Source organism: Dipteris shenzhenensis, chromosome 23 (genome assembly GCF_047967505.1).
Source record: "Dipteris shenzhenensis isolate YYH24624 ecotype China chromosome 23, Dip_SZ_1.0, whole genome shotgun sequence".
Classification (NCBI taxonomy): Eukaryota; Viridiplantae; Streptophyta; class Polypodiopsida; order Gleicheniales; family Dipteridaceae; genus Dipteris; species Dipteris shenzhenensis.
The window spans coordinates 31,504,736-31,576,824 of record NC_141618.1 but is presented as its reverse complement, the minus strand read 5'-3'; the positions used below and the strand labels follow the sequence as shown (position 1 = coordinate 31,576,824).

At 42.2% G+C, this 72,089-nt stretch overlaps 1 protein-coding gene and 1 pseudogene across 1 annotated transcript; one reads left to right on the top strand and one right to left on the bottom strand.

Moving 5' to 3' along the window:
- Nucleotides 1-39,083: 39,083 nt before the first annotated feature.
- On the top strand, nucleotides 39,084-41,888 carry LOC147887256 (pentatricopeptide repeat-containing protein At2g13600-like). The gene has a single exon (XM_087394676.1). The coding sequence runs from the start codon at nucleotides 39,098-39,100 to the stop codon at nucleotides 41,228-41,230; it is 2,133 nt and encodes a 710-aa protein (XP_087250802.1). The 5' UTR covers nucleotides 39,084-39,097; the 3' UTR covers nucleotides 41,231-41,888.
- Nucleotides 41,889-54,032: 12,144 nt separating this feature from the next.
- On the bottom strand, nucleotides 54,033-56,486 carry LOC147887255 (pentatricopeptide repeat-containing protein At3g12770 pseudogene; annotated as a pseudogene).
- Between the last annotated feature and the right edge of the window lie 15,603 nt (nucleotides 56,487-72,089).

The window sequence follows — 72,089 nt, the reverse complement described above, 5'->3', positions numbered from 1 at the left end:
TGGTTGATGTCTTGCAAGACCTCATGAATAATGTTGGGAAAGCTCGGATGAGGAGATCAGTAGCCTTTTGATACGTGTGGATCTCTCGAAGTGCTACAGTTCCTGGTTTGAACCTATACCTTCTCACTAGAGGAGGACCTCTTTGGCCTAGACATAGAGGTGGCTGTTGTGCTCTCCCTTGGGGTGCGCATGGACCATGTGCCTATGGAGAATGGCATGGATGCTGCTCAAGATGACACGACTACTTACTGCTGAGGATGATGTTGCTGCTCTTGGTTGTTCTTCGACCTTTGCTCCTGACATTGTTGGAACGCCCCTTTGCTTTCTTCTTCTGTTTCCATGTCCAATTCTTATTCTCCTTCTCACCTCTCTGACTTCCGCATTGGAAGCTTCTAGCATTGGGATGGTTGTCCTAAGGGGGTTAGTCACTGAAGGAGCTTTCCTCATCTAGCAATACTGGTGTTCCTAGCTTCCTCGCCTTCTACTTTCTCCTAGCCATGGGGGATGGAGAGAGAGGTAGAGAGGGTGCGAGAGGGAGAGAGGGGGATGGGGGAATTAGGGGCAACTGGGAGGGTGTGTGGGACATGGGAGTGTGGGACTGTGAGAGTGTGGGAGCTCTTAAACAATGAAATGAAAATGAGCACCAATTCCTTTATATAGGGCCCAAAACCCTAATTTTTAAAATTACTTATTTTCGACAGAAACTCCCATAACATAAATTTGGTGCAACCTTGAGCTAAAAACTTATAATTAACATCCAACAACTCAAAATTTTCTTTCTTTATTGCAATTCCTTTGCTTTATATAGCACCAAAAACCCAAATTTTTAAACATACTTGTTTTCAACATAAACTCCAAAAGCATAAAATTGGTGCAACCTAGAGCTAGAAACCTATAATTAACATCAAACAACTCAGAATTTTCCTTTTCATAGCCTGATACACTAACTTTATTGCATATCACAAATCTAAAATTACAAATAAAATTTGAAATCTATAGTCTACAACATCAATTTCATCTGACTCCACCCATATGCGCCCTTCTTTGTGATGGGGATGCGTCAATTTTACGAGCAAAAACCTATGAGCAGGTTTATCCGAGCGTGTTTTTCAAGAGATTTTTAAAAATGTTTTTCTTTAGGAAACATGGTTTTTACACTTTTATTTTCACTAGAACTAGATCCCTTTATCATAAAAATATACAGACTAGTCACTCATTCATTTTTACACAACATAATTTTCTTATTTAGAGACATCCCTTTGTACCCCTGTTATTACCTTAAAAAAGTGTTGATTCCTTTAAGAAACATTCCTCATAATCACTCTCAATGTAATAATACTATGCATATATAATTACTTATTAACACATTTATATCATATGGCAATATCTTTTTAGTGTTTTTATAGCATATTTATGGACATGTTTCTAAAGAAGTTTAAATTACTATAAATAAGTATTAACTTGGGCTTATATATCACTCTCATAAAATACATGTAATATTTAATACTATATATGAAAGATTTTCCAAAATATAACTCCATAGATGTGCTCAAATGGGATGTTCCGATCAATTTGAGTGGTTGAATGACTATATTTGGACATTGGATATGAAAGTTATGTCACTTTTAAAAGTGCTGTCCAAGGTAGTTTCGCCAGCAAAACTACCTTGGGAGACTTGCTTCAAAGGGGTTTCGCTGGCGAAACTACCTGGATGGCTTGCTTCAATGAGTTTTCTTTGAAGAAACTCTTTCATGAAGATAGGTTGAGAGAGGGTTTTCAATGTCACCCCCTATTAAGTAAAAGTTGTAAGAAGGATCATAAGGGAATTTTCATAGAGAAGTCTACTCTACATGTGGGTTTCTTCAAAAGCCATCTCATTATGCTCTCACCATTCCTACAGATTCACCTAAAGATTTTTGTATAAAATAGGCATAGCTATAATACTTTGCATATTTCTAAGTGAAACTATGTTTTCTTCTGATCGATTTTTGCCATATTTATGCATAGTTGGAAGCTTTTTTTTTCCTTCGCTCGGACGCTCAGAAGATTTTGCTCAGAAAATGCTCGTCCCCTCTGTGATGGGTTGTGCACCACTTGCATGGTTTTGTCTTGCATTAGATGAATTGTATATTCTTCTTCTACGTTTAGTGTTGATGTCTCACACTGCATGGGATACTAAGGACTCTTTGAATGCTAGTGTTGTAGCCGCTCTTATTTCAATACGCATGTTCCACCATTGAACCAATTGAACCATCAGGCTCGAGCTAGTTCTACCACCCCATGTGTGGTTGCTATATTATATGCATAACATGCTTGCCAATGTGATCTTTCCATGCCATGAGTGTACCACACTCCAATGTTTCCATAATGCCATGCCATGCATGGTGCATGGGCATATAAAATGTATTGCCAAACAAAAAAACAAATTAATAAGTATGGGACCAGTCAATATGTACATCTAATATGTAAGTTAGGGATTACCTTCTTGTATTGTGTGAAAGGATTTCCCCCCCAAGCGATCTCCATATTCTAGCTAAAGTCATTCACAACATTGATAAAATAGTGCGCATCTCCATCTTTGAATCTTTTATTTTGTAGCAAAGGTATCAAGCTATCAAGAGCTAACCATTACCTTGTACTATGTGAAATGATTTTTTCCCCAACCAATCCCCATATTTTGGCTAAAGTCATTCACAACATTGATAAAACAGTGCGCATCTTCATCTTTTATTTTGTAGCAAAGGTACCAAGATATGAAGAGCTAACCAAACTCACACTTTTTCCAATCTTTTTTTCCCCTTTCCCCCTTGTTCATAACAGGCACAGTGTAACTTTTGCCATACATCAAACTCATGAGCACATTTGAGCCCTGGAACATCACAATTCGGTGCCTTAATCTAATCGAGGGTTTCCATTTTCCGAGCAAAAACCCTCGAGCGACGAGCGGACAAAAGGTGGGAGGGTCCAAATATATAGGCTCAAGTCATTTTTGGGGAGCAAAAAAATCCAAATTATTTCAAGGAATATGTATGTAAATATGAAATATTGATAAATAGATATAGATATAAATATGCCTTTATTTAATATACATATATAATGTCTAAGTGGTGACTTATTTACGACTTTCAAAAATCCTTTCTGTTCCTTTCACCATTGGTTGGATCATGAAATTTTGAGCAAATATCCTCTTTATAGTTCCTCAGGATGACCTAAGAAAAATGTATAATACCTTTTTAATAGACCCTCTAAGTGTATTTTGCCAGAGGAATATGGTTTGAAGAGCTTGCCCCAACCCTATTCCATCGGCAGAATACCCTTGAAGAGACTACACAGAAGGGGTCATAACTTTTGCTCCTTAGCTCAGATTGAGGAGCTGTAAAAGGGAAAAATGTTCAAAATATCATGATCTATGAAATGGTAGGCTTAAAATTACACTTTATATAGTTATAAAAGAGAAAAATTAAAATTTTCAAGATGTATATGAGAGTTACAACTTCTCCCTAATTCATATTATGGTAAGAAGGAGTTCAATAGAGACCACATTTCCTTAAAAGTACTTAGGTTTAAAGAATTGGGAATATTTTGAAAATCCCTTCCTTGCCTTCCCATATTTGATAATGTATTAGAGATTAATTTATGATCAATTATAATGGCTTCAAGTATGAGGTTTCCAATATCTTTTTCCTACTCATCCAAGGAATATGGTATACATTGTTATATGAGAGCTTCAAATATGGGATTGCTAAAGATTAGGGAAACTCTTTTAAATTGATTGAATTACCATAATCCTCAAAAGAGAGTATGGTAGGGAGGTATTTATAAGAGTTTCTAAAGTGTTCACTATTTGTTCATATATAGATGATATTCTCTAAAATGAGGGTTATAATGAAAAATAAGTAAGTATATGGTTCCATAAATGAGAAATTAAGAAAGAATTGTATATTCCTTTGAGAAATATACAAGCATGGTTGGTGTCAAAAATTATCGCTCGGACTTTTCTACTCGTAGGTTTTTACTCAGAAACTATGCACATCCTATCTAATCGATCTCTGCAAGCTCACAAGCCCATTGCTTTTGGCTCTTTTTACCTAATTGCAATGGTACTCTCTTTTCCATGCACAACGGACAAGGATGGCTTGTATTTTATCTAGGTGCCACATTAAACATACATTTAATATTCTTGAGATTAGCAACTAGATGTTATTCTACATTGTAGGATCCATAGCCCTCAACTTCAAGCCGCTCCCATTGTTATGACCTTCGGATATCAGTTTGGTCATAGAACCAATAAAAAATTGAATGTGACTCCTTTGGCACCTGAACACCAACTCACATTCTATTTCAAAATGTTCTGAGGATTTTTCATTACCAAATCAAAATTCAAGTTTCCATGGTACCTCAAATACAACTAGCCAACCACCAAATCTTATATTCTCATTGCACACTGAATTGCCTTGCATCATCAAGCTCAACTTGAAGGTCCAGTATTCTATTCATTAATGTCAAATTGACTCTTTCTAATTTTTGACCTTTGCCAACCTCACTTTCATCAAGCTTCAGCACAATCTTTAGTTGACCATTGCTTCTTCTGCAGAAATATCAATAAACTTCACCATCACCTGCAAAACTCTTCGAACATCCATGTTGTTGACTGTGAGTTCTAGTTATTTGGACTCTCCAGCCTTCCCTTTCATAGTTAGCATACTACATTCATGCCAAGGCATGCCAAAACTAAATCTAGTACACCCAAATTGAGAGCATGCCTTGCCTTATCGACATCAATTGGTTTAGGAAGTGGGTCTTTAACTTTTATTCTTACTAAAAGGCATGCTTTCTTGCATTACATTGCTCCACAACTTTGCTCAGTGACTCAGATGTTATCTTTGATTTTAGACTTTTGGATTTCAGATGACGTACAGTAGACTCCAACATTTTTTTTGTAAGCACTTCACCCATTGCACTGATGGTTAGAGTTTTGAAACAATCATGCAAGCTCTCACTCAAAACCACTTTTTTTGGATATTTCATCCATTGGATGCAATTTCCTCTTACAAAGTCTTGGACCCATAGGAGTATCCTTTATGAATGCCAATGTTTTTTCCAATTTTGCATCTGTAAGTGAATTACATTCAAAGTGTGCTCTCCCAACTAGGCATCTAATGTTTGAATCTTTTCTTGTAATTCCTAGTTTTTATTCTCTATGCCATCATACCATTTTTCTTTCATAGCCATTAGAATAGCTGTAGCTTGCACAGATGATAACAAATGTTGAATCCAAGACTCTAACATTGAAATCCTTTTGTCTATTTCATTAAGAAAAGATTCATAGAGGTGTGAATGCTTCTTGCTCTATGAGCAATCAACCTTTTACAATATCCTAACAAACCATTCTCACCCTTACATAGAAAATTTATTAAACTGATCAACCCATGGAATTGAGGGGCTTGACAAGTTTGTGGATCTACTGGATATATCTTCCCATCTAACCACAAATCCATATGCGTTTTTCTTGATTTCAAAGAGCTATCAAATCACTTTTACTCGCCAAAGAGGATTTATTCCTCTTTAGAAATGGTGCATTTTCTGCATCAATTTGAAAATGGATGTCCACTTTTTTCTTTTTCTTGAGGGCCTCCATGGTTTCATACACTTTACAGCTAATGTAAGATAATATTGACATTAGCAAACAACATATATATTCAACACACAAAACTAATACCACATACACAGATCGAGTAAATAATAAATGCCTTAGAAAAACATAGTAAGATAGTTGACTTAGTAAATTATGCAGAAATAATACAATTAAATACACAAACATAATATAATTAAAACACTTATTACAATTTAAGATGACAAACATTGTTAAACTATTGCATGTAAAATAAATCAAAATTTAAAACTAACTATATTAAACATGCTTTAAAGAATAATATCAATAACATCAACCCATATACATTGTAAAGTGATATTAAAAAAAACTAATATCACATATAAAGATATCACACAAACAATAAATAAATTGACTTGCATTTAGAAAATGCAAAGGCACACTTGACCGTAAATCATAAACAACTACAAACACAAATCGCATCTGAATACCGCATCTGAATACTACAAATGTCGTTAAACTATCAAATATCAAATAAATAAAAACTAATGAATGAATAGTACCTGATTGTAAGTGGTTTCTCTTGTATTCCAAGAGGATGACGTTGATGGATCTTGCTCCAAAACATTTTATATTCTCCCAAACATCTCGAAATCTATTGCAAACAATCTTTTGTAGAAAACTAGTACATTGTAAAGTGAGAAAAAATAAAACTACTATCACATACAAAGATATCACACAAACAATAAATAAATTGACTTCCGTTTAAAAAATTCAGAGGCACACTTGACTTCAAAAATCATAAATAAACAACACAAATCAATTTGAATACTACATTGTTAAAAACTGTCAAATGTAAAATAAAACAAAAACTTTTGAATGAATAGTAAGAGGGTAGTGACTACTCTTTCTTGTAAGAAATCCTCTATATTCTTTCAAAACAAACAAATCTTTCAACATTGTAGTAAAAGAGAACAATACAACTACACAAAACGAAGTATAAACTAACTGTTTCTTCAAAGTTACATCATTTCCATTGTCTTGCATTGTTCCAAAGGATATCTCACCTCAACTAACCTCAACTCCATGAAAGTTGCTTGGATAGATCCCAACACTTCACAAGCTCTTATCAAAATCAAGTCCCCTTACAAACCAATGTTGAGATATGGAAAAAAAAGAGTGATTTTCATGCATAGCCACATGTAATGCCTAAAAATAAATCTTCTTTCAACCTTTCTCAAAGAATCTCATCTAGTAGTATCAGAGAAGAAGTAATGGGATCTGAATGAAAAGCACCCGAGATAGAGCTAGAAGAAGGTAGAGTTAATATCCTTCAAAAATCTTGAAAGTTTTGAAAGAATGAGAGTGAAATGGGAGGAAATGCAAGTGAAGAAGGGAAATGACAAGATTTTGGTGTGAGATTCTATCCCATGATAGGTAGAACAGAGAGAGAAGCTTCCTGCTCAAAAGAAAGGAGCAGATTTGAAAACAGGGTTGGAGCAAGATAAATTTGAAATGGAGCTCAGAAATGAGAGAGAGGGAAGAGGAATAAGAGAGAATGAGAGAAGTGTGGTAGGATGGGAGGATTTGGTTTTCGAACAAATGGTGCAAGTTTGGTTGAGAAACTAGGTTTTTCAATTTGGTTACTATTCAAAAACGTGATTAGAGAGTGGAGGCAGCAAGTGGGAGGCCTACATCAAACTTTGGGCCTTTGAATAAAGAAATAGAAAAGTTAGACCATTTCCAACATCCTATTTCCCTCCACTATCCAATATTTTAATAAGTTTTATTCACCTTATCCTTCCATGTCACTAGCCTAAGGGCTCTCTTACAGGGCCCCTTCTGAGTCCAAATTTTTTGTAATGTCCTGTAGAGGAATATTTTCTATCAGTGTAGGTAAATTCCAATGGTGGAAAACACTTGTCCCTGCTCAAGCAAAAGGACTACAATTTTTAGCTTTCTTCATGTCGCATTGTGGTTGAACGAGCATTTGGGCATCTTAAAATGAAGTGGTGGTTCCTATTGTCGAGGATATCGGATCCAATGCCAAAGTACATAGCATGCATTGTAGTTGCATGTTGCATCATGCACAACATGATACTTGGTGAGGATACGGATCTTGCTGTTGGCATCTAGGTATGGTGTGAGGCGTGGTCATAGATGCCAGATTTTTTACCCATGTACATTGACAGGGAAGTTTATGCAAGGCCTCCTTGTTGACTACTTGATGGTGGACTTAGATGCTTTGAATGGTAATGAAGGTGGGGGGGGTGGTCTCCCACATTAAGCCACTGCCCCACAAGACATGGATATGGAGGGTGATTTGCATGACCCAGAGGAAAGAGAAGACATGGAGTTGAAATTTTGGATTTATGCACTGCCAAGGAGGTCAATAATGCAGCTATAATGTTCAAAACTCAGTAAGATTCCATGATCCTCTTTCATAGAAGCTCTCTCTCTCTCTCTCTCTCTCTCACGTGCACACCTTAAGAGAGGTTGATGATTGGAAAAGTTGATAAAGATTTGAGCCCATATATATATTCATATTCATCCTATCTATAGAATTAATATTCAATAATAGAAACATGAGATCACACTATTCAATATATTGATGATTGGAAAAGTCGATAAAGATTTGAGCCCATATATTCATATTCATCCTATCTAGAGAATTAATATTCAATAATAGAAACATGATATCACACTATTCATCATTGATTACGAGTATATTGAGAATATATTATTTGATAAATTAAGGTTTCAATGTGTAAATGAAAATTAACAAAAACACGCAACATAAACTCTTCTATGCAACAACTAAGGCAAGCCATGCAAAATCTTAAAAGATCCACACAACAGCAAAAGGACAAACAATATTAAGTAATTTATACATGTGAAGAGGTTATGGTCCATGGCCAACCCACCTTGGAAAATATTAACTGCAAAGGCCAATGATCCACACAACAACAAAAGAGAGACAATATATACCTATGGAGGGGTTAACATGGTCCATGGTGAAGCTGATTGAATACAAATGGAATTGTCTCACTGAAATTGAAAATCTCACAACCCATCAAATGAAGAGAAAGCTTTGGTTCCTTGCTTTAACAATAGCTTGTTAATATAAGCAACGTATCCCTTGCTTTCAAGGAGTGTGAGTTAAGAAGGAAAGCTTCCATGCATGTATGGATAGCAAATGGAATGGAAATGATAGCAACTTTAGCATGGGAATACAAGGCATCAAAGACTGCTTAAGCAATTGAAATGAACATGGCTCGATTGCCATAAGAAGCAAAAGGATGTTATCGATTGAAGCCAATACAGCTAAGTCTAGTTTTTATTGTTGATGATGAGGAGCACAAAGATTCTCGAACGTGACGATGTCCACCTTAGCTAGACAGAGCTTGTCTTTCCTCATTTCGATGCATGACAAAAAGCCCCAATCATGGATTCTAGGCAGCGCAAACGGCCTTCCACAAGGCATGATTGTGACATGTGAGGAAAGTCGCAAACACCAAGACAACTTCTCTTATTAGATGACACTCCGGCTCTTGAATTCCCTTCCAAAAAGTTCTTGTGCTAGGAGGGGATTTTGACATGGCTACCCTTCAATCATCTTGAAACCAAGACAATGAAGAGCAGGCCTTAACTCAAGAAGTGAAGCAGGACTCTCGGGAGCTAAATCAAGCAATGATTCAAATTGCAAGATCTGTGCACCATAGGGAATTGACTACCCATATATATGGTGGAAAGCTCTGTGCACCATAGGGAACTGACTACCCGTATATATGGTGGAAATCTTTATGCACCATAGGGAACTGGACTACCCATATATATGGTGGAAAGCTGGGACAACATAGACAATATTAAGGCTGAAATTGAGTATGAGAAAATCTACCCGACACTTTATCTTTGCCAGGCAGCAACAACTGACCCTTGCAAATTGCAATGAGAAGAGCTCTGATAGCATAGATAGGATGAAGAAAGGCATCCTTCTGAGCCTTATTGTTGTTAGCAAGCTATAGCTTGAGGATGACTGTAGCCTCCCTGACCACAACATCCTAAAGGAGCCCCTCACGACTGGACCACCCTCCTCATCTTGCACTGTTGTGGTGTTATGCAGATCATCGTCAAATCCCTTATTGGTACAACCATCACCCTTGAGGTCCTAGAAATCTGATACAATCAATAACGTGAATGATTATTATTGCAAATCCCTTATTGGTATGACCATCACCCTCAAGGTCCTGGAGCTTTGATACAATTAATTATGTGAAATATAACAATCCCTTGTGACTAGTCACGCTTTGTCTTTGCAAGCAAGCAACTCGAGGATGTCCGACTAGACAATTACGACTAGTTACATAGCTTGAACTGGTTTGTGAGGTTCCCAGCAATCACAAATTGGCATCGACTGTGCCGCTCCAAGGATTTTTCACCCAAGTCCTTACTCTTGTTGGATTGCCATCTCATGGTTGAGGCGTAAGGATCAATGATCAATTTCAGTGCAGCAGAATTGGCAGTTCATTTATGCAGATTTGAACGACATATCAGAAGGTAATCACAAGAAATCCCCTATTGTTGAAAGGTGTTGTTGTGATTGACTTAGGGTGTGGAACATACCTATTATGGTGTGAAATATTTGGCCCTTTCATCATGTTTCTTTGGTACTCTGGACAAGTGAAGATTGGGAGAGTTAGCCCCAAGCTACTTTCTCACTTTCATGGTTCGAGTTTGTTTGCAGCAAAAGCTGGAGCAAAGAAAGTTTACCAATTGCTTGTGGTGATTTTACTAGATCTTTATGCTCATTGAGTGGTAGATTAGGCTAGTACAATCCTCACTTTAATACACTTTGCAAGGGCTCCATGCCATTTCCATTTTTTAAATATGTAGTGATTATTGACATATGCAGTGATTTTGGACATATGTAGTGATTATTGCATTCAATGATGTCACATCTAGCAAATACTATCTTCATATCATTTAACATCCTAGGATTGCTATACATATTTATAGGTGTTGTTGCTACAATTACATCCAATTCCCATCCATTGCCAACAATAGTAGCATGGATCTTTGGACCATATTGTATGGTTGCCTCACTAGTAGTAGATGCATCCACATAGATGCATCCACAACACAAAGATGATGACCTTATCTAGCTCTAATTCTTCATCTTGCATGTTATAAAATAGAGATAGGCCATTCCCATTCTGGGCATTGTGCCACTGGACTTTAAACACTACCCTCATTGCATCTAGGCTCTTGACCTTGCTACACAGATTGACAAGAGCTATCCTCACAACAAGATTAACTTCCATCCGTTTCCAACCATAGTAGCTGTAATAAAACAATACAATGTCTGTGCTCAATAGATAACAGGATCTCATATGCAAGAGAGAAAACTAGATAGTATGGAGAATAAAAAATTTGATTACTGTAGAACTGATACAAAAGATGGCACTGCCTCCCAACCGTGCGCTCCTATGAAAGAAGCTTTGATGGCAAGCTGGAAACAGTAGAGGACGGAGGCTAGATGCTAAGGAATAAAGGTTGCTGTAGCCAGTGATGAAATGAGCTTCACGGGCTTGCTCTTATATAGCCACCAATCGTAGTCGGTTAGGCTCAAATGGGTGACCGATGTAGTCTGCCCAAAACGGTCGACTGGGGGTCGGTCCCAAAATAGGCCACCCACCACACGATAGAACCGGTGCGCAAAATAGAGCAACTAACCTACAGTCTCCATTTGGTCCACAGCCATTCGAGATCATCTGGGACTCCAAATGGGCCCCGCAACCCGAGAGTGGGCTGCCCTGGGAAATGCTCCATCTACCCTCAATGCGGTCAGTCATGAAATGCCTTCCCGCACTTGCATGTAGCCTAGTTGGCAGTGTGCCAACTCCATCCAGCCATCAGCTCACACATGACCCCCATCTGGTGTAAACTAGGACCTATCAGATAACCGGGCTACTCAAATGTCTTCTCCTCATATGGGGGGCTTACAAGTAGAGTTAGCTAGTTCCCGCGTAGTTACATGAGAGTGGAGCATTGATATCTAACACCCCCCCCAATGTCCACCCGCAAGTGAACTTACTTTTTCGGCCCAATAAATCAATGAAAATGCCTCTCTAGCAAGTCTCTTCTAAGAGCCTTCGTGAAGATGTCCGCAACATACTCTGTAGTCAGATAGTACACCAAGTCAACCTCTCCATCCATGATGAGCTCGCGTACAAAGTGATATTGAATCTCAATGTGTTTTGTGCAAGCGTGGAACACAAGGTTTTTTGCAATCGCCATGCAACTCTGATTGTCACATGATAACTACGTAGCCTTGTTCTACACTACACCCATGTCCCCCAAAATCCTCCTCAACCACGCTACCTCACAAGAAGCAAAGCATGCTGATTTGTACTCAGCCTCGGTAGAAGAAAGAGCAATTGTGGGTTGCTTCTTGCTGACCCATGACACAGCTCTAGATCCAAGTGAGAAACAATAACCTGTCACTGGCCTCCTACTGTCCATGTCTCTTGCCCAATCCGAGTCACAGAATCCGGTCAAGATGTTGCCCTTGGTATAGGTGATGCCATAATCAAGTGTGCCTTTGATGTATTTTAGCACTTGCACCCCTGCCCTCCAATGGTTCTCCCGGGGCTTATTGGAAAACCTGCTTAGTACACCAGTCACAAAGCTGATGTCCAGCCGCATGTTGCACAAGTAAATCAAGTTGCCCACAAGTCTTCTCTACTTCGCTTCATCCACCAGTGGTGATGAATCCTCATCTGAGATCTTCACGTCAACCTCCATAGGGGTACCAACTGTCTTGCACTCAGCCATGCCAAATGCCTTTAGTATCTCTCCAGCATACTTTAGCTCTGAAATGAAGATATGTTTCGGCTCTTGCCAAACTTCAATCCCCAAATAGAAATGCATTAGTCTGAGGTCTGTCATTTCAAACTCTCTTCCTAGCAAATGCTTCGTTTGCGAGATTTTCTCTTCATGGTTCCCTGTTATGACAAGGTCGTCCACATAAAGGACCACGATCATACATCTGCCTCCTTCTCTGAAGATATACAAATTTGCATTTGATGGGCTCCTCCTGAACCCGTTTTGCAGAAAGTAGGCATCAATTTGCTCTTACCACGCTCGTGGGGCCTGTTTCAACCCATAAAGTGCCTTCTTCAGTTTACAGACTTTTCCTTCTGAACTAGGGATCACAAAACCTGGTGGTTGTTCCACATATAGCTCCTCCTTGAGATCTCCATCTAGAAAGGCAAATTTACATCCATCTAAAACACGAGCCAACTTCCTTGGGCAGCTAAAGCCAAAACACTGCGAATTGTGGTTAGTCGAGCTGTGGGAGCAAAAGTATCATGATAATCAAAACCATGTACCTGTGCGAATCCTTTTGTCATGAGCCGAGCCTTGTACTTATCCAACGTGCCATCGGACTTGTACTTAGTCTTGTACACCCACTTGGTTCTGATGACGTTGCGTTTTGGTGGACGATCCACAAGGTCCCAAGTGTTGTTCTTCATTATGGAGCCATACTCCGATTGCATAGTCTCCATCCACCTATCATCGCCTTATGCCTCTTCAAGACACTTGGGTTCATCAGCATAGATCACTTCTGTCATCAAAGTGTAGTTGACCAAGTGTTCTTGTGCCCTTCTTTGCTCCTCTAATCTCTTGGACCGGCATTGTTCGGATGGTTCCTACTCAATGGTTGGAGGTTCTCTACCATCCAAAAGCTACTTTACCCACTTTGAGAATGGCTGTTGCCATTGTGGTTCTGTAGGCTCTTCTTCATCTTCTTTATCTTGAATCCTCCCAAGCACCGTTGGGGGAGTTTGGTCTGCTATTGGTGGCGGTACTGGATGGATATCCTAGTCCTGGTTGTCTGGGAAGGAAGCATCCTCCTCCAATTGATGCGGCTGTTCTGAGAAGACCACATCGCGACTTACTATTACCTTCTTGGTAATAGGATTATAGAGATGGTAACCCTTTGCCTCTTCACTGTAGCCCAAGAAAATACACTTCCGGCTCTTCGGTTCCCATTTGGTCCTGATAGCATCAGGGACATGCACAAAACAGTCACATCCAAAAACTCTAAAATGTGAAGCTGAAGGTTTCTTACTAGAAAAGGCTTGTAGTGGAGTCATCCTGTTCACAGCCTTCATGTAGCTACGATTTAGAATGTAAACTGCAGTGTTACATGCTTCAACCCAGAAAGTCTTTCGCAAATCTTTCCCTTTCATCATACTCTAGCCCATTTCACAGATGACGCGCATCTTGCATTCTGCTACTCCATTTTGCTGTGATGTATGTGGCGAGGTTTCTGCCTCTTGATCCCGTGACTTTTGCAGTAACTTTCGAATTCATTTGATGTGAACTCTCCACCTCTGTCTGATCTCAACTTCTTCACCTTCCTCCCCAATTCTTTCTCGACCACTACATGCCATTCCTTGAACCTACTAAAAGCCTCGTCTTTAGTCTTCAGGAAGTATATCCATATCCTTCTACTGTAGTCATCGATTAGTGTCATGAAGTAGTAGGAACCACCCAAAGCTTCCATCTCCATCTTTCTGCAGAGGTCGTGTGAACGAGCTCTAGAGGAGCCTTTGCCCTACTGGCCTCTTTAGGAAAGGGATGCCGATGCTGCTTGCCCATCATGCAAGCTTCACATACATCGAGCAGATCTAAAATTTCTGGTAGGTCTGTAATCATTCCACTTTTATGCATCTCCTTCAAAGAACTAAGGTTTAGATGACCAAACCTCTCATGCCACAGCTTAGTGTTCTTCACATCAGCTTGAGCACTGAAAGCTGAGAGTTCGTAGATGTTGCGCCGTGTACCTTTACCAACGACCTTCCCTTGAAGATCCAGAATCTATGTACCATTCTTATCGAATTGAACTTTGAGGTCCCGATCCGTGATCGCAGAAACAAACAACAAGTTCCTCTTGATATTTGGCACATAAAGAACATCAGACAACTGTTTTACAACTCCATCTGACTTAAGAGCAATCGTACCTTTTCCTTTTGCTGGACATTTTGCATCATTGCCGATTGCTACCAGGATTTCATTCCCTACCGGCTATAGAGAGGTATACCAATCCTTCCGAGTGGGCATGTGGTGCGATGCACCACTGTCAATGATCCAAGGTTCTTCCGTAGGTACATGAACTGCCTCTGTGCAAATCTCCTCAATTGTTACGAACAGCTCTATTGGTACTTCCTGCGTGTTGTTGCTAAACTCTTTCTTTACTCTGTTCTTCTCATCTGCAATCTTCTTTCGGCACTCATTCTGCTTGTGCCGTGCCTTGTTGCAATAGAAGCACTTGATCTTCTTCTTTCTCTTTTTATCATCAGAAGAAGATGGGTTACCAGAGTCCTTACCCTTACCTGTCTTTGATCCAGTCTAGAAAGCTGAATCTTCTTCAGTCCTCGTCTTTTGATGCATCTCCTCCTCCAGAAGCATCGCACTGAAATCCTCAAAGTTGAGGGGTAGATTTTTGTTCTACGTATTCAATGCCATAACAAGACCGTCGTACTTTGGTGGGAGAATACATATGCATCTTCGTGCTAGATTCTCGCTGGTGATGGTGATGCCAATCGTAGTCATCTGATCGCGCAAATTCTTCATGCTAGTGATGAACTTCTCTGCCGCTTCAGACTCAGACAATTTCTCATTCACGAGTTATCTCTAGATTCTGAATCCATGTTTGATTCGTGGTCTCATACTAGTTTTTCAAGACCGTCCATGCCTCCTTCGCTGTGGTGACATGTTGAATTAACGCCATGATGGAATCACTTATACTGCATTTCTTCTTGTCCACGCGAGAATCTCACCCGTAGTTGGTACTATCTATTGTCCTGCATTGGCTGGATCTGATCTCGTAGCCGGCCTCACGTACACCCTAGTAGCAATGTCCCAAAGCTCGTATGCGCTTAAGATGGTTTTCATCTTAAACTCCTAGAGTGGATAGTTAGAGCCGTCCAACTTTTCACTTTCACCGAACGGTGGGATTCACAGTCTTGCGGGCTGGGCCATCTCTCACAATCTGCTCGCAAACAGAAACACACTTCCAAATCTTTTTGCTAGAGTCCACGCTCTGATACCATGTAAGAAAACAATAAAATGTCTGTGCTCCATAGATAACAGGATCTAATACACAAGAGAGAAAGCCAGATAGTATGGAGAATCAAAAACTTGATTACTGTAGAACTGATACAATAGATGGCGCTACCTCCCAACTGTGCGTTCCTGTGAAAGAAGCTTCGATGGCAAGCTGGAAACCGTAGAGGACGGAGGCTGGATGCTAAGGAATCAGGGTTGCTATAGCCAGTGATGAAATGGGCTCCACGGGCTTGCTCTTATATAGCCACCAGTCATAGTCGGTTAGGCTCAAATGGGTGACCGACCCAGTCTGCCCAAAACGGTTGACTGGGGGTCGGTCCCGAAATAGGCCACCGACCACACAATAGAACCGATGCGCAAAATAGAGAAACTAACCTACAGTCTCTGTTCGGCCCACAACCATCCGGGATCATCTGGGACTCCAAAAGGGCCCGGCAACCTGAGAGTGGGCTGCCCCAAGAAATGCTCCATCTACCCTCAATGTGGTTAGTCATGAGATGCCTTCCTGCACTTGCATGTAGCCTAGTTGGCACTGTGCCAACTCCGTCCAGCCATCAGCCCACACATGGCCCCCATCTGTTGTAAACCAGGACCTATGAGATAACCGAGCTACTCAAATGCCTTGTCCTCATATGGGGGGCTTACAAGTAGAGTTAGTTGGTTCCTACGTAGTTACATGAGAGTGGAGCATTGATATCTAACAATAGCATGGATCACTCGACCCTCTTTAAAGGCTTTGACAATAGTACATGGATCCACAATAGAGAAAGAAACATGCATCCAAGCTCCCATTTTGGGAAGCAACTACAATCATAATGCTCCAAGTGTGTAGATTCCAATAAATGTCTACAGTATTGTCATATTCTTTCAAAACACTCAAAAAATATAACTTTGCTAGGTTTTATTCCCTCCCATTTCTTCTTCTTAAAAATGTTTAGGACATCAAGTGGCCATGCTGGGCATATCCTGCACCAATGACTATTTTGATCAAATTGGAATAAATAATGACATTTTTGATCAAATTGCAATAAAGAGCTTTGCTACTTTCCTTAAACATTGCACATTTTGTATACATGCTAGTAAGGGTGTTGGCAACACCACATACAAATTAAGGCCTCACTTCTGATAATTTTGTAATGCATCAACCTTCCATATTCAATAGCCCTCAGATTGCCACACAACATGAGGATGATTGTGTGAGGACACAATGGAAATTGAGAGGGTGAGAGGAAGCTTGAGAGACACAAGGAAGCTAAGAGGGTGAGAGGACGCTTGAGAGACACGAGTTTTGGTGGGTGCAGAACACCCTAATCATCCATATATATATGCGTTTGAGTATCGTACATAACCGGGGTTAAGGTACATTGGCCTTTAACCCCCACAACCTCCCACTTAAAGGCCACTGTGCCTTTAAGGGAGAACAACCAATGAGCATACTATCCAATGCCCATCAATACATGACAATACTCAAACCGATGACTAGGTAGACTCTTTGTCAGCATATATGTAGGGTTATCATCTGTATGAACCTTGACAAGCTCTATGTGCTTGTTCTCAAGTACCACCTTGATAAAATGTGGGGGTTAAAGTTCACTGTGCCTTTACCTCGATTATGTACAATACTCAAACACATATATAAATGAATGAAAAAGAAGATTAGGGTGGTTCTGCACCCACCAAAATTTGTGTGGCTCTCTGTTTCTCTCTCTCCCTCTTCCGTTCTTGCTTCCGTTGAGAGCACTCTCAACTGGTATCAGAGCCCGGGTGATCTAGCTAAGCGTGTGTGAATGCTTGAAGCTCAGTAGCTCTGTGGGAGGAAGGATAAGCTCTATGGGAAGCTTTGTGGGTGACTTTACTTGCATCCAAGTGTGTAGAGACCTTGGAGGAACCTTCAGAAAAGTCACTTTGGCTTTGCAAAGTGGTTTTGAGAGCTTGTTAAGTGTTTTCAAAGAAAAAGTCATTTTTTGAGCTTTTCCCTGTTTCGTTCGATGACAGAGACTTCGTATTGACTTGTAGAGGCAACTATTGATTTCTTTTGGTGTCCACTTCACTTCAGGAGCTTGGAAACACCTTCATTCTTGAATCTGGGATCATTTCATTGGATTTCCGACTCACTGTGTCAGTTTCTGCGTTTTTCTACCTGGGTGTTGGAACTCAAGTTTGGATTAACCATTTGTAGATCTGTCAGTTCCGGTGGACTTAGGAGGTCATAAAATTTCTATGTTGCTCATCATTCACACTCCGGTGGAGTTTACAAATAGCTCTGTTTCCAAAAACGTTTTTCAATCCGTGTGTTGAACCCAGTGATTGAGACCACGGTTTCCAAACCGTCTGTCCCATTGCGTTTCGGACGCCCAAAAACCGCTACCTATCAGTTCTTACATAATTCGGTGGAGGATTTTCAGAGTTATAGATCTCTGTGTATTCGATTTCGTCTCTCTGTTATGCATTTTTCATTCTAAGGTTTTGAAACCTTAGATTTATGCCACATGGTAGTGGATAAGTGTTGACTCCCATTTCTCACTCATCGCTTGGGATTTTGGAGTTTTAGTAGAAGAGAGATATTTGCAGATTTTCTTGCTGAGTCTGATTATGCAATGGCGCCCATGTTTTGAGGCATCTCAGGTTCTATTTTCAGTAGCGGTCATTACCGTGGGACTATGATTTCTTGAGCATACCGTATACAGATCACTTTGGTTGCAGTTTGAGCAGTGTGTGCGCTCATTTGTGGTGTGCATTGGGTTGCAGTGGATGATTTATAGGCCATTTGGATGCATTGCGGCCCTTATTGGATGCGCTGATTGGCCCAAATTGCCTTGTGGGATGCTATTTTTTATGGACGCTTTGCACATGGATGCTATTTTATGATGAGGTGTCACTTTGACACATTACAGGTGATGCACTGATAGTGCTATGCTCTCTTGGATGAGATATTATTAATGCATATGCTAGTGGATGGTGTTTATGCTTGAGTCATTTGGCACTTATTGGCATTTTGGATTGCCATTACAGTTGGCATTTTCTTTTGGGCCAGATTTGCTCATATGGATGCATAGTATATGCACATGAGTCAGATGCTTTGAGACATGAGTTTTGGTGATATTTCACTCTATTGTGGCATAAACATTTGGGTGCACCTAATATTTGGTGTGATTCTCTCTTTAGGCACTAGCATTTGGGATTTCTGCTTCATTTGCATCATGGCATCCTCTTCCATGTCTGAAAAGGAGTTTTTTAGCATTAAAAAGTTTGATGGAACAAACTTTTCTTTGTGGAAAGAACAAATAAGGGATGTGCTTATTCAAAAGAAGCAGATCAAACCCTTGGCAGGGATTGAAGCTAAGCCTCTGCAAATATGTCTGAGGATGATTAGAATGAGTTGGATGCATTAGCAAAATCTACTATTAGACATCATCTTGCAGAGTCAGTTTATTTCACAGTAGTAAATGAGCAGACTGCAGAAGATTTGTGGAAGAGACTGTGTGCCACTTATGAAAAGGAAACTGCCTCTAGTAAAGTTTACCTCATGAAGAGGTTGTTTGAGCTGCAGATGAAGGAAGGGGTCTCCATTGCTTCTCACTTGAATGAATTCAATATTATTTTCAGCCAGCTTCAGGCTCAGAAGATGAATTTTGATGCGGAGACTAAGGCAATATTTCTCTTATGTCCATTGCCATCCTCATGGGATACCTTCCGTACAGCTGTCAGTAACTCTGCACCTGGTGGAGTACTGAAATTTGATGATGTTGTGGGTACCTTGTTGGCCGAGGAGATTAGACGGAAGTCTATGGATGGCAACAAGCAGGATGCAGCCTTAAATGTGCAAAGGGGCAGATCACAGTTTAAGGGGAAGTCTCAAGAAAGAGGGAAGTCTCGTAGCAAATCTAGGGCACGGAACATTGAGTGTTACCACTGTGGCAAGAAGGGCCATATGAAAAAGGATTGCTACAAGCTGAAAAGAGAGCAAAAGGATAAGAAAAAGAATGCGAATTGGGGTGCAAATCAAAAGGAAGAGAGTCCAAGGGAGGACAAAGGAAAAGTGAAGATTGAGGAGATCAATGCAATCACACATGATAGTGACAATGACGTTCTCTTCATGTCTAATTTATCTGTAGAGTTGCTTACCACTTCACATGATGCAAATTCCCAAGATTGGATTTTGGATTCTGGGTCTTCATTCCATGTTACTCCCCATAGGGAATGGTTCTCCACTTATGACAGTGGAAAGACAGGTTGTGTGCATCTTCGAGATGACTATGCATGTGACATAGTGGGAGTAGATGACATAAAGTTTTCTTTTGCAAATGGGTCTGCATTTATTTTGAAACATGTGAGACATGTGCCTAAGTTGACCAAGAGTCTTATTTTAGTGGGTCAGCTAGATGATGCTGGTTTTCACACCACTTTTGGCTTTTAGAGTAGCACAATTCAGAAGGGCTATATGCTTTTGGCCAAGGGTGCCAAGTGTGGGACTTTATATCCCTTACATGTATCAGGGGTATTTGATCATGTTGTTGCAATAACCGAGTAGCCAAGCACTTCTTTATGGCATTGCCGGTTGGGCCATATGCTTGCCAAAATGGGATGAAACTCTTATGCCGTTTGGGTTATGTACCGCATTTGAGTTTCTCTGATTTTGAATTTTGTGAGCATTGTCTCTATGGGAAGTAGACTAAATCAGCCCATAAAAGAAGGGGAAAGAAAGAGTTTGAAAAGCTTGACTTAGTGCATTCAGACGTATGTGGTCCCATGCCTACACGGTCATTAGGCGGGGCTGAATACTATGTGACATTCATTGATTATGCAACTAGGAAAGTGTGGGCTTATGCTATAGCTCGGAAGAGTGATGTGTTCCAGGTATTTCAAAAATGGCTAGCCTTGGTTGAGAATCAATCAGGTAGAACGCTTAAATGCCTACAGACTGACAATGGTGGAGAGTATCTCTCTCATGACTTTTAGCATTTCTGTGATACACGTGGGATTAAGAGGGAGCTCACATCCCCTCGTACTCCAGAGCAAAATCGAGTTGCAGAAAAGATGAACCATACCATTCAAGAAAGGTTGCAATGCATGCTTTCCAATGCAAGTCTTTCTGGTGGTTTTTGGGCTGAGGCAATGAAGACTGAAGTGCATGTGATCAATAGATCACCTAGTAAGAGTTTGGATGGCGGTATTCCTGAAGAGCCATGGAGTGGCAAGAAGGCCTCTTACTCTCATTTGCATATATTTGGGTGTGAGGCATATGCACATGTGCCGAAAGAGCTTCGAAAGAAGCTAGATCCTAAGTCTAGGAAATGCATCTTTCTGGGTCATGGTGAAAGTGGAGAGATGGGCTATCATCTCTGGGATCCAGAAGCAAAGAAGATCATACGTAGCCATGATGTAGTCTTCAATGAAAAGAAGATGCATAAGACACCCATGAGGGATGTGGAAATGAGGAGAATCACTTTCCAGGATGTGAATCCACCTGCATATGTTGATGGACAGCAAGTTGAAATGCTCTTGAGAAAATCATCTGGAGTGTCTAGACCGCCTGATAGGTTTGTTCTCTACGAGTAGACTATTCAACATTTATGTGTGCCTTGTACTTCACGGAGAGGAAAGGATTAAATGGCACAATCCAACGATTATCAATCACACCCCCATTCACTTGTATCTTTCTACCATCATCACGACGCATGTAAACTGGATAGCCATCGTTGCCAACAGTAGTCGTCTATGAGAATCCATGTGGATAATGACGAATGCATTTTCCATCAATGATTCTTACTGATTGTGGGGAGCCTTCTTGCTATAGAGAGGCTATGATGCGTGAGGATCAACGCAAGTGGGAGTATGCTATGCCAATCAGAGATGAGTTCACTTATGAAGAATAAGACTTGGGACTTGGTTTCTTTGCCACATGGAAAGAAAGCATTGCCATGTAAATGGGTCTACAAGATGAAGGTCACAGGTGATGATGTGCCTAGGTACAAGGCCCATTTGGTCGCTAAAGGGTTCAAGCAAGAGAAGGGTGTGGACTTTGATGAGATATTCTCTCCAGTTGTGAAGATGACCACACTTAGATGCATGCTTGGACTAGTGGCATCAGAGGATATGGAGCTTGTGTAGATAGATGTCAAGACAGCTTTCTGGCATGGGGATTTGCATGAGGAAATTTACATGGTGCAGCCGGAAGGCTTTGAAGAAAAGGGCAAAGAGCATTTAGTTTGCAAGCTGAAGAAGAGTCTCTATGGTCTTATGCAAGCACCTAGAGAATGGTATCAGAAGTTTGATGCTTTCATTCGGTCCCAGGGTTTTAGAAGGAGTGAAATTGATCACTACCTCTACACTAAAAGGGCTAAAAATAATAGCTTGATAATCCTGGCACTATATGTGGATGATATGCTATTGGTTAGCAAAAATACTTATGAGCTAGATGCATTAAAGGCCAAGTTGCATGAGGCCTTTGATATGAAGGATTTGGGACTTGCAGGTCATATTCTTGGTATGCGCATCACGCGTGATCGGAGTAGGAAACTCCTTTGGCTTTCACAGAAGGAGTATTTTACAAAAGTATTGCTGCATTTTAATATGGAGGGGGGGAAGGCAGTGAGTACTCCATTGCCTCCATATATGAAACTGAGTCATACAGATAGTCCCAAATCAGATGAGGAGAGGGCCATGATGGCCAAGGTTCCTTATCCATTAGCGGTTGGGAGTCTTATGTATGCTATGATAGCTACTAGACTAGACATTGCATTTGCAGTGGGAGTTGTTAGCCGGTATATGGCTAATCCAGGAAAGAGGCATTGGGAGGCAGTTAAGTGCATCATGAGGTACATGAAGGGTACCAAGGAGATGTGCATCTACTTTGGTACCAAATGGGCCTTGTACTTAGGCACATCATCACCTGTGACCTTCATCTTGTAGAGCCATTTACATTGCAATGCTTTCTTTCCATGTGGCAAAGAAACCAAGTCCCAAGTCTTATTCTTTACGAGTAAACTCATCTCTGATTGCATATCATACTCCCACTTGTGCTAATCCTCGTGCATCATAGCCTCTTTGTAGTAGCAAGAAGGCTCCCTGCAATTAGTTTGCATCACATAGTCTACCCCTAGAACAAATCTCTTAGGTGGTCTAGACACTCTAGATGATCTTCTCAAGGGCATTATAGCTTGCTATCCCGCTTGCATATTAGCCACATTTGGCTCATCATTTCCGCCATAGACGATCCGTCATCTACCCTTGATTGTGTACATGTGGGAGTACTACCTAGGGCACCATTTCCTGCACATTCGGTGCATGGACAGCTTGCTGTCTATCAACATATGCGGGTGGATTCACATCTTGAGAAGTGATTCTCCTCATGTCCACATCCCTCATGGGTGTCTTATGCATCTTTGAAGACCACATCATGGCTTCGTATGATATAGCCCATCTCTCCACTTTCACCATAACCCAGAAAGATGCATTTCCTAGACTTAGGATCTAGCTTCTTCTGAAGCTCTTTTGGCACATGTGCATATGCCTCACACGCAAATATATGCAAATGAGAGTAAGAGGGCTTCTTGCCACTCCATGCCTCTTCACGAATACCACCATCCAAACTCCTACTAGGTGATCTATTGATCACATGCACTGCAGTCTTCATTGCCTCAGCTGAAAAACCACCAGAAAGATTTGCATTGGAAAGCATACATTGCAGACTTTCCTGAATGGTGCATTTCATTTGTTCTACAACTGGATTATGCTCTGGAGTACAAGGGGACATGAGCTCCCTCTTAATCCCACATGTATCATAGAAATGTTGAAAGTCATGAGAGATATACTCTCCACCATTATCAGTCCGTAGGAATTTAAGCATTCTACCTGACTGATTTTCAGCCAAAGCCAACCATTTTTGAAATACCTAGAACACATCACTCTTCTAAGCTATAGCATAAGCCCACACTTTCCTAGTTGCATCATCAATGAATGTCACATAGTATTCAGCCCCGCCTAATGACCGTGTTGGCATGGAACCACATACGTCTGAATGCACCAAATCAAGCCTTTCAAGCTCTTTCTTTCCTCTTCTTTTATGGGCTGATTTAGTCTGCTTCCCATAGAGACAGTGCCCACAAAATTCAAAATCAGAAAAACTCAAATGCGGTATATAACCCAAACAGCATAAGAGTTTCATTCCATTCTGGCTCATGTGCCCCAACCTGCAATGCCACAAAGAAGTACTTGGCTGCTTGTTATTGCAACAACATGATCAGACACCCCTAATACATGTAAGGGATACAAAGTTCCACACTTGGCACCCCTGGCTAGAACCATAGAGCCCTTCTGAATTTTCCAATTCTGAAAGCCAAAAGTGGTCTGAAAACCCGCATCATCTAGCTGACCCCCTGAAATAAGACTCTTGATCAACTTAGGAACATGTCTCACATTTTTCAAAACAAATGCAGACCCATTTGCAAAAGAAAACTTTATGTCACTTGCTCCCACTATGTCACATGCATAGTTATTTCCAAGATGCACACAACTTGTCTTTCCATTGTCATAAGTGGAGAACCATTCTCTATGGGGAGCAACATGGAATGAAGCACAAGAATCCAAAATCCAATCCTAGGAACATGCATCATTCGAAGTCATAAGCAAGTCTGCAGGTAGACTAGACATGAAGAGAATGTCATTGTCACTATCATTAGTGACTGCATTAATCTCCTCGATTTTCATTTTTCCTTTTTCCTCCCTTGGACTCTCTTCCTTCTTATTTGCACCCCAATTTGCATTCTTTTTCTTATCCTTTTGCTCTCTTTTCAGCTTGTAGCAATCCTTCTTCATATGGCCCTTCTTGCCACAGTGGTAACACTCAATGTTCTGTGCCTTGGATTCGCTACTAGACAAACATGGACATTGAGATACATGCTCTCAATTGTTAGGACAAATCACATACATTGGTGGTTAAATACCTAATTTAACTTGATCAGCCTATTGCTACCAAAGAGATATTGTAGTTATAATACTTCTTCCCTAAATTTGGTGTCTTCTCCACCTATTACCCACTTATTTAGAGTAGTTGTCCCAAAAAATCATGCTACTAGGTATCCCGCCTTTGCTACCAGAGGGCCAGAGGGCCAGAGAAGCTGCTACTACTCCAAATATTGAGTTCATTAGACTACCTATTGATATCATTACAAAAGGGACAATTAGACTTGCTACGCATAAAGGACCACTAAAGCTACTCCCAAAGGATCTACATCTTCCTCTAAAGAAAGATCAGCTTCTAAGGAAGCTAAAGATTCTAAGAGACACAATGTCCCTATCTCCTCTAAGGTTAAAGAGGAGAAGGAGTAACTACCCTTGGTTGATATGTTTCCTATAAATTTGCCTAGATGTTGTGCTGGCTCTTTCTATATGAAAGTTTTTGTGCAAAATCTTATTAGATTCCAAGGATGTATAAAGGATGATATGTAAATAATATAATACAACTTTTTTCTACCCCCAAAACAAAATCTACCCAAATCCATTGTGCATCATCCAACCCTAAACCCTAAACCATTCCACAATCATGTCTCCCTGGAGCACCAACTCAATATGTAATATGTTACTACCTTGGTCCAAAATCTAGGATATGGGGGGACAAGGTCCATATATAATATGCATGGATTTCCTTAAAAAATTTCAAATATGTAAGGGGGAAATATGAACATTTGATCTCCCCACACCCTCAAAATATAAGGTATATACATTGAAAAATATGCACGATTTTAAGATTTGTACGTGTTTTTCATAATATGTGAGGCCTAGGGGGGGGGGGTTCTTTTGGATGAGGGGGGTAAAACAAAAAATACACTAAAATATGAAAACCTATCTCCTTTAAAATTAATGTAAGTTTTTCATGTGCTACCCAAATTTCAAGGTGTAAAGACATATTTGAAGCTCTTTTAGTGTAGAAGATAACCATGTTAATTTGAATGGTTTCTACTCATGCATGTTGTTAAATCCACTCATACTCAAGATTTTGATGAGTCTCTTCCCCTATGATTTTAAGAAATTTCCCTTGAGCTGTCATATTAGAAGCTCTTGGCCACTTCATCCTTCTTAAGACTCATCTCTCCCAATGCATTAAGTCTCTCCAAGATGTCAACCCCCCAGTGGACCATGCAACCCATATATTGCTCCTCTAAAAATGGGGGCTTTTCTCATGCAACCTTCTCAACCTGAGTCTTCCCAAGATTAAGAAGCAAACTAGCTCTTTAGATGAGCTCACAATTCCCCCACTCCAACCCCCAATCTTAATTTTTTGATAAAGTATACAAGGATTATTTTTGTGAAAGGGGATCGATGTTCATGAAAAAAAGTCTATGTGAATTTACATCAGAATAGTGGCAAGCTACATGAAGAAATAATCCAAAAAATTGTGTAGAATGCAAAGGAGATGACTAGTAGCATCGCCTTGGAGGTGTCCATGATCTCCACCCCTCAAAAAAAGATGCACTGATTGAAGGCTACAATGAGTGGGCTTGGCACTTTGACATGGATTGGACACCACCTAATGGACTCTCAAATGCATTGAGTTGAGTTATTCCATGAAAGCTATAAGAAATTTCTACTACACTTCATTCAAGAGAGGCTAGCTGGGTGCTAATTCCAAAACAAGCTACATATCTAATGACATGGTATAAGAACTTATCATGTTTTTTAACATCGTATAAGAGACTGGCTGCATTATGGTCTTGGTGACAAGTTCTTGAAAGTTTGTCTCAAACTCAAGAAGCTAAGTTTTCAATTTCTCTCGATAAGTGTTGAGTTAAGCTCTAAAGTTCATTAACTCACAAAAGTTTACCTGAAGCTGGCTAGTAGGATGGCTATCCCAAACTTTGGGGAGACTGGCTAGCTTAGTGGGTCTAACTATCCAGTCTATGTTGATGAAACAATTACAATAAAGTAGGCCACAATTGAGGCAATTGGCAACAACAAGGAAATCCCAACAAAATGGGAAATTGAAACAAAAGAACTAGGTGATTGTTGAGATGGGGCTGAGCATCTTGAGAGACAAGAAGCCTCAACATTTTTTTGGAGTAGACATAGTCAATGCACCTATCCGCATTCTGATTTAAACTACAACAAAGGCAATTGAAGGAAAGAAACCCCTAGACGCATACACGTGAAAGATTGTGAAGCCCGTCATCAACCATATTTATGTATTCAGTTTTGATGCTTGTACATATGTCCACAATGACATGAGGACCAAGCTAGATTCAAGGAGCTAATCTTCATCAGCTTTAGTGGAGAATCCAAGGCCCATAGGCTAGACAATCTGATAACACAAAAGTCAGTGATCAATTAATATGCAAGCTTTCAGCAGACTCCCCTCCCCAAATGGTAAAGGTAAAGTATCCTTCGAATCACACTCTAGCAAAGAAAAAAATCCATTAAATCTAGATCGAAGGTCAACTAATGCAAGGTTAGCTATGAATCCAAACCCTAGGAAAACATGAGTTTTAGTAGTTGTGAGAAGCAAAGATCCTTGTGGCAAAGGAATTAAAAGACTTTGAGAATGCTAACATCATCTAGAGTACTTCTAAGGACCATGCCAGCCACCACCTTCAACCTCCGAGTTCCATGTGCATGCCCCCACATTTCCTAGCCAACGACTTCACAATTTGCATGCCCATCGTCGCATTTATACCTCCAAGATCCAAACTTTGCTAATCCATCATCACATTTATATTTGCCTCACTACCTGTGCACTTACCCCATGCTTCCCGTCAAAATGGGCTGGCTGTCAACATGCGCCAGGTATCAACCATCCTTCTATTGTTGCACTTGGTCCGTATAGTCGATAACCTTTGAAGTCATGCTATCTGTACTTGTCACCCTGAACTACCTTGTCCCTTTTTGGGAGCCATGGTTATTGGAACAGTCCCTAGTGGATGAATACACATGGTTCTCATGTAAAGATGCACATGGGTCTCATGGATGGGCTCATATTATATTGAACAAGTGTGTAGAAGACAATAAAAACAATGTGGTTCCTAACCCAAAATGGTGGAACTGTTGGTCTCTATTTTAGAAGGCCTAAGAGAGCCTTATCTAAATTATTGAAATATAGGAATCAAACGTTTTATAGCAAAGTACAAAGGCCTCTTATATAGAGAGTTCCCTTTGACTAGTCAACATCTGTGGGATTCTCTGGTCCACATCTCTCCTTGTGGTGGATATCCTCAATCCACATCTCCACATCATGTAGTCCACGTCCTAGGGTGGCTACTTTAATTCTTTCCTATATCATACCTTAGCCTTTAATCTATGTGCTCATGGCACCACAACTCTCAACACCTCCCCTTGGTGCCATGATCCTTTGGCTACTGCAAGGTGGTCAGATGTGAGTTACGAAATCAAATCCTCCCCTAAGTGCTTTCATAGCTACTCTCAGGTGGTCAGGTTTGATTTACAAAATATAGTCAAGGTTTTTGTTTCTCAATACATTCCATTGATGTCGCCTTTTGGCTCATGGCTTGATGACGATGGCATTCGCTTCTTTGCTTAGTGTAGCTTCATGCATGATGCTTTGTTCTTCCATGTGCCTTCATGCTTTATGTGTGGATGCCATGTTTTGGGCTATGGTCATCTCATACACTTGCACCAAAGTAATAGAAGGGACGATGCAAGAAATGATTTGTTGTGGTGTGTGATCGCGACTGCTGCTATAGCTTGAGAGCTCGTGGAAGTAGCACTGCTCATGTGAGGGTGTTGATGGCATAGTAGATGTTGAAGGTGGAGAGCCAGCCACTACAGAGTTATTTGTAGACTTTGTAGGTGAGACTCAATGCTTAGTCATTGATGAAGGGTCAATGGTGGAGTCACACAGGATCTCATAAGCTTGTAGAAGCTCTTGTTGAATCTCTAACTAGACTCTCACACCTCTCATCTCTCAATGTAGAACATAGTGGAAACATGAACAGAAATCACTCAAGAACTCTCACAAAGTATTCTCAACTACATCTAATGGTAATCTAGACTTAGCTGAACTTGATACCATGACAAAGTGCGGATCGTACTTAGCCTAGTGCACACAAGATCAACGGAACTAAGGAGGATCAAAGCACAAATAATAAGACATGAGAGGAAGATAGCAAATCTATATCTCTTGCAATGCGTGTTTTCAACACTACATGATAGGCCTCTTATATAGAGAGTGCCCTTTGAATAGTCAACATCTGTGGGATCCTCTGGTCCACATCTCTCCTTGGATATCCTCAATCCACATCTCCACATCATGTAGTCCACATCCTAGGGTAGCTACTTTAATTCTTTCCTATCCCATACCTTAGCCTTTAATCTATGTGCTGATGGCCCCACAAGTCTCAACACCACTAACATACATTGAAGACATCATACAAAGGCAGCTTCAGATTGACACTCTGCTAGAATATTTTGATAGCTTTAGAGGATAAAATTAATTAGCCATAGAGGATTATGACCCATAGCAATCCCCCTTTAAATGAAGATTTTCTAACTGGCAGTTCTCCATGAACAGTAGAAGAATTTGGTAGATGACTGAATGGTTCTCACGAGTCTCTTCACCACAAGCAACCAAGATAGAATTCATCACAATCCATTTACACATTACGACAACTTCATCTTCACGAACTCTTCTCTCACTCTAAAGACCATGACACAAAGTCTCTACAAGCCAGGTATGGACCTCTCTCTCTCTCCCACCCTTGCCTTCTCTCTGTCTACCCACTTCTCCTTCAAACCCTTATTGCACAATTCTAGAACTCAAAACTCTCTCTCTCTCTCTCTCTCTCTCTCTCTCTCTCGTATCAAATTTAAATTCAAATTGACATTGAAATGGAAATTAAAATTTACATTTCAAGCTGAAGTTATATGAAAGGTCAAATTGAAATTCCGACTCCTTAGTTCATGGATAATTTGATACAACCCCCTCCTTCCCAGATAGAGAGAGAAACCTTATTGCTATCCATGCTGAATTCCAGCCTGGAGGGGGTGGAAAAGGAGGAGTATATGAAGGTCATTCATCAGTATCCAAAGTTGTTCATTACCTCACATGAAGAGATCAGAGGTTTCAGATGTGAGCCAATGCACATCGAGTTAAAAGAAGGTAGGAAACCTGTTTTTCAAAAGTTGAGAAGGATACATAGAGAGCTTTTACATGTATTAAGAGAGGAATTAAATAAGTTTCTCAAGGCAGGGCTGATCTACCCATTGGAGCACTCAAATTGGGGAACTCTAGTGGTAATTATTCCTAAGCACACAGGAGGATGGAGAGTATGCATTGATTACAAGCCTCTCAATGCAGTAACAAAAAGCAATCATTATCCTCTTCCTTTTATTGACGATATATTGGATAGAGTGGCAGGTTATGAAAAGTACGGTGTGTGTGATGGATACTATGGGTACCTCTAGATATCCATTGTAGAGGAAGCTCAAATCAACACCACATTTATCACACCCTGGGGTTGCTTTTGTTATAGAGTAGTACCATTTGGATTGAAGAATGCACCAGCATGGTATCAGGAGAACACAAAATGAGGTGTTCGCCCATTTCATTGATAAGTTTGTGAGAGAATTTCTAGATGATATATGTGTATATACTTCTAGAAGAGAGCATGCATTGAGGATGGATCAAGTGTTCCACAAAATGGATGATGCAGGAGGTCAATTCAATCCATGGAAGTGTCATTTGGGATGCTCCAAAGTGAAGTTACTGGGACATATAGTGTCTCAAAATGGCATTGAACATGATCCAAAGAAGGTGAAAGCACTTATCTTACTACCGGCTCCCTCAACATCTAAATAATTGCAGACTTTTGTGCATAAAGTCAAGTATATGACAAGGTTTATGCATTTGGTCTCTCAGTTGTTGTACCCTTTACAACAAGCTATGAAGGAAGAGCCTTTGCAATGGAATGAGGACTATGAAGTAGTATTCAACAAGGTGAAGGAAGTGTTGGGAGAGATTGCATGTGTAAAGGCTCTAGATTTCTCTCGGACCTTTTATGTAAACCCTTCTTTTGGTTCAGATGCCATGGGAGCTATCTTATTGCAGAGAGGAGAGGAGTCCCAATATCTGAGACCTGTGTATTATGCCAACAGACATAAGCAGAGAGAAAATATACAAAGACATTTTTTGTTTTGACTTGCTATACTTTATTGCCTCAGCTACTGGTCAATAATTCAACACTCTCTTGGAGTATGATAAAGTGGTTAGCTGAGCTACAAGAGTATAATTTCTCATTTTTGGTGGAGGATACTTCTAGAGCCACATTGGCAGATCTGTTGACATACAAAGAAGGCCCAATTATGGTGAAAGAAGTGGAGAAGAGAACAGACAAAGAGGATCATGTTGTCATTCTAGGAGCATTTGTCTTACATTTTGATGGCTCATACAAGAAGAGCTTACATCAGGCCAAACGAGGTTATGTGATCAGTGAGAGTGCTCTCAACGGAAGCAAGAACGGAAGAAGGAGAGAGAGAAACAGAGAGCCACACAAGTTTTGGTGGGTGCAGAACCACCCTAATCTTCTTTTTCATTCATTTATATATGTGTTTGAGTATTGTACATAACCGGGGTAAAGGCACAGTGACCTTTAACCCCCACAACCTCCCACTTAAAGGAAAATGTGCCTTTAAGGGAGAATAACCAGTGAGCATACTATCCAATGCCCATCAATACACGACAATACTTAAACCGCTGACTAGGTAGACTCTTCGTCAGCATATCTGCAGGGTTATCATCTGTATGAACCTTGACAAGCTCTATGCACTTGTCCTCAAGTACCTCCCTGATGAAGTGGTACCTGACCTCAATGTGTTTGGTCTTTGCATGAAAGACCGGATTCCGTGCTAGCTGAATAGCACTCATGGAATCACTATGCAATGTCGGTACACCTGTATGAATCCCCAAATCTCCCACTAGCCGATCAAGCCATATAGCCTCCTTGCAACCCTCTGTGGCTGCAACATACTCAGCCTCTGTGGTAGACAAAGCAACGCACTTCTGTGCACGAGACATCCACGACACTGCACCACCTGCAAAGGTGAACACATAACCAGAAGTGGATCTCCTACTATCCACATGCCCAGCATAGTCTGAATCTGTGTACCCAAGTACACGCATGTCTCCTTTACCAAAGCAAATGCACATCTCCTTGGTACCCTTCATGTACCTCATGATGCACTTAACTGCCTCCCAATGCCTCTTTCCTGGATTAGCCATATACCGGCTAACAACTCCCACTGCAAATGCAATGTCTGGTCTAGTAGCTATCATAGCATACATAAGACTCCCAACCGCTGATGCATAAGGAACCTTGGCCATCATGGCCCTCTCCTCTTCTAATTTGGGACTATCTGTATGACTCAGTTTCACATATGGAGGCAATGGAGTACTCACTGCCTTCCCCCACTCCATATTGAAACGCTGCAATACTTTTGTAACGTACTCTTTTTGTGAAAGCCAAAGGAGTTTCCTACTCCGATCACGCGTGATGCGCATACCAAGAATATGACCTGCAAGTCCCAAATCCTTCATATCAAAGGCCTCATGCAACTTGGCCTTTAATGCATCTAGCTCATAAGTATTCTTGCTAGCCAATAGCATATCATCCACATATAGTGCCAAGATTATCAGGCTATTATCCTTAGCCCTTTTAGTGTAGAGGCAGTGATCAATTTCACTCCTTCTAAAACCCTGGGACTGAATGAAAGCATCAAACTTCTGATACCATTCTCTAGGCGCTTGCTTAAGACCATAGAGACTCTTCTTTAGCTTGCAAACTAAATGCTCTTTGCCCTTTTCTTCAAAGCCTTCCGGTTGCGCCATGTAAATTTCCTCATGCAAATCCCCATGCAAGAAAGTTGTCTTGACATCCATCTGCATAAGCTCCATATCCTCTGCTGCCACTAGTCCAAGCATGCATCTAAGTGTGGTCATCTTCACAACCGGAGAGAATATCTCATCAAAGTCCACACCCTTCTCTTGCTTGAACCCTTTAGCAACCAAACGGGCCTTGTACCTAGGCACATCATCACCTGTGACCTTCATTTTGTAGACCCATTTACATGGCAATGCTTTCTTTCCATGTGGAAAAGAAACCAAGTCGCAAGTCTTATTCTTCATAAGTGAACTCATCTCTGATTGCATAGCATACTCCCACTTGCGTTGATCCTCACGCATCATAGCCTCTCTGTAGCAAGAAGGCTCCCTGCAATCAGTAAGCATCACATAGTCTACCCCTGGAACAAACCTATCAGGCAGTCTAGACACTCTAGATGATCTTCTCAAGGGCATTTCAGCTTGTTGTCCCACTTGCATATCACCCACATTTGGCTCATCATTTCCACCAATAGATGATCCATCATCTACCCTTGATTGTATATCTGTGGGAATACTTGGTGGTACCATTTCTTGCACATTTGGTGCATGGACAGCTTGCTGTCTATCAACATATGCAGGTGGATTCACATCCCGGAAAGTGATTCTCCTCATTTCCACATCCCTCATGGATGACTTATGCATCTTCTTCTCATTGAAGACTACATCATGGCTGCGTATGATCTTCTTTGCTTCTGGATCCCAGAGACGATAGCCCATCTCTCCACTTTCACCATAACCCAGAAAGATGCATTTCCTAGGCTTAGGATCTAGCTTCTTTCGAAGCTCTTTTGGCACATGTGCATATGCCTCACACCCAAATATATGCAAATGAGAGTAAGAGGGCTTCTTGCCACTCCATGCCTCTTCAGGAATACCACCATTCAAACTCTTACTAGGCGATCTATTGATCACATGCACTGTAGTCTTCATTGCCTCAGCCCAAAAACCACCAGAAAGACTTGCATTGGAAAGCATGCATTGCAACCTTTCTTGAATGGTACGATTCATCTTTTCTGCAACTAGATTTTGCTCTGGAGTACGAGGGGATGTGAGCTCCCTCTTAATCCCACGTGTATCACAAAAATGCTGAAAGTCATGAGAGAGATACTCTCCACCATTGTCAGTCCGTAGGCATTTAAGCGTTCTACCTGACTGATTCTCAACCAAGGCTAGCCATTTTTGAAATACCTGGAACACATCACTCTTCCGAGCTATAGCATAAGCCCACACTTTCCTAGTTGCATCATCAATGAATGTCACATAGTATTCAGCCTCGCCTAATGACCGTGTAGGCATGGGACCGCATTTATCTGAATGCACCAAATCAAGCATTTCAAACTCTTTCTTTCCCCTTCTTTTATGGGCTGATTTAGTCTGCTTCCCATAGAGACAGTGCTCACAAAATTCAAAATAAGAGAAACTCCAATGCGGTACATAACCCAAACGGCATAAGAGTTTCATTCCATTCTGGCTCATGTGCCCCAACCTACAATGCCACAAAGAAGTGCTTGGCTGCTCGGTTATTGCAACAACATGATCAAATACCCCTGATACATGTAAGGGATAAAAAGTCCCACACTTGGCACCCCTGGCCAAAAGCATAGATCCCTTTTGAATTTTCCAACTCTGAAAGCCAAAAGTGGTGTGAAAACCAGCATCATCTAGCTGACCCACTGAAATAAGACTCTTGGTCAGCTTAGGCACATGTCTCACATGTTTCAAAACAAATGCTGACCCATTTGCAAAAGAAAACTTTATGTAACCTGCTCCCACTATGTCACATGCATAGTCATTTCCAAGATGCACACAACCTGTCTTTCCACTGTCATAAGTGGAGAACCATTCCCTATAGGGAGTAACATGGAATGAAGCACCAGAATCCAAAATCCAATCTTGGGAATATGCATCATCTGAAGTGGTAAGCAGCTCTGCAGATAAACTAGACATGAAGAGAACATCATTGTCACTATCATGTGTGATTGCATTGATCTCCTCAATCTTCACTTTTCCTTTGTCCTCCCTTGGACTGATTTTATGGGCTGATTTAGTCTACTTCCCATAGAGACAATGCTCACAAAATTCAAAATCAGAGAAACTCAAATGCGGTACATAACCCAAACGGCATAAGAGTTTCATCCCATTTTGGCAAGCATATGGCCCAACCGGCAATGCCATAAAGAAGTGCTTGGCTACTCGGTTATTGCAACAACATGATCAAATACCCCTGATACATGTAAGGGATATAAAGTCCCACACTTGGCACCCTTGGCCAAAAGCATATAGCCCTTCTGAATTGTGCTACTCTAAAAGCCAAAAGTGGTGTGAAAACCAGCATCATCTAGCTGACCCACTGAAATAAGACTCTTGGTCAACTTAGGCACATGTCTCACATGTTTCAAAATAAATGCAGACCCATTTGCAAAAGAAAACTTTATGTCACCTGCTCCCACTATGTCACATGCATAGTCATTTCCAAGATGCACACAACCTATCTTTCCACTATCATAAGTGGAGAACCATTCCCTATGGGGAGTAACATGGAATGAAGCACCAGAATCCAAAATCCAATCCTGGGAATATGCATCATCTGAAGTGGTAAGCAACTCTGCAGATAAAGTAGACATGAAGAGAATATCATTGTCACTATCATGTGTGATTGCATTGATCTCCTCGATCTTCACTTTTCCTTTGTCCTCCCTTGGACTCTCTTCCTTTTTATTTGCACCCCAATTTGCATTCTTTTTCTTATCCTTTTGCTCTCTTTTCAGCTTGTAGCAATCCTTTTTCATATGGCCCTTCTTGCCACAATGGTAACACTCAATGTTTCGTGCCCTAGATTTGCTACGAGACTTCCCTCTTTCTTGGGACTTCCCCCTGAACTGTGATCTGCCCCTTTGCACATTTAAGGCTGCATCCTGCTTGTTGTCGTCCATAGACTTCCATCTAATCTCCTCGGCCAACAAGCTACCCACAACATCATCAAATTTTAGTACTCCACTAGGTGCAGAGTTACTAATAGCTGTACAGAAGGTATCCCATGAGGATGGCAATGAACACCCTTCATTTGCAGATCAAACAACCTCTTCATGAGGTAAACTTTATTAGAGGCAATTTCCTTTTCATAAGTGGCACACAGTTTCTTCCACAAATCTTCTGTAGTCTGCTCATTTACTACTGTGAAATAAACTGACTCTGCAAGATGAAGTCTATTAGTAGACTTTGCTAATGCATCCAACTCATTCCAATCATCCTTAGACATATTTGCAGGCTTAGCTTCAATCCCTGCTAAGGGTTTAATCTGCTTCTTTTGAATAAGCACATCCCTTATTTGTTCTTTCCACAAAGAAAAGTTTGTCCCATCAAACTTTTTAATGCTGAAAAAATCCTTTTCAGACGTGGAAGAGGATGCCATGATGCAAATGAAACAAAATCCCAAATGCTAGTGCCTGCAAGAGAGAATCACACCAAATACCAGGTGCACCTAAATGTGTATGCCACAATAGAGTGAAATATCACCAAACTCAAAGCTCAAAGCATCAAAAGATGCATCTGACTCATGTGCATATACTATGCATCCATATGAATCTGGCCCAAAAGAAAATGCCAATAAGTGCCAAATGACTCAAGCATAAACACCGTCCACTGGCATATGCATCAATAATATCTCATCCAAGAGAGCATAGCACTATCAATGCATCACCTGCAATGTGTCAAAGCTGTCCCTCAGCATAAAATAGCATCCATGTGCAAAGCGTCCATAAAAATAGCATCCCACAAGGCAATTTGGGCCTATCAGCGCATCCAATAAGGACCGCAATGCATCCAAATGGCCTATAAATCATCCACTGCAACCCAATGCATACCACGAATGAGCGCACACTGCTCAAACTACAACCAGAGTGATCTGCATAAGGTATGCTCAAGAAATCATAGTCCCACGGTAATGAGCGTTACTGAAAATAGAACCTGAGATGCCTCAAAACATGGGCGCCATTGCATAATCGGACTCAGCAAGAAAATCTGCAAATATCTCTCTTCTGCCAGAACTCCAAGATCCGAACTGATGAGTGAGAAATGGGAGTCAACACTTATCCGCTGCCATGTGGCATAAATCTAAGGTTTCAAAACCTTAGTATGAAAAATGCATAACAGAGAGATGAAATCGAATACACAGAGATTTATAACTCTGAAAATCCTCCACCGAATCGCGCAAGAACTAATAGGTAGGGGTTTTTGGGCGTTCGGAACGCAATGGGACAGACGGTTTTGGAAACCGTGGTCTCAATCACTGGGTCCAACACACGGATTGAAAAACGTTTTTGGAAACAGAGCTGTTTGTAAACTCCACCAGAGTGCGAATGATGAGCAACATAGAAGTTTTAGGACCTCCTGAGTCCACCAGAATGACAGATCTGCAAATGGTTGCTCCAAACTTGAGTTCCAACACTCGGGCAAAAAACGCAGGAACTAACACGGTGACTCAGAATGCCAATGAAATGATCCCAGATTCAAGAATGAAGGTGTTTTCAAGCTCCTGAAGTGAAGTGGACACCAAAAGCAAGCAATAGTTGCCTCTACAAGTCAATACGGAGTCTCTGTCATCGAACGGAACAGGGAAAAGCTCAAAAAAATGACTTTTTCTTTGAAAACTCTTAACAGGCTCTCAAAACCACTTCGTAAAGCCAAAGTGACTTTTCCAAAGGTTCCTCCAAGGTCTCTGCACACTCGGATGCAAGTAAAGTCACCCACAAAGCTTCCCACAAAGCTTCTCCTTCCTCCCACAAAGCTACTGAGCTTCCAGCATTCACGCACGCTCAGCTAGATCACTCGGGCTCTGATATTAGTTGAGAGTGCTCTCAACGGAAGCAAGAATGGAAGAAGGAGAGAGAGAAACAGAGAGCCACACAAGTTTTGGTGGGTGCAGAACCACCCTAATCTTCTTTTTCATTCATTTATATATGTGTTTGAGTATTGTACATAACCGGGGTAAAGGCACAGTGACCTTTAACCCCCACAATCAGTGATCTAGAGGGCAAGCTAGTTCAGAAGGAGGGAGTATGTCTAGAAGCTGGAAGCAATAATGAAGCAGAGTATGCATCACTATGTGAAGGGATGTAGGCTGCTGCTCTAAAACTGAGAATTCAAAAACTAATTATTAAGGGAGATTCGCTATGAGTGGGTGAAGCAAGTCCTGGGAATTTGGCAGGCAAAAAACCCAAAGTTGAGAGGGTATCTGGCCAAAGTTAGAAGGCTGCTGCATCAGTTTACAACATGGAATATTCAGCATGTGGCACATGAATTGGCTCAGGAAGTGAGTGGTCAAGACCTAGTGATAGAAAAACTTGAAGATCCGCTATATAGAGGGAGAGAATACCTGGCCCAGGTAGTAGATTTCTTACTCACTGGTCATTTGCCTCAGGAGCTTAAGAAGAGTGAGATGTATCACTTCATAAAAAGATGCAAACTGTATCTAATGATTGATGATGAGCTCTACATGAGTGGAGATGATCAGGTTATGAGGAGAGTGCCTTGGAGGGAAGAGATATATTACATACTGTCATCTAGTCATGAAGGAGCTTGTGGAGGACACTATATCTAGTCATGAAGAGATATATTACATAATGTCATCTAGTCATGAAGGAGCTTGTGGAGGACACTATGCATTTAAGATTACACTATAGAAGATATTTTTGGAGAGTTATGTGTGGCCTTCCATACAAAAAGATGTACAAAACTAGTGTAGACGATGCCATGAATGCCATGAATGCCTTCTATGTGATGCCTATTGACATTTAGGTAATATGCCAGTATCTTATCCATTCGCGAGACTTATTCTCAGCGCTAATATTCTCGACATTTATATTCTTGACGCTTATATTCTCAGTGCACAGGGAAGGGCCCGTTCCCTTGGATTATAACTCTTCAGGGAAGGAAGCGTGGCGCCTCCCCGTCCACACTGTGTGGTTATAATAATTATATATTATATATTATCACACATATTTTTAATTGCTCGTCCATTCCCAAATTTCTTGTTTTCAATCCGAATGCTTACAAGATTCCTCTCTTTGGATGCATGTTCTTGATGCGAGGATGCAACTTTATGCCTATGGTTGTAACAATATTGTATAGAGGACCAGGTATGAGCTCTTGTGAGCATCACCTTATTCATGTGTTTGTTGGGCTTCAACTTCCAAAATATGAAAATCACCAAGTCAGTAATAAATCACCACCACTGACATTTGCAGGTCCTAACGGATCCTGTGTCAGGTCTCATGGCTTTTTTTCCATAGAAAATCTCATAAAATGCTAGGATTCAAGTTCAATTTCGAGAAGGCGTCCAGTTTCCACGGTGGGACGGCCAGAGCTACATTTCCCAACGTGTTCCCTTACTATGACGAGCTCTCACTAGAACTACCGTCAATGGGTTGTGTGTCTGCACCATATGGCCTCCAGAGTTTGCTGCCATGGAGCTTGTCGTCTGCTGCCCATGCAGCTCTTCTTTTTCGTCTCTTTGGGCTTTTTTCCCTGACGACAGTCTTCCATCTCGAAGACGACTCCTCTCTAGATGCCGAAGATTCGATGCCATCCGCACTTTTTCTTGGGCCGGTGTTGCGAGAATCCAGCCTGAGCGATTCGCAGGCCTTGATCGCATGGCGATTATTTCATGTGCTTCTTCTAGACTTCAGCTTGAGAGGTATGACGGCCAGGCGTTGCTCCATTGTGCATTGGCCAACGCTTCACCGGTGAGTGATGGAGCGCCCACATGGACCAGCTTCATAGATACGTTGCCAATGAATCGTGCTTTCCTTAAAAGCAGCAAGGATTCACGGTCGCAGAAACGGAAACGCCACAGAGATTTCGAAGATCCTCGAAACAGCGACAATGAGGAGAACGAGGAACTTGGGCACGATCAGCTGCTGGAAAAACCAACAAACATTGCCGCTTTGGCCGCCCTTTTGCGTCGATGCGGTAGAGCAAAGGCATTGCTTGACGGTAAACATGTTCATGAGTATGTAAGCAAGTACGGGTATGATAACAATATTTACATAGCAAATTTTCTTGTTCTTATGTATGGCAATTGTGGGAGAATGCAAGACGCACAAACTGTCTTCGACAAAATTTTACGTCCAAATTCGTTCTCATGGAGTATTCTTATTAAATCTTATGCTCAGAATGGTAGTTTGGACGAAGCAAGGAACATGTTCAGCAAAATGCCTCACCGAGATGTAGTGTCTTGGAACACAATTATCGCAGCCTGTGCTCAGAATAGGCAGGGCAAGGAGGCTTTGGATTTTTATCGGCAGATGCAGCTTGAAGGTGTTGAGCCAAATAAGGTGACCTTCCTATGTGCTCTCGAGGCATGTGCCAACATTGCCACCCAGGAAGAGATCCAGGAGCTCTTAACTGCTGTTAGTCAAAGTAGATATAAGGAAGACATCGTAGTGGGGACTGCACTTGTCACTATGTTTGGTAAGTGTGGTAAGCTGGGCGATGCATGGCGTGTGTTTAAAAGAATGCCTCAGCGGGATGTGGTATGTTGGAATGCCATGATTGCAGCATGTGCCCAAAGTGGCCATGGGAAGGAGGCTTTGGATGTCTTTCGGCAATTACAAGTTGAAGGTGTGAAACCTACCCCAGTGACTGTTGTCTGTGCTCTCGAAGCATGTGCTAGCCTGACAGCTTTAGAAGAGGGTCATGAGGTCCATGCTGCTTCTGTTCACAATGGATATGAAGGAGATCTTATTGTTGGGAACGCCCTTGTAAATATGTATGGGAAGTGTGGAAGTCTGGTTAATGCCAGGAGTGTTTTTGGCAGACTGCCTCAGCAAAATGTGATCTCTTGGACGGCAATGATTGCAGCATGTGTTCAGGTGCAGCAAGCTGAGGAGGCTCTAAATGTATTTTGTCATATGCAGCTTCATGGCATCAAGCCAAATAAAATCACCTTTATCTGTGCCCTGGATGCATGTGCTGATCTGGCAGCCCTAGAAGAGGGATTGGAGATCCATGCTGCAGTTGCTGACACTACATATGAGCTAGATCTTGTGGTGGGAACAGCTCTTATCCATATGTATGGTAAATGTGGGCAGGTGCAAAATGCAAGGAGTGTATTTAGCAGAATGCCTCTGCAGGATGTGGTAGCTTGGAATGCCATGCTTACAGCATGTGCACAGAATGGCCATGGCGAGGAGGTTCTCGATCTGTTTCATCAGATGCAGTTTGACGGGGTTAAGCCGAATGATGTTACCTTCATCTGTGTTCTCACAGCATGCAGCCACATGGGGTGGGTTGATCGTGGAAGGCATTACTTTATGTCCATGTTTAGACTTTATGGCATACCACTCACAACAGAGCATTATGTTTGTATGGCCGACCTCCTTGGCCGTGCAGGACGTTTGGATGAGGCTGAGGAGTTGATCAGTAATGTACCATTTGAGAAATTTACTTCAGCATGGTCATGTTTGCTTGCTGCCTCTAAGATCCATGGCGATTTACAGCGGGGATTGCGTGCTGCAGAGCACTGTGCTGAATTAAACCCAATGGATGCAACACCTTATGTAATGCTTTCAAATATATATGCGGCAGTGAGCAGCTGAGTCCTATAGTGTTGTTGCCTGGGCTCTGAGACTATTTACAAAAGAAGCAGCCCCATTTGAAGATGTGTGATTTCATTATTCGGTACATGTGAGATTTTTCGTAAACAAGGCACACATGCAGACCTGCCTAGGTTTCCCACAACTGCAGCAATTCTTGCTGGGTTTTTTCTTGGTCATTTTGGATATCAGAACAAAGAAAGGGGGTGCTTAACGTCTTCGGATTTGGAAAAGCTACTTACTGCAGCTTAAATTGCTTGGTGGCTGAAGAAGATGGATGTGAAAATAAAGGTGTAAATGCCTACATTTCAAATAGATGCCGGAAAATATGTGACAGAAATGAAAGAGCCTTAAATACCAGGGGAGCATTTATGCTACAACTAGCCAGTTTGTGCATGTGCTGTCTTTTAACCTCCTTGAACAGGAGTTGAGGATGAAGTATAATTGCATAATGGTATGGCATCGAGACAGGCTACTACCAACTGTGTTGGGAAGCATTGTCAGGTCTGCTTGCAGCATTCCTTTATGAAACATAGATTATAATACTGTACAATCAAGTAGTAATCTTGCATGTGCCCCATACAGGCATCAAAGCAACGAGATTGATACAAACTTGTATCCATCGTTCCTGAATAAAAAAATATCACTTGGTAGAGAGTAAGAGGCCACATGTTTTGGATGTCAAAACTTCATTCTAATGTGCTCACAGTTATCCAATAGAGTAATGCATCAGCGTCATCCTCTACCAATGCTCTTGTGCATAGCTTCTCTTCTCAGCTAGTATTTCTCTATCGTCCAGTTTCAGCTCCTAGATCATGAACACCGATTCTTATCTTGCATACCATATGCATTCTATGTGTCATGTGCACGGATTGGTATCTGACATGTACCAGGTACACAGAACTAGCTCAGGTTAGCCTGGGGAGGCTTAGAGCTAGGCAGGCTTGATTCTCGGGTTGAGTGGCAAGGGTACGAACTATTTATAGGTCTTCGCTATTTTTGGCGCTCGGGGCCCGAGTCTATAAAAGGGGCCCAGGGGGTTCAGTTCTCAGTGTGCAGTTGGGAGCAAGTCACGTTCCCAGGTGCTAGGTCTGATCCTGGATTGAGTCGCGGACGCGCGCCTGCATCTTAGCGTAGCCCAGGGCCCAGTGGCAGATCCAGGGCTTCACAGCGCCACCTGGTGGTATGGGACACCAGGCTGGTTTGGATCTGATTGGGAGTTCGTGCCAGTAGCTCAGCTCGTGGCTCGGAGGAGACATCTTCTGATTCGGGATCACATCCCGTAGATGTCATGGTTGGGTGGTGAGCAGCCTGCTCAGATCTGACGTGGTGTGTGGTTGTTTTGCAGATCAGGGGTTTCAGGAGTGCTGGGACGTGTCAGTTGGTATTAGAGCCAGCTCCTGAGGTAGGAACTTCTGATGCGGGAATTTTTGACGAATTTTTTCCTCCAGGTATGCCCAAAATTCGAAATCTGTTGCTGCGTTTTCTGCTGGGTACCTGGGTTAGCAGGGGTGGACAGATAATAGGGAAAGGTAGAAGAAAGGAGGGAGAGATTTCGAGTTTCCTAAAGGAGCCTGTGAGAGTAGGCTGTAGGGAGCAGGAGAGAGAGCAGAGAAGTAGGAAAGTGAGGGAAAAGGGCTGCGAGGGAGGCGGAGAGGGGAGGCTTAGGGCAGTACGGAAACAGGCGGGTGCAAGGAGAGGCTCAAAGGGCAGCGAACAGGCTGCGATCAGCCTGCGTGGAGGGTGCTTTTTTCGAAAAAAGCACCCCCTCCAAAGTTGGGGGAGGTTGGCCTTTTTTGGAAGCAGGGCTTCCTAATAAGGCTGCCTTGCTCCCTATATAGATGGGGCAGGGTACCAGTCCACCCACAGCCTCGCAAAGTGCCTTGTAGCTGCCCCTCGAATTGCGTGCCTGCCTGCTTCAGCCCTGCATCAGCCTCAGCCTGTCAGCAAGCCTGCGCCAGCCCTGCAACAGCACCGTACAGCTGCGCCAGCCTGCGTCAGCAACCGTACGCTGCCTGCGTCAGCCATCGCCATCCGTACGGATCTGCGTCAGCTGCTGCGAACTCTGCCTGCGTCAGCACCTCCTGCATCGCACCTGTACCTGCAGATTGTACGGACGCCGTACAGCCACGTCAGCAACTGTACGGCCTCCGTCAGCACCTGTACGTTCTGTGTCAGCAGACCGTACAGCCACGTCAGCAGCACGTCTGCCGCAGGATTTTGCACGTGCATCCGGTAGCGGGTTCAGCGAGGTCTCAGGATTCGTGGGCTTCCGGTTCGCCAGTTTCCAGCATCTCTTTCTGTCGGCATCTCTTGGGACGGTTTTCCTTTGCTCCATTCTCCTTTGCGCTTCATTTCAGTCAGTTATCTCTCTGAGTTTATATTCAGATAAGATTTCAGTTATGTCTGATTCTGCAAATCCCGAGTTCACCATGGGAGAGCAGGATTTGGATTACACTCCTGTGGGAGAGGAGGATCAGGGTCTCTATGATGACCTGATAACAAAAAAGGCCTTCAGTGAATTTACGACTGCTCTAGATGGAAAATTCGAGCAGGTCAATGCTAATCAAACGGGGTTGACACAGCAACTCCAGGGGATTCAAGCAACTCTCACCCTTCTGGCTAGCACTGTGCAGGCACTCACGCATGTGGATGCCATGGCTTCAGTGCTAGGCCCGAATATAACTCCAGACTCTTTTCTGGGCGACCAAAAGTCTAGAACGAAGGAAGTAGTTGACACTTGGTTACACAAGTGGCAGGTACACTTTCAGTTCCACCCATACCCAGATGAGAAGAAGATCCAGCTTGCAGCGGGGTTCATGTCAGGTAAAGCATTGCTATGGTGGAAGGAACTCCAGCCTAAGCCTGATACTTGGACTGATTTTGAAGGGGTCTTCAGGAAGGAGTTCCTGAAGAAGGAGGATGATTACGATATCGTTGGCAAGCTCAAAGCCCTCGATATGTCAAAATTAAACTTGCCCTTTGAAGTTTATCTTCAAAGATTTCGGGATCTGCAAACCAGGGCCACTAAGATGGATCCAGTGACCTTGTTAGGTTTCTTCGTGGATGGTTTGCCAAATTCATATAAGTTGCAGATAAAGAACAACAAATGCACAACGTTGCAGGAGGCCATGACTTATGCGCGCATATACGATGATACCATGGTCGGTGCCAAAGCAACCACAGTTTCCGACACGAGTGGAAAGAACAAACGCAAGTTCTTTCAGCATACGATTGGTATTGGGGAGACGAAGTCTACGGACAACGCCTCCAAGAAAAACTTGACTCCAGCAAAGAATGGTAAAGCCCGTTTCCTTCGCACTCTGAGGCTCAAGAAAGAAGGACGATGCTTCTATTGCGAGGAGCGGGGCCACACAAAGAATGAGTGTCCCAAGCGTAAGAACCAAAAGTTGGTGCTTGGATCGAAGCTCCAGGCGGGTCCACGTACCGCAGCCAAGGGAGCGAACCAAGTTGCGATGACAGGTATTTCAGTAAATGTCATTACCTGCCCACTCTCTTGTAATTGTACTTTCAATACTTTGTTGTTTGGTTCCCATGATCTTTTCCGAGTTTATGGAGAAGTTATGAACCAACAGGTTCACATTCTCTTTGATCCGGGCAGCTCTCACAACTTTGTTAATTACAAATTTGTGCAGAAGATGGGGCTGTCCACAGTACCTATAGCGACCACACCTATGAGGTGCAGCTTCCAGCAGGGAAGCAGTTTTGGGATCGCAAGGTTGAAGCGCTTCCTATCCGGATTCAGGCCTACACGGGAGCTCTTACATGTTATGTTATGCATTTGGAGCATGTAGACTTGTTGATCGGAATAGAGTGGTTTAAAACCCACAATATTCAGATCGGATGGACGGAGCATACGCTTTCTTTTGTAGATAAGGACACCCAATTTTGTATTCAGTGTGATAAAATTCCCTCTTCTCAGGGGCCTATTGTATCTGCGATGCAGCTTCGGAATATATTAAACAATTCTCATTATGATGTCTATCAGTGTGTTTTGATTCCACTTTCTTCATTTGTTGTTTCTGTAATTAACAAAAATGAATTAAGTGTGTTTGAACACCGTGAATTGAGAATGTTGTTAGATAATTTTAAGGACGTATTCCCAGCTCAACTGGCGGAAGGTTTACCTCCAGAACGGGCAGTAGATCATCGCATAGACTTAGTCCCAGGGGCTCAACCTATCAATGTACCACCTTATAGGATGAGCCAGGTAGAGGAGGATGAGTTAGCTAGCCAGCTGCAGGATTACCTGAATATGGGCTATATTCGCCCAAGTAAATCACCTTGGGGTGCACCTGTCCTCTTAAGAAAGAAGAAAGATTCTTCCTGGAGAATGTGTATAGATTATAAACGATTAAATAAAGTGACAATTAAGAACCGCTATCCTTTACCTCGTTCCGATGATTTGATAGACCGTTTAACCGGAGCGAAGTATTTCACTAAGATTGATTTGTGTACGGGTTATCATCAAATCCGTATCTATGCTAAACACATAGATAGGACCGCATTCCGGACTAGGTATGGTCATTACGAGTTTCTCGTATTACCTTTTGGTTTGACCAATGCTCTTGCTACTTTTCAGCAGATGATGAACGATTTGTTCAGGGATTTTCTGGACAAATTTGTTGTAGTGTTCTTAGATGACATCTTGGTATATAGTCGAACGCTTGAGGATCACATAGGACACTTCCGCGTTGTCTTAGTTGTTCTAAGACAGCATAAGCTCTATGCCAAGATGAGTAAATGTGACTTCTTTATGAAGGAGATCATTTACTTAGGACACAAGATTTCTTCTGAAGGTATTAGCATTGATCTGGATCGTATCCAGAAGGTTTTAGAATGGCCTATCCCTCAGACTGTGAAACAACTTCGTTCTTTCCTAGGATTTACGGTATTTCTTCGAAAGTCTGTGCGTGATTATTCACATATCACGGCACCCCTGACAAACATATTGAAAGGTCGTGGACGCAGGTCTACTCAGCCGATTCCTTGGAATGATGCAATGAACAAGGCTTTTGAAACCTTGAAGCTTTCTATCAAGGAAGCACCCGTTCTTGCATTACCCGATCCTACCCGGCCTTATGTTTTAGAGGCCGATGCGAGTGATTATGCGATTGGGGCAGCTCTATTACAAGAGGGCAGACCTGTAGCTTTCGAGAGTAAGAAGCTAGACGACACTCAATATCGTTGGCCCACACTTGAGAAGGAACTTTATGCTGTAGTGTATGCTCTTAAGGTTTGGAGACACTACTTGTATGGTTCAAAGTTCCTTGTATTGACTGATCATCAGTCAATTAAGTATGTGTGTGATGGATCAGAATTGAGGGGAAGGAAAGCTAGATGGGCAGAATTAATGCAAGATTTTGATTTTGAAATACGTTATCGTAAGGGTTCGTTGAATAGTGTGGCGGATGCCTTAAGTCGAGTTAAGTTTGTAAATGCTCTGTCATTTACGGAAATATCCTCAGACCTATTTCAATCCTTGAGAGGGCTATACGCAATTGATAGTCATTTCAATTCTAATTGGCAGAGAGTCCAGGATGGGAGCTCCATGGTTGACCAAGACTCAGGGATTGTGCCACCTACGGTACAGGCGGCGGGAGGTCAGTGGATGATTAGGAACGGCTTGCTGTTCCGGAATGAAAAGATTTGTGTGCCAAATGTTTCGGACCTTAAATCCAAGATTCTCTGGGAGTGTCATGATGCTCCTAGTGCTGGACATTCGGGTATACATAGGACTCTGTCTCTTGTGAAGCATACCTTTTATTGGCCTAAGATGCGTGCATTTATTGAGAACTATGTAGTAGGTTGCCGGGTTTGTCAGGTTACTAAGGCAGAACGCCTTAGAAGCGCGGGTTTATTACAGCCATTACAGATTCCAAGTAATAAATGGGAAAGTATTTCCATGGATTTTATTACTGGTTTGCCTCGAACGCGCAAGGGTCATGACTCCATTTGGGTCATAGTCGACCGTTTGACAAAAATGGCTAGATTCTTACCTACTAGAACAACTATTTCAGCTGTTCAACTGGCTCACGAGTTTGTGGACCACTTGTTTAAGCTGTATGGTTTGCCATCTGACATAGTCAGTGACAGGGACTCAAAGTTTACAAGTAACTTTTGGACACTTGTATTTGAGAAGTTGGAAACTACTCTAAGTATGAGTTCCTCGGATCATGCACAATCCGATGGCAGTACAGAGAAGGTCAACCAGTTGGTTGAAGACATGCTTCGGGCATATGTATCTAAGAGACAGTCTTCATGGGAAGATTATCTACCTATGATAGAATTTGCTTACAACAGTGCAAAGCATTCTAGTACTGGTTACAGTCCTTTTATGCTTATGTACGGGTTTCAACCTAAGTCACCAGTTATGGTTGGATTAAAAGGAATTCAAAATGATGCTGCTAAGAACTTCTTGCTAGATATGCAGGAAATGTTGCAGTTTGCCAAGGAGTCTATTAGAAGTGCCCAAGATCGGGACAGATTTTATGCTAATAGACATCGTTCACCTAGAGAGTTCTCTGAAGGAACGATGGTATATTTGCGAATTCCGAAGGAATCCAAGAGCCTAAGTACTGGTTTGGTTCCGAAATTATCCCCCAGATACTGTGGCCCATTCAAGGTCATTAAAAGAATTGGACCAGTTGCATATCGACTAGAATTGCCTCCTGATGTTAAAGTACATCCAGTCTTTCATGTCAGTAGACTGAAAGAAGTCTTGGGTGCAGATGATCAACTTGTTTCTCCTCATGAGATTATAGAAGTTACAGATTTGACTTTTATTCCTCACGAACCTGAGTGTATTCTTGAATTTCGTGAAAGACAGATTCGTAATCGTACTATCACGGAATACAAGATTAAGTGGAAGGATCGTGTTGAGGAGGATGCAACATGGGAGACATTACAAAACCTCCAAAGAACATTTCCGGGTTTTTTAGCGAACTCAGGAGTGAGTTCTTAGAGGAGGGGGAGTATGTCATGTGCACGGTGTGTGGATAAAAGAGGAAAAATATTTTTCACTTGTTGCATGTTGCTGGGTGAGTGCATAGCTATGTACATAGCTAGTTGGTTGTGGAAATGAGCTGTGGGTAGCCTCATGATGGACTCCACACTGATGACATATTGTCTTGAGATGGAAGACGCTTCTACAGGGACTCTGGGAGATGATGGAAAGCAATATGAGCGCATCAGGCACTTGGGCTTCATGGACTCGCGGTTATATGTGGCAATCAAATAATAAAAATTCGCTTGAAGGATATGTGCAAAGGTGGAGTGCCTAAGGTTGGATAAGGTGCACTAATTGCCTTAGTGTAAAGTTTGAAGGGAAGGGGGAGAGTGGTGAAAAAGCAAAAGGTGACGTGGCCATAATCAAAAAAGCATGCATGCAGGTGGCTACGTGAGGAGGAAGAGCAAGCTTCTCGATGACAAGCTAGCAGGTACACGAGATGACAGCTTGCAGGAGAATTTCGGAAGGAGATCGTGACCCGTAGGGGAGCTCCGTGAACATGGGGAAGACTGTGGAAGCTAATCGAGGGGACTGGGGTCGCTATGATGTGGGGGGAGAGAGGTTGCTTAAGGAGAGGGGTGTGTGGAGAGATTCAGGGAGCTGGAGAAGGAGAACCGTGAAGGACCAGCAGGGTCGTAGGCACGGACCTCGTGTTGAAGGAAGGATTGCGTGAGCTTTGAAAGGAGCTGCTGCTGCTTGTCGAGGGGGTCGCAACGACTACAAGAGGGAGCCTGTGAGTTTCGAGAAGGGTGGTGGGCACCCGGAGGATCTCAGACGACAGAGCGAGAGAGCTTTTGGAGTGATGTCGCAATTACGGACTTCACGGGGAGTCTGGAGGAGTCGATGATGCCTCAGGGGGGTCTCTACGATGGAAGAAGGAGTTTGGAAGAGGGAGTCATTGCCTCATGGGAGCCTGAGGATCAGAAGGGTTCTTGCCGGGGGACGCACGTAATTACAGGAGGATTCGAGGTGACTTGATAGGAGCAGCTGGTAGCTCCTAGATGGTAGAATGGTCGCCACTACACGAGCGCTGAAGCTGAAGCGTGGAAGGACCTTCGTGATGACGAAGGGTAGCGGCTGTGAGATCTTGAAGAATCTTAGAAGGAGAAGCAATTGATGGTGGTTGGACGAGGATGGTCGTCGCTACAACTATCTTCGTGAATTTTCGGTGAGCAAGAGAGGTTCCTAGTGGATGGAAGGTCGTGTGAGCAGGAAGCTAAAACCGGAATGTGAAGGCATACGTACGTGATGAGATGTGGATTTTCGACTGCATGCTTGGCACAAATGGACTCCAAGTGCTCCGTGATGACGAGCTCTGTGGTGCGGGTGGCATTTACTGAAGACATCCAGAGATTTGGCTAGGTGTCATTACTGAAGGGGAGGAGTGCAGAAATAGGACAGAAGGTTGTGAGGTTTGTGTCCTTTGTAAGATGGAAAAGTGCAGGAAGCGGCTATACTTTATAGCCGGGTAGCGGATAGTTGCTTTTATAGGAAAGGAAGCTGTAGCAGTTGGTTGTTCATGGGATGCTAGAGCTTGGCGACACAGAAGGAGATGTTGTGGCGCAATTATGATCGCATGCTGGGTTACGAGTTGACGCTCTTGTTCAAGGCTTAGGAGACTTGGCTATGGAATCTCGACGACTGCAAGTTTGAAGTAGATGGACTTCGAAGGCTTTGTGATGATGAGTGAAGCCGCATTGCTGGGTATCTTCACGTGAACGAGAAAGGCATCGCAGATGTTGTGTGAGTACAGAAGAGGAGGTTGTAGTACTTGGTTGTGGTTGGGAGGTATATGGCGACGTGGTTATCGTGAAGGACACTCAGGCTGGGATCTGCTGGGTGGAAGTGAAGCATTACTAGTGCATGGGTTAGAAGAGCCATGGAAGAGATCAGTGAGTTTAGCATGCTAGGGAAGCTTCATGTGAAGAGGGGGTCTCTTCTTTAGAGAGTAGGAGAATAGCTATAAGGTAGCTATTATAGCTTGAAGGCAGAGATGAGTAAAGAATGGCATGTTGCATCATTATTGTTGCTTGTTGACGATCTTTGAGGAAATATAAAAGTTTTATGATTGTGGCCACTTTGTGGGTGATTGTCCAATGAGTTGTGGGATTGGATGCATTGTGTCTTCGTATGCTTTGTGAGTTTGAGCTCAATCAGTAAGAGCTTGTGTTGAGTTGTGTGGTCCACTGGGTTTTTGTTTGAGGTTGTCTGGCTCTGGAGAAAATGTATCCAAGAGTGAGTTGTATCAGGAGGATTATAGAGAGAAGGATGTTGAATGGATGCCTTTTGCCTTGTGATTGTGTTGTTCGGGTGTTTTAAACGTGGATGAGGGTGGCTGTGAAGGCGGGTTAGGCTCTACTCTTTTTGTCCATCCAACGGATTGGTATCTGACATGTACCAGGTACACAGAACTAGCTCAGGTTAGCCTGGGGAGGCTTAGAGCTAGGCAGGCTTGATTCACGGGTTGAGTGGCAAGGGTACGAACTATTTATAGGTCTTCGCTATTTTTGGCGCTCGGGGCCCGAGTCTATAAAAGGGGCCCAGGGGGTTCAGTTCTCAATGTGCAGTTGGGAGCAAGTCACGTTCCCAGGTGCTAGGTCTGATCCTGGATTGAGTCGCGGACGCGCGCTTGCATCTTAGCGTAGCCCAAGGCCCAGTGGCAGATCCAGGGCTTCACAGCGCCACCTGGTGGTATGGGACACCAGGCTGGTTTGGATCTGATTGGGAGTTCGTGCCAGTAGCTCAGCTCGTGGCTCGGAGGGGACATCTTCTGATTGGGGATCACATCCCGTAGATGTCATGGTTGGGTGGTGAGCAGCCTGCTCAGATCTGACGTGGTGTGTGGTTGTTTTGCAGATCAGGGGTTTCAGGAGTGCTGGGACGTGTCACTATGCTTCAAGATTCCATCTAGATGGTAGTTTTGTTCTCCATAAACAATCTTGGGATTAAACTCCTTTCTATAGCAGGCCATTAACTCCTTTCAATAGCAGGCCATTTTTCCTCAGTTCAGCTCATATATTTTATCTGTCATGGTCTGTTGCACTAGCCACTTTATTGTTAGTACTTCTTGTATGTCCTCTATATCCATTCTCCATTTCTCCAAACCATTTGAATAACTCCTCGTGGGATCATACCTCCCTTGTTGCTTCTAGAGCTTTGCCCATCTTTTTTACTTTGTTAATGTAATGAATAAATTGACAAAGTACTTCCCCTTCTAGAGAGAGCATTTCTACTTTGGCCAATAAGATTGGGTGAGGAGTACTTTGGCTGTCGATACCTTAGCGATGAACCTCTTTTGGATGGAGCTAATTCTTCCCCATCACCATGATAATTACTTTGGTCTTGTCTAGGTTCATCAGACCTTATAGAATTCACTGTGCGTTTAAGTGTCTTTGAAGATTAGACTTATGATCTTACCTTTGCAGGTAATACACCATCATCTCCATTAGCACTACAACCAGGGCATACCCCAGCTATTTGGATGCCTTCTCTTGCTTGTAACCTTACCCAATTTCCAAGCTGCTCTATGAATATCCCAAACAAAGTTGGGGGGATTGGAACAGCCCTATTTGGCCCTGATCTTATTAGAATAAGTTTCTTTTTCATCTCTTCTTAACCTAACGTGATTCATGCTGGCTCAGCCAAAACTTTTTCTTGTCATCTTAAAGTTGCTTCTCTTATATCCATAGGGACTTCCAAAAATGTCATTTTACCTATAGCTTTTGTCTTTGGCACCGTGTCAAATGCGTTCTTGAAATCCACAAAGCAACAGAAGAGATTTTCCTTGAGCTCTCTCTATCATCAACCTCACTGTAACTAAGAGATCTGCACATGTGGCATCCAAACTTGATGCACACAGAGCAGGCTCTCAAAATCCCCCAATTCTATCTTGGTACCCTGTCTCCTGGCTTGCAGGTGGGACAATGGACCGTAATTCCCCCCCCCCTCCCCAAATCGTCACACTAAGGGCCCTCAATGACCCTAGGATATATATAATCTCTCTGTTCCTTGTCAGAAGCTCTCAGGAACACCTTGGAGAGATGTGTGAAATTCAAGTCCTGATACCGACATATTGTTTTCCTCCACTTCTAACTCCTTGTAACTCAAGAATCAAGCCAGTACATAGGTACAACCATAGTCAATGGCACTGTCAAATGTCCTCATGAACAGGCCTAGGACAGCAAACAACTCAGGTACACACCAAACAACTTAGGTACGATCTCTAGGTGTGTAGTTCGGTGGTGACTCATGTATTGTGGGGATATCAAAAATTTCTTATGACTTCAAGATTTTGTGATTGAGCATACATCCAATTGTGGATGCAAGGCAAAATGCAAAGGGGTATGCATTTGCTTCCACCTTTATCTTCCAACTACAAAACAAGTTGTTTCTCCTTTGCTGCAGGCGCACGAATTCTTTTACCTGACATATTGCTTCTGACATTTTCCCATAAAGTTTACCCAAATGCTTGTAATTACCAGCCTTGGAAAATCAATATACTGTCACTTTTTCTTTTAACATTGGAATCTTACCTTCTCCATTTTTTGTAAAGATTCACCAGGCAGATGCTTTTCAGGCGCTTCTCCCACCACATACATCCTGAACCCCCCCTCTATATGGATTTTATCTTACATCCTTCTAAGGATTGCTTTCCTTGATTCCCAATGGACAGATGCTCTGGAATTCTAGTGCAGTCCACCAGTTGTCTCTTGCACAAGAAGAACCCTGCCCAGAAATCTTGCAATATTTGCAAATTTGAGGAAAAATGGCAGTCCTGGGAATGCAATTCATAGGGGATATAACTTAATTGAGACGCCCTTCCATTGCCATAGAATCAGAGATATCCTTGTCTCAGCAATTCTTTAGTGTCTGCTGGTGAACCTGCCATTACCACTAAATTGCCAGGGTCGAATATCCATACTGCAACTTTTTGCAAAAGGAGGCAAAAAATCCGTAACGCAACACAAGCTAAGACCCAGAATAACTCCCCCAAATGCTGGTGAACCTGCCATTACCACTAAATTGCCAGGGTCGAATATCCATACTGCAACTTTTTGCAAAAGGAGGCAAAAAATCCATAACGCAACACAAGCTCAGACTCAGAATAACTCCCACAAATATGAATGTCTGGTTCAACTCTTCTTTTGGCTCTTGAAGTGATCCCTGTTTCATTGCAACATTTATGGCATCTACTCGAACTGCAAGCAATAGCCCTCTGCCTCCTCTTTGGTATGTTTTCTGTCCCACACCTGCAAAGGGGTCCCTGAAGCATTCTCTGGGCATGCCTTTTAGCAGGTGGCGAGGACAAAAGATGATGTACACACTCATTTCCAGTCAGAGATGGACAGATGTAAAAGGGTTTTTTTGTCTCATTAAGCTCTTTAAGTCATGTTAAAAAATATTTTGCGTGCGCATGTATAGCACAGACAAAGTATGAGCTTTGTACTGTTCATAAAATGTGATGGATACACAAAGATGAAGGAAAAATCAGGAGATGAAACCGGTCTACCTGTATACGGATGTATACCATTCTCAATCTATCCGTGTACACTCTTGGTACATGATATGATACACATTAAGAACATCTGCCATCCATAAGTGTTCGCACAATGTCACCTGAGTAAATTTAAAGAATCAGCAAGGCGGAAGATGTAAAATAGAGAGATGTTTAAGTTAGTGCTAGATATACAGTGTTCTACATCCGAAGTTAGCACTAGATGAACTGTTTTCTACATGCCAAGCTTGATCCATTGAATGTAGTCCATCTACAAGTACTTAAACCAGGTGCGGCCAGGAGTCCCCACATGAACACCTTCCATGCTCGAAATGATGTATACTACTTGCGTCCCTTAGAATAATTTTTCGTTGCACAATGTTGCAGATGAACTTAATTGCAACATGACAATCGGAGCATACTATACGATTCTTAGAAATGCGCAAAGGCCTTCCAGGAGGGGTAGAAATGAGACCAAATGCAATGGCAAGCCTCTCAGTGTGGCAGCAAAGCTTATATTCATTTTCCTCTTCATGCCCATCTTGCAGCACCGCCATTGCATCAGACATGTATCCCACCTCCTCCATCTTCGTACTCAACCTCTGCAGCTCCATGTGAATCTTCTCCTTGTCAGGGTGTAATGCAGCCCCAACAACAAATTTATGCAAAACCTTGTTGACTTCAATAAAGCTGTGTTCAGACTGCATCTTCACACCAGCATTCTTCAAAGCCTCTTGCACATTTGCTAGATCATCCTTCCTGCCAGTTGCAGCATAAATGTTTGATAGCAATATGTAAGGTGAAGCACTCTTTGGATCCAAATCCAAGTAGCTCTTTGCAGCACGCAACCCCCGCTCAACATCACCATGGTTTTTACAGGCTGCAAGCAAGCTGGACCATCCTGAAGCAACATTTTGAAATGGCATAATGTTGATCAAATCTTCTGCCTCCTCTAAGTGTCCTGCACGACCAAGAAGATCAATCATTGACATATAATGGTCCACTGAATGCGCTATGCCATAGTCTCGCTTCATGAGGACAAAATAGTGCCTGGCTTCCTCTAGTTGTCCTGTATGACTGCATGCACTGAGAACACAGACGAAAGTAACCTTGTTTGGTGCAACACCTTCACACTGCATTTGACCGAAGACATTCAAAGCCTCCTTTGAATGTCCATTCTGAGAACATGCTGCAATCATGGCAGTCCAAGCGAACACATCACGCTGAGGCATTCTGCAAAATACAATCCGTGCTGCATCGATACTCCCACACTTGCCATACATATTCAGTAGCACACTCCACACTACATCATCTTGCTCACTACCATTGCAAATGATAGAAGCATGGATATCCTGTCCCTCTTCAAGGGCTGCCAGGCTAGCACATGCATCAAGAGCAGAGATGAAGGAAACCTTGTCTGGGTAAACACCTTCAATTTGCATCTGAGAAAAGATATCCAAAGCTTCCTTGCCATGCCCGTTGTGAGCACAGGCTGCAATCATGGCACTCCAAGAAACAACATCACGTGAAGCCATATTATGAAATACGCTCCATGAGTTGTCCAGACTACCACATTTACCATACATATTCACAAGAGCATTCCCCACCACCACATCATTCTCATAACTGCTATAAGAAATGACAGCATGGATCTCCTTCCCCTCTTTTAAAGCTGCAAGGCTGGCACATGCATCAAGAACGGAAATGAATGTGATTCTATCTGGTTTAATACCTTCAAACTGCATCTGGCGAAAGAGCTTCAGAGCCTCCCTGCCCTGGTCATTCTGGGCACACACTGTAAGCATGGCATTCCAAGAAACGACATCCCGTTCTTGCATGCGGCCAAAGACATTTCTTGCACTGTTCACATTCCCACACTTACCATACATATTGACGAGAGCGCATCCAAGCAAAAGGTTTTGCTCAAATCCGCTCCCAACTATCATAGAATGAAGTTTTTTCCCTTCTTCGGGTGCCATGCTGGCACAACCATCAATAAGAGAGAGGAAGGTAACTTCATTTGGTTTGAAGCCACCAAACTGCATTTCAATAAAAAGTTCCACAGCCTCCTTGCCATTGCCCCTTTGGGCATATGCTCCAATGATGGCACTCCAGGAGACCACATCCCGTTGAGGCATTCTGTCAAAGACAACCCTTGCATTGTCCAAATTCCCATTTCGTGCGTATGCCGTAATTAACATATTCCAAGAGTACAGGTGGGGACGGTCAATGTTATCGAAAACAGCTTGGGCGTCCTCCACGCTCCCACAGTTGCCATACATCCGAATAAGAGAATTTCCCAGAAAAGTGTTGCGATCGTAGCCATATCGACTCATGTGCGCATGCAATCGTCTACCATCAAACAGAGCCTTGACCTCACCGCAACGCTTCAAATAAGAGGTCACAAAGGCGAAGTACGCTTGTTTGTTATCTACTCCATCCGGGACCGCAGGTACACGGGTTGCTGTCTTTTCAAGCCTGCTTTCTTGCTCTGATCTGGGTCTTTCTAGTGTCTTTTGGTTACCGTGCGAGCTGTCCTGTAAGTTCCCGGAAGTGGACGACCCATCTGGGTAGAAGGAAGGCCGAGAATCCAGCAATGCGCAGTCGCTTATGCCAACGGGATCGGCATTAAGAGGATGGGAGCAAACGGTTGCGGGAGTGAGCCATCCATCGGAGGGGAGGAGAGGCGAGTTTGAAGTCAAAGGGGAAGGAGAAGAAGAGACCCAAAGCGCCATGAGCCTGGAAGCTACAAACTATTTGGGTGATACCCATGGATTTGACGAAATTGGTGGCAGATTGTGAGGATGAACCATCCATTGCAGCAAGATGTGGTCGAAAGGAGAGACAAGGAATTCATGAATTTTGAATAGAGATTCTAGATATCAAACAAGATACCAAACGTGAGTTCAAGATGCTTGCACACATCAGCAGCTTCTGACGTGGTGCTTTTGCTGAGGTGGTCCGATGTGGCTGCTGACCTCGAAGTCCACACTTGCATTGTCATATGAACTCTCGAGGGTTCCAAAATTCACCCGAGCCAGGGATGTCGTATGTACCCTAAGAGGGTGCTTCATTCTACCCTAGCCCAGCCTTCTCAGGCTATCCCGGTGAAGCCTCCACACTGCTTGCTCGGAACTCTATCTCTGTCAGAAGCCGCACACACCCTTTCACAATAGGATAGACAGGCATGGCTAAATAATAAGTACCATCTCTATCTCTAATCTTAAGGAGGGTGGCTTAGGGGAGGCTCGCTGAGGCTCGGGGAGCTTCGGGACGTTTGAGAGATTGTGCATCGTTAGATCAGCAAGATGGAGAGGACAGCCGTTCGATCAACCAATAGGATAGGCGCGGATTACGGAGGCAAGCTTCAATCCCGTCGTAGACACTTCAATTCCGTCGTAGACAGATGATGCAGCTAGTGATGATGCTGGGCCAGCTAGTACAAGTCTCACTTCTGGTTGCGTGTCCCGAGTTTGAATCTTGGTGTGGCTCTTGATTGGATTTTCAATGGCGCACACTCTCTTGGGCGTTGCATGAAGGCTTCCCAACTTTTTTCTCGACGCCTGGGCATGAATCGGATCCCCGATTTTTGGGTCAAGTGTGTGAAGATACTTCCAGGCGCACTTTCATTGGCTTCCACCCCCCCGTCTGTGGATTTATGGGCGGAAGGGTGCAAAACCCCCCCGTAGATACTTCTGTGTATAGTATGTCCATTTTGCTCTTTAGACACCCAGTGCACCCACAAGCATCCCATGTCTGCCTAGAAATGGTGTACGTTTCATGTTTGCCAGCCACTAAGCTCAAACTCTGATGGTGGAGAAACAGCAGGTAAAGTATCATTGCTTGCTCAGCTCCGTTCACAAAGAAACCAAGCAGTGGGCGGGGCTGCATAGTTGGATGAGAATCCCTAAACTTTTACCGTTAGTTATCTCTTCAACTGAGCTTGTTTGGAGAGTGCCGTCAGACCGTCGGAACACCCATGTCCACCTTTGGGTCGTTTGATTGGAGGTTGTCAACCTTCTTCCTATGTTGTTGGGTTGGTGTGAGCCTAGCCTTAGGCAAGCTAGCAACTACTAAGGCAACCGGTGGTATGATTGTTGAGGTGGAGGTTACCTGCATTGCCGTAGTTAGATGCAATGATGATGTGGGTTGAAGAGCAACAAAAAGTGAATGTAAACCAAGATAAAGAAAGACAAAGGTATATAAACTAAGAATCGAAAGTCGATGCTAACAATTGTGAAGAAGCTCAAGGAGGAAATCAAAAGACATCAACCATATAAGCCAAATTTCAAATTTCATGTAGCCATTTTAGCATTAGCTCTAAAAGACTCCTAAAGTTGCATACTCATCCTTTGGAATTAAGGCTTGCATGCATGTGAGAGAGCGAGCGAGAGAGAGAGAGAGAGAGAGAGAGAGAGAGAGAGAGAGAGTTCTAAACAAGAAGGAGAGATTAACGAAGCATTTACAAAAGATTGTGTACCACAAACCGTGACTTTTTCCTCTTGAAGCCATGGGAGGTAGTAGTTTTGGCCACCAAATTGCAATATCAACTTGTGTGCTAACTTGATGAATTAACTAGTTAGCCAAATTGGCGTGCTCACTAATGAGTGAGCCAATTCCGTTACTCCAAAGCCATGTCCCCAAAACCATGGGCTCCAAAACCATATGCCACTAATTGTGGGATCCCAAGGAGTGGGCTAACTAAGGAAGATACTTTCCAACCAAAAGTCATTTACAAAAGCCAAGACCTCCCATTGACTTAGAGGACACTAGGCCCATGCCAATGCACCCAGATGGTTGATTCAATTTGCATTATTCTAATCTTGATTCATGGTCATATTTTACATATGAATTCATGTATAAGGAATTTAACCCTTAAGGGTATCATTATGAAACCATACATATAACATTCCCCCCTATTTCTTTAGCAGTTGATCACAACTTGTAGGCCTTGGCATTTGTCACTTTAATAGTACATAATTCATATGTAGACATCATCCTCAATACTTAGTACGTCATTAGTGAAGATCCTCTTATTAAGATCACTTTGCTATTCAACAATTCTCACCATCTTTTTGTCATAACCCTTGACCTATTTGAAGGTGTGTGCAAACTATTATGCCCGTCGGATATGCTTTGCATTGTCGATCAAGCATAAAACACCGTTTCTGCCTTAGTGTCATGCACAACCATGAAAAAACACGGTCCTAGGTGTGTTAATCAAACAAGTACTTATCAGATGAGGGCTCCACTTTGCACGCAAGTCTATTTCAACTAGGTTGAGATGCATGAAAAGTATTGTCACCATTGGATATCCTCTGCATGGTCAATTACGCATTATACAACGTTTTTCCTGTAGTGATACGCACATCCGCAAAAAAACACGCCCTTAGGTATGTTATCTGACCAAGTACTTATTGGATGGGTGTAACTCTTTGATCACATGTCAATACCGGTGTAGGAAAAGTATTGTGCCCATGAAGCTCAGGCAACAATTATTGCATTCCTTGTTTAGAGTTTGGGAACTTATTGATAAAGCTTGATACATAATGTAAGGCACATCCACACTATGAATTTATTGCATGTACAAATGTTGAAGCTGGTTTCTTAGATCAAATGAAAAGGGTCTTTTCCCATCTAGAAGTTTGTGTTCAATTAATAAGGCAATGACTTCTTAGCATACTTATGTGTCACCATGAATGGTTCTCTCTAGTTCCATTTGGCATTTATATAGCACACTTGCCATCGCTTTTGATATTTGTATAGCAAGCCACTCCCATTCTTCAATTTACATTGTGGATTGTTCCCACTCTTCGATATTTATATAGTGGGTTCCTCCCTCTTTGTGATATCTAGGTACAACACCAACTAGATGCATATGTCATCCCATCTAGTATTCCAAGCTAAGCCACCCTCATTCTAGCACACTTTGCTAGGCACTATCACATGTATCTTTCTAGTGATAGCTATATTTTGGAAAAGGTGGCAGAACTTACTCATCTTTAAAGTCATATACCTCTCATATTTGGACATTTGCTCTTGGGAGGGGGTTAGAAGTCTTGTAATCATAGCATGCCCATGCTTTAATTCATTAAGCTCTTGATTAGCTGCAACTTCATCCTTCTTGGGAGACATTATCGGCTATCATCTAGCTTGCTATTATGATTTACAAATATGACATTGCCTTGTGCTCTAGCCATTGTATTCACCAAAATCAAAACTTGTATATAAGTTGCATACCACAATTCCAAACAACGATGTTTTGTCTTTCATACCCATTTCAACAAAATTTATTCCTCACAGCCTCTAATAAAAATTCATAACTAGCTAGTCGTTGCTATGTGTGATGGGGCAAGGCAAGGTAGAGGTTGAATGAACTCATGTGGGACGTTGAAAAGAATGGGCAGCTTTGAACAGTCAAAGACAAGAGTTTGACTAAGGAGCCACCTTGGTTATGAGCCCAGTGAGTGTGGTACACCATTAACCTTAGTAAGGCCAAAAAAACCATAGCCTACCTAGTGCACGGGTAGTGAGCCGAATTAACGTATTGCTTATGGTTAGCAAATAAGTGCCAATGATAGCTAGAGACTTTACATGGCTTGAAAGAATGGTACATGAACCAACTAGGGTTTGGATTCATAGCTAACCTTGCATTAGTTGACCTTCGATCTAGATTTAATGGATTTTTTTCTTTGCTAGAGTGTGATTCGAAGGATACTTTACCTTTACCATTTGGGGAGGGGAGTCCCTTGAAAGCTTGCATATTAACTGATCAGTGACTTTTGTGTTATCAGATTGTCTAGCCTATGGGCCTGGGATTCTCCACTAAAGCTAATGAAGATTAGCTCCTTGAATCTAGCTTGGTCCTCATGTCATTATGGACATATGTACAAGCATCAAAACTGAATACATAAATATGGTTGATGATGGGCTTCTTACTAGGTTATGCCTCTAGAGGGTTTCTTTCCTTCAATTGCCTTTGTTGTAGTTTAAATTAGAATGTGGATAGTTGCATTGACTATGTCTACTCCAAACAAATGTTGAGGATTCTTGTCTCTCAACATGCTCAGCCCCATCTCAACAATGACCTAGTTCTTTCGTTTCAATTTCCCATTTTGTTGGGATTTCCTTGTTGTTGCCAATTTCTTCAATCGTGGTCTACTTTATTGTAATTGTTTCATCAACATAGACTGGATAGTTGGACCCACTAAGCTGGACAGTCTCCCCAAAGTTTGGGATAGGCATCCTACTAGCTAGCTTTAGGTAAAACTTTTGTGAGTTAATTAACTTTAGAGATTAACTCAACACTTATCGAGAGAAATTGAAAACTTAGCTTCTTGAGCTTGAGACAAACTTTCAAGAACTTGTAACCAAGACCATAATGCAGCCAGGCTCTTATACGATGTTGGAAAACATGATATGTTCTTATACCATGTTGTTAGATATGTAGCTTGTTTTGGAATTAGCACCCAGCTAGCCTCTGTTGAATGAAGTGCAGTAGAAATTTCTTATAGCTTTCATGGAATAACTCAACTCAATGCATTTGAGAGTCTATTAGGTGGTGTCCAATCCATGTCAACAACAAGCCCACTCATTGTAGCCTTCAATTAGTGCATCTTTTTTTGAGGGGTGGAGATGATGGACACCTCCAAGGCGATGCTACTAGTCATCTCCTTTGCATTCTACACAACTTTTGGATTATTTCTTCATGTAGCTTGCCACTATTCTAATGTAAATTCACATAGACTTTTTTTCATGAACATCGATCCCCTTTCACAAAAATAATCCTTGTATACTTTGTCAAAAAATTAAGATTGGGGGTTGGAGTGGGGGAATGGTGAGCTCATTTAAAGAGCTAGTTTGCTTCTTAATCTTGGGAAGACTCGGGTTGAGAAGGTTGCATGAGAAAAGCTCCCATTTGTAGAGGAGCAATATATGGGTTGCATGGTCCACTGGGGGGTTGACATCTTGGAGAGACTTAATGCATCGGGAGAGATAAGTCTTGAGAAGGATGAAGCAGCCAAGAGCTTCTAATATGACAGCTCAAGGGGAATTTCTTAAAATCATTGGGGAAGAGACTCATCAAAATCTTGAGTATGAGATGGATTTAACAACATGCATGAGTAGAAACCATTCAAATTAACATGGTTATCTTCTACACTAAAAGAGCTTTAAATATGTCTACACACCTTGAAATTTGGGTAACACATGAAAAACTTACATTAATTTTAAAGGAGATGGGTTTTCATATTTTGGTGTATTTTTTGTTTTACCCCCCCATCCAAAAGACCCCCCCCCCCCTGGGCCTCACATATTATGAAAAACATGCACAAATCTTAAAATCTTGCATATTTTTTCAATGTATATACCTTATATTTTGAGGGTGGGGGGAGATCAAATGTTCATATTTTCCCCTTACATATTTGAAAATTTTTAAGGAAATCCATGCATATTATATATGGACCTTGTCCCCCCATACCCTAGATTTTGGACCAGGGTAGTAACACATTACTTATTGAGTTGGTGCTCCAGGGAGACATGATGGTGGAATGGTTTAGGGTTTAGGGTTGGATGATGCACAATGGATTTGGGTAGATTTTATTTTGGGGGTAGAAAAAAGTCGTATTATATTATTTATATATCATCCTTTATACATCCTTGGAATCTAATAAGATTTTGCACAAAAACTTTCATATAGAAAGAGCCAGCACAACATCTAGGCAAAATAGGAAACATAACAACCAAGGGTAGTTACTCCTTCTCCTCTTTAACCTTAGAGGAGATAGGGACATTGTGTCTCTTAGAATCTTTAGCTTCCTTAGAAGCTGATCTTTCTTTAGAGGAAGATGTAGATCCTTTGGGAGTAACTTTAGTGGTCCTTCATGCGTAGCAAGTCTAATTGTCCCTTTTGTAATGATATCAATAGGTAGTCTAATGAACTCAAGATTTGTAGTAGCTGCTGCTTCTCTAGCCCTCTGGCCCTCTGGCAGCAAAGGCAGGATACCTAGTAGCATGATTTTTTGGGACAAGTGCTCTAAATAAGTGGGTAATAGGGGGAGAAGACACCAAATCTAGGGAAGAAGTATTATAATCCATATCTGTGAACTGCAATATCTCTTTGGTAGCAATAGGCTAATCAAGTTCAATTGGGTATTTAACCACCAATGTGTTGGGGTAAAGGGTAGTGTGCCCACCCACTTGTACAGTGCCCATGTATACTCATAAATATATGATAGAGGAATAAGCTGGAGTAGCTTTTGCTCCACCATATATAGTGTCTCTTATCCCTTCCTGAGTGAGCGCTCCTCTCTTCCCCCACAACTGGTATCAGAGCCAAGGAGAAGCTCATGAGGCATGGGTACTGTTTGGCAATGGACTCTTGGAGATTCAGTCATGGAGAAGCTCTCAGAAGCTTGGCTTTTGTTGCTGCAAGCCGTGAAGGAGACCGCTGTCCGCCGTTGGTCTTGACGTTGTCTCATGGGAGCCTATCGTTGGCTGTTGATGCATCCTTTGCAGCAAGTGGCCGACCGTTGTGTGCTTGTTGGAGGCGTTGGTTGTCACGAGTCGGAAGGAGAGGCTTGCAAGGGCTGTAGAAGGTTGCTGGTATGGCGTAGTAGAGAGCCGCTCGGAGCATAGTCATTGGAGATCATGAGCCCTTCGTAGAAGCCGCTGTAGGCGCTGTGGTGCAATGTTGAAGAGGATGGCAATGGCATATGGCTTGCCTTGCTTGTTGTGGCATCACTGCTAAACGAGTGATTGCTCGGAGTAGCAATTTTTGAGTACCCAACTGTGAAGGGTTGAGCTGCAAAGTCACCCGTATAATGGAGTCCAAGCAATCTTGCTGCATGACAATGCTTCCTGAGTGCGAAACATGCTCCTCATTTAGGGAGTCGTTATACAAATTTTGAGGGATCGAAGGCGATATGGAAAACAAGCAAAGCAGGAGAGCTCGTAGGAGAGCCTTTTGTGTAGAGTTGGCGATGGCAGTGATGCAATCCTCTCCTTGGAGAAGCAATCTGGCTAAAGCTTTGGAGCTATGCTTGGCTTTGTGTTGTGCTAGAGCCACATGTATGAAGGTCGTATTGAGCTAAAGGGCTACAACAGGTGTTGTAGCGACCGAGAGCTGAGCCAAGATGTGGCCTTAGCTGAAGATGGTGGTTGGACTTGGAGCTAGTGAAGGACGTCACTAGAGAGGCTTTGATTGTAAATGAGCCACTACGAGCTCTTAGATGGAGTAGATAGGAGTCTCTTTCTCTCCGTACCTCTTTCTCACAATATGCTCTAGCTATTTCAAAAGGAAGAGATGTGAGCACAGGAACAAGAGCATCCCAGCACTAGCAGCAACTCCATCCCGTGAGCAAAGGAAGAGCAGCCCAGTGATAGCAACAACATCCACTTTGGAGAAGAAGAGAGTTCTTTTTTCTTAGTCTGGAAATCTGACAGTATTTTAGATAGCAAAAGCAAGCAGAATGCCATTTTCGACAACAAGTATTTGCAAATGGTCATCCGAGTTTATAGTACAGAGTTATTTACTGTCCAAAATAGGGACAGTTCGATGATCCATGTGTAGACAGCCATTTTGTAGACTGTATATCTTTTCACTTGTGTAGAATCTGCCACTACGTTCAACTAGAGAGTTGTAGATCCTTCAAAACACTACAACTTTGCTGTTTGCAAGTTGATCCAACTTTTGGATCAAAAGATATTGCTATTTAAAAATAGTGACAGCACAAGTACAGTGCCATTTTTCTTTTTGTAGATGTCACATGGGTACAACGGATGCAGGATGCCTATGCTCAGAAGTTGGATGCACAAATGCTATAGTGGTACATGCCATTTGGATGTCATTTTGGTTGTCAATTGACACATTTTGGATGCATCATTCCTCACATGCTGTGAGAGGTCTCAAGGGTGAGCAGAAAATACAGCCTTGGTAACATTTGTGAGGTGTATTGATGCTGAGTTCAGTGACATTGATAGTCACTTTGCATTGATTTGTTGGGTTGATTTACATCTTTTGGACAACTTTGGTCCTTTAGTTTTATATTGACTTTTCATAGGGGAGACTCTGCCAGATTTATGACAGGCATTTGGTATGCTTTTATGAATGAAAGTGGATACATGTTTGAGCTGGTTTGTGCTTGATACTTGATGTATGCCCATAGTATTTCTCATAATGTCACTTGGCAATAGTCATTCTGATTGAATGATCATTTGGTTCACCATCTAGTTTTGGTGTTCTATGCATGTCAGCCGTGATTGGGATTTACTTGACTATGGATTTCAATGCATTATGGATTTGCATTGATGGATGCTGCACTGATGTTTATGATAGTTGAGCTGGGCTCCTATTGCCATTGGTTGAGTAGGAATTGCTCATTTGGTTTAGTGCATTTCTTACTTGAATTACCAGGCATTGGCAGGTTACTGGGCTGCATATATTCTTGTTTATCCTCTTTATGGCTGAGTGCTTTTGAGCATTGGATCAGCCAGTTTATTTGGAGACCTGATTGGTCTGGACAACACTATATTTTTGGTCATTTGGGTTGCCTATTACACTATACTGCTCTTTGGTTGTGAGCTATTATGCCACAGATATGGCATCTACAGCTGGTAGTGCCCTCTTTGATATTGAGAGGTTGGATGGATCAAACTTTCAGTATTGGAAAGAGCAGTTTTATGATGTGTTAGTGCAGAAAAGCCAGCATAAGCCCATTCAATGCAAAGTTGTCAAGCCTAATAGCATTAAAGAGGGTGATTAGGTTGACATGGATGAGCAAGCATGCTCTATTCTTCAATCATCACTCTCGAAGTTAGTCTACTTGCAGGTACATGATGGTGTACAGGGTGTAGACTACCATGCTTATGAGTTCTATACTCATATATGCTGGATGTATGACCATGATAGTGTTATGTTACAGCATGATGGGCTGAAATGTCCTGATGGGCTGAAATACAGCCTTGATATGCACTCCAAAGGTCGATCAATTGGTAGAAACAGGTCATGTTCAAGGGGGAATTCCAAGAGCAAGTCTAGCTCTCGGACTTGTGTTAGATGTTTCTATTGTGGAAAGTATGGCCACATGAAAACGTACTGCTGGAAATGGCTAAGAAAATGCAAGAAGAAGAGCAAGGTTAAGAATGACAGGAAGAAGGAGAAGAAGCATGTTGAGCTTCAAGGTGTGGATGCCAAGGTTTCCACTGACAGTAGTAGTGATGAAGGCATTCTTTTGTCTATGTCTGACACCTCCTTCTTGGCCACTGATGTACCCATTCTCGGTGATTGGATGTTAGATCCATGTGCTTCATGTCATATGACCCCTCATACGTCATGGTTCAGTGCATATCAGGAATGCATTGTGGAGAGTGGTTTGATGGGCATTGATCATTCTATGGACGTCTATGGTTTTAGGGATATCCACTTTGTTATGCCTAGTGGCTCTATTCTTGTTCTACAGAGGGTTAGACATATACCAAGACTTGCTACGAGCAAGATCAGTACTGCACAGCTGGTTGAGGCAGGTTATCATATCTCTTTAGGTGATCATGCATGGAAGATTGCTAGAGGCAATTTGGTTATGGCTAGGGGATCACAGGTTGGATTCTCTTATGCATTGCATGTATCAGGTGTCCAGGATAAGATGCTTATGATTAGTAAGCAGCCATCAGTTAGTTTATGGTATGCCAGACTTGGACATATGTCTACTGCAGGTATGGAAGCCCTTACAACATTGAGATACATTCCTGTTATGGATGTCTCTCAAATTTTATGTCATGATTGTGATGATAATCAGCAGTCAGGATCCTCTTTTGTGAGGAAGACAGTCAGTGAGAGGTATGTTGAGCCATTGCAGTTGGTTCATAGTGCAATTTGTGGGCCTATGCCTACCGTTTCACTGGGTGGTGCCTCTTACTTTGTCACATTTATTGATGCTGCTACAAAGTACACATGGGTATATCCGATACGGAAGAAGCATGATGTATATGATACATTTCATCGCTTCTTGGGTAATGCTGAAAATCAGTCAGGAAAGAAGCTATTGAGCCTGATGACGGATGGTGATGTAGAGTTTACCTCTTCTAGATTTCGGCATCTATGTGATACACTTGATATCAGGAGGGTGTTGACCACTCCTCATCTTTCTGCTCATGATGCCTTGGCAGAAGGCATAAATGGGATTCTATTGGACAGGATTGGTAACATGCTACAATATGCAGGTCTTACCGAATGCTATTGGGTTGAGGCATGTAAGACAGCTGCATACTTGCTTAATATGTCGCCCAGGAGATCTCTAAATGGTAGAGTGCCATTTGACTTCTTGACAGGCAGGGCACCATGTTATGAGCATTTACGTGTGTTTGGCTGCACGGCTTATGCTCATGGTTCCCGATCGAGGAGGTGTATCTTCCTTGGATACAGTGAGTCTAGTAGGGACTACAGGTTATGGGATTCTTCAACTAGAAAGTTGATACACATCCATAATGTCTATTTCAGAGAGGATGCTATGTTTAGACAGCCCAGGACTGTGGATAGCAGGAGAGTGGTGTTCCAGGAGGGTGTAAGTGCACTGATACCTCCAAATTCTTTGCAGGGGCAGCCCATATCCCTTGGAGTGGGAGGTTTTTCCCACGTTGAGCAGGTTATAAAGTTGGGACAGCCATGATTACTTCCTGATCTGATCTTGGTCAGAGACAGGGTCAGATGTCTCAAGTATTCCACAGGTTTATACTCCTATGGAGATTGTTGATGCATCTTCTATGGACAGTTACAGTTTACTCCCAGGATGCAGAGTGCCTCTTGCAAATGAGGATGAGGCTATGCATGGTGAGGAGGATACCTTGGCTAATGATGCTCGGTATGATCCATTGGCTGGTTATGCCAAAGCAGATGTGGTTTCTGCAGTTATTGACTCGGGTCATATTGCACATGGGCAGGAATCATTGATATGTTTGCTTCGTAAGTGCCTCCATGGCCAGAAGCAATCCCCTCGAGCTTGGCTTCATAGGTTCGATACCGTTATGAGAGCTCAATATGTGATGCGCAGTGAGACAGGTTATGGTCTCAGTATTTAGGAGGTTGCTATCCTTCTGAGGTTACTTGCCATATGGTTCCTTATGGATAGGGATGCTTTGCAGTGGGAGCTACATGGTCTTGATGATGTTTGTCAGATACTTGGTTGTTTCAGTATGGAGAGGGGGAAGTTACTGAGTACTCCATTGCCTGTATTGGCTCCATACTTGAAACACAAGAGGTTTGATAATCACAGATCAGTTGAGTTGCAAGTTATGGTTGATATGGCAGCCATAGTACTTCATGAATCCATGACTGTGTTGAGACTTCGTTCTCACATGTTTACCATTGAGGCTACACTTCCAGTTCTTGCTTCCATTGCAATGGGAGTTGGTAGCATGATTATGGCAAATTTTGGCAGTAGGGAAGCGGTTGTGGACATCAGGTCCTTATGCTTCCAGGAGCAGAATGCAGGTGATGTAGGTTGGGTAGACCAGCAGAGGTCTATTGTAGGTCATGTGCTTATGGTCACAGGTGGTACACAGAATTTTCTTTGCACAATGACAGAGCATGTGGTGGTGAGAGTCACTCTCCCAGTGAGATCTGGCATGAGATCTTGGTTGACAGGCATCTACAGCTTGTCATTTTCTATCCTGCAATCCTGATGTCTGCTAGCAGCTTATCCTCTATGCACTTTACACATTGTAAAGTACCGATGGGCATAAGATGACGGTCTGGTTATCTTGTTTTTCAGCCTATGGCTGATTGTATTATATGTGTACTATACTCCCTTAAAGGCACACTACCTTTAAGTGGGAGGTTGTTGGGGTAAAGGGCAGTGTGCCCACCCACTTGTACAGTGCCCATGTATACTCATATATATATGATAGAGGAATAAGCTGGAGTAGCTTTTGCTCCACCATATACGGTGTCTCTTATCCCTTCCTAAGTGAGCGCTTCTCTCTTCCCCCACACAATGTATGTGATTCATCCTAACAATTGAGAGCATGTATCTCAATGTCCATGTTGAGCTTCATGTACACTCTGCAATGGCCGAGTCTAGAGATGTTTTGTTCGTATCCCATCATTCCCCAAAAGAGTGTCAACAAAAAGATTAATATTATTAAGTTGGAAGTTGGTTTTGGAAATCCATATGGAGCAGATTGCATGAGGTCTAATTTGAAGCCAATTGACCCTTTTAACTTTGGTGTCATCCTAGCAGAATAGCTTTCTAGTTTAATGGTTCACTCGTGAGGATGTCTAATAATTTACAAACCTTTTGAACATGTGGATAGGCTACCAAAAGATGGAAGGTGTCTTCTCTAACCGTTGGGCAACTCTTGCAGTATCAAGCAAAGCTGGGTGGACATTTTTTAAGGAATACCTTTTGACCAAATTATCTAAAAGCTACCCTTCCACCTCTCTAGACTATCACCAAGCTTCCACCTTTTGGTAAGCTCTTTGTAGACCTCCTCCATTGTACGTTTGGTAACCCGCCCAACTAAACTCTCTCATGTAAACAAGTTGAGTACTCCCTTCCATTGAGTTTCAGCTTGCCAAAGTGCAAGCTTGTTCATGATTAAATCCTGGTGGTTGTTGGCTAGGGAGAATTCCCTTATAATTTCAGGCTAGTTCTTCCACTTCAAATTGGTCTTGTCCCATAACTGTCCCCAGCTATGGAGACCTATTTTGAAGAGCATACTTGCTCTGATAAGATCTCTATCACTCAGGAGATTCTCTTTGAAAATGGCAGATACCCCTATCGAGAGTATAAGGGCATAAAGGACCCTTTACCAAAGAAGACTATGTAGCTCTTAATTTCTTCAAAAGCTTTCCAAAGAGATTTCCACAAAGGGCTCCCTTTGGTGCTGGAAGGCTCAAGGTAGCACAAAGCTAAAAGTAAAGGATATCTCTTCCATTTAGGGGCCCTGGTGGGTCGCGTGTGCTCAGAATTCCTGAGTAGTAGTTGAGCCCAATCTTCTAATGGTTTAGTATAGCCTTAATAATTCATTAGGAAAATAATTTAGTATAGCCTTAATAATTCATTAGGAAAATAATTTGTTGCCCCCATCTTCCTTGAGCTTAGTGCCAAAAGTCCATCTCACTTTGGAAAATCTTGAGGGACCTCCCCAGAGAAAGGAACTACATAGTTTAATAAACTTTTATAAGCTAGTCCTTTGAGGTGATCAATAGGAAAGGTAGAAAATAGCCATAGGATATAAGCAACGATTTAACACCAGCAAGTTTAGCTTGATAGCACCTCCACCTATCAAGTTGTTTCTTAAATTTTGTGAAACTCTTTTGTTAATTTACATGTGGAATTTTTAAAAATAACTGATTTGTGTGTTTCAAATGAGATCATCCTACAAAAAATTCTTTTTAATAGCCCAACTTTGGTTTCTCTTTTGCATACAAAAGTGCTCCTATACTAGGAGAGAGTGATCTTGTTTTGAATGAGAAAAATGTAGGATTCTAATCCATCAATTTGGATTGGCTAGAAATTTGGTCACGCACTAAAATTTCATACAAAAAGCACGTGTTACTAGAAATCTATATAAAGTAGGGTGAATCCTTGGATCATTGTAAATACCATGTGTATGAATAATAAATACCTTGGTATGGGGTGAGAGTTATTTGTGTATGGGATATTATGGGGTTTTAGAAAATAGGAAGAGAGTCATATAAAGAGATGGGCTCATGTCCATGTGTTCCAATAATATAAGAGAGATCACATGCCAAGCGTGTGGAAGGCATGTGGAGGAGTGTGGAGTCAAGAGGAATCCTTCTAGAATTCCTATGAGGAATAAGGAGGATGTGGACATATGGAAAAGAGAGGGTCCCTATGGGATCCATGTGGGGAGACCCTTGACTTTCTCAATATTTTAAGAGTCTTGAGCATCTTTTGATGGGACACATGGCAAGAATAGCCAAAAAGGACATGGATGGTGACATATGGGCTTATGTGATTGATGGGGAAAGGAATCTACAAGCATCAATTGTAAATGGGTGAAGGAGGGTGACAATATCTCTATAAAAGGAACCCTCCTCTCCCTTGTTCATCATCTCTTCCACCATTAGGCCTCATGTTGCTGTAGCTCTAATCTCCTCAAGCCTCTTCCATGAGCCTTATCTCCCTCTTGTAGATATTCTCTTATGTAGACTCTTGAGTCCATCTCTCTCTAGTTCATTCTCTCTCTATGAGTAGTCTTGGAGCTTCTGCTCCCTCTTGTACATATGAAACCTCTTCTTCTCCCTTGTGTTTATAGTATTTTAAGTTGCACTGGGGTGGAGTCTCACTCTATTGGTAATGAAGGTCACTTTGGGTTCTCTCTCTTGAGGGTCTCTTCCCTTTTTCCATTGCTTTCTCTTCCAAAGTGCTCAAAAGTGTTGTCTATCTCATTGCGCATACATGGTTTATCTATTTTCCAAGCCACATAGGGAGCTCTTCCTTCCCTCCTAGGCAACTTCTATGGAACTTGGATCGTTGATGAAGTTTAAGCATGGAGGTAGTATTCTCCCAAGTCGGCACCAATAGAAGGAGTAGGTGTTTTTCATGACAATTTGACCCCCTGTTAGTATTTTGCTCATAACTTTTTGCTCGGTGGTCCAGTTCGGACGAAACTTATATCAATGCAAATATCTCTTCAAGGAGCATCTCGTATGTCTTCATTTATTGTATTAGATGTCAAACCAAAAATCTATGACTCTGTGTTGTGACTATTTCTTTTTTAGATAGTTTTTGCCCCCATCAAGTAAACTACCCATATCTTTCCGATCGCTTCTTTGTTTCTTATGAAACTTATATCATAGTGAAGCTTATTTCAAGGCACATCTTTATATATGTTGGAATATTTGATATCATGTCTCTGCTTAAAGTTATGGGTCTCTATGTCTTATGATATTTTGCAGAGTGTTTTGAGCTAATTGTAAAGGTATCTATGAAGGAGGTGCAATGTTTCCCTGGAACCTACCCATTCGACCCAATATGCCCTTCAAACTTCTTGATATGTATTAGTTGATGTCATGTTGAGTTGCAAGATCTTCTTTCAACAACGTATCACTCTTCTCTTTGGCACAGACTAGTTTGCTAAGATTATGGCCTCCACTGATCCTTTCCTTCTCCCTATGCTTGAGTACAAAATCACTTGGGATGTTACCATCTTCATTCTCATCTAAGGGAGGAAAGTATGGTGTGGTCTCTTGGTATAAAAGCTTATTTTTAATGTTCCTTTCCTAGTGATAAATTCTCTATCACTTAGTTCGAAAGCAGTAGGAAGTGAAGAGGTGTGTGAAGTTGATTACCCCCAACTTCATGTCAGATCTTTTG

What these genes read in the sequence shown, in the direction of transcription:
- LOC147887256 (XM_087394676.1), top strand. Translation starts at nt 39,098, where the DNA reads ATGGAGCTTGTCGTCTGCTGCCCATGCAGCTCTTCTTTTTCGTCTCTT.